The sequence below is a fragment of the Mesoplodon bidens genome (assembly GCF_964165515.1).
Source record: "Mesoplodon bidens genome assembly, chromosome: 18".
Lineage (NCBI taxonomy): Eukaryota > Metazoa > Chordata > Mammalia > Artiodactyla > Ziphiidae > Mesoplodon > Mesoplodon bidens.
Genome location: NC_138175.1, coordinates 4985877 through 5057625, shown reverse-complemented (window position 1 = coordinate 5057625; position 71749 = coordinate 4985877). Strand labels below are relative to the sequence as shown.

The 71749-nt window shown below is 50.0% G+C and overlaps 1 protein-coding gene across 1 annotated transcript; it reads right to left on the bottom strand.

Moving 5' to 3' along the window:
* Positions 1–24948: 24948 nt before the first annotated feature.
* COTL1 (coactosin like F-actin binding protein 1) lies at positions 24949–69912 on the bottom strand. Its single transcript, XM_081216447.1, has 4 exons — positions 69646–69912; positions 69302–69384; positions 41987–42144; positions 24949–26205 (listed from the first exon to the last, which is right to left on the bottom strand). The coding sequence occupies exons 1-4, from the start codon at positions 69720–69722 to the stop codon at positions 26095–26097; spliced, it is 429 nt and encodes a 142-aa protein (XP_081072573.1). The 5' UTR covers positions 69723–69912; the 3' UTR covers positions 24949–26094.
* Between the last annotated feature and the right edge of the window lie 1837 nt (positions 69913–71749).

Genomic DNA, 71749 nt, shown 5'->3' with positions numbered 1-71749 from the left:
AAACCCAGATTCTCTGTTCTTTGCCTTTAAAAGACCCCCAACTCAAAGACGAAGTTCAAGTGGGTCTAAGGCTGGTCTCCCACTCCTTTGCCTGGTGCCCTGCTGCAAACTCCCGCTGCCAGAGTTTGGCTTTCTGAGCCTCGGGCATGTAAGCCCTTTGCTGAGTTACAAGTATTAATGGGTCTAAACGCTGGCAGCTGGCTTCGCCCTCATCCCTAAATGGTGGAATCAATTCCCTGGCCTGTAACAAGGGCGGGAACTTTGTTGTTTATCTCTCCAGTGTGTCCCCAGCACTTAGAATGGTGTCTGCAGACAGCTGACACTAAGTATTTGGTGACCGAATGAATAAATGAATGAATGAACGCACCTTTTTTTTTTTTTTTTTTTTTTGCGGTACGCGGGCCTGTCACTGTTGCGGCCTCTCCCGTTGCGGAGCACAGGCTCCGGACGCGCAGGCTCAGCGGCCATGGCTCACGGGCCCAGCCGCTCCATGGCATGTGGGATCCTCCCGGACCGGGGCACGAACCCGCGTCCCCTGCATCGGCAAGCCGACTCTCAACCACTGCGCCACCCGGGAAGCCCTGAACGCACCTTTTAAGGCTAATTCAAATACCTGTCGTCTCTGAAGCCTCTGATAGGTCCCGGCCCTGGGCCCCTGCACCCCTCACCAGAGTTGTCTGGCAGCATCATGGAAGCATGTTTTCTCATCGGTCAACACTTTCAGGAATGAATACATGAATGGAACGGGTTTACCAGAGTGAAGGAGGAGGTGACTGATGAGCTGATAAACCCACGTGCTAAGCCTCTGGCTCCCTCCCCGCCCCTCCCAACTCCCTTCCTGGCTCTCCACCTGCTTTAGGATTCGGAGAAAACACGCAGGCAGGTCCTCCCCGCCCCTCGGCTTGGTGGGGATTATTCCAGCTCAGAGGGACCTTCTAAAAAGCGGACAGGTCGAGCTGTCTCCTCTCCTGGGCCCAAACAGGCGCGGCACCCCTGGGGGAGAAAGGCCGATAGGATATCGGCAAAGGGTTCATTATCCTTATGTAAGAAGCTATCTGAGGCCTCCATTCCTGAACTTCAGGCTGCGGGTGGGGTCCTTGCAAGGGGTCTACAATCCACTAGTGAACAGAATTTTAAAATGGCTCCAATATATATTCACTATTTCACAAATTTATGTAAATTAAGTTTTAAGGAATAAAACACAGCTCCCTTACCATTGGCGTCTTAAATCTGCAGTGGCTTTTTGTCCTTAGGCATTTGCTGTATCACCACACGATGAAAAGCACAGGTAGGGGCTCCATCCTCGAGCCCATCCACCCCACCTCCCCGCATCTCTGCTCCGCAAGCCCCTCGGGCGGCTTGAACCCGAGCGGCGATATTTGTACCTTGCAAGTCAGCTGCTCTGGCTGTAGGTGATTGGACGAGGGGTGGTCACCTGACTCAATCTGGACCAATCAGGTTCTTTCCCTGAGCCTATGCCTTATCATGCTGTGTCCTGGATTTGTGATTCATAGTTTTAGGTGCTGGGGGCAGCTGTCTGCTACGTGGGTAGAGGCGAGTAAGTAGACTGGCAGAGAGAGAAGATGGAGGAGGGATACTACCAGGGTCTCTGATGGCCTTCCGTGTGGTTCTGACTCCCTAGGAGTCAACCGTGTGTCTTCCAATAAACTCCTCTCGTTTTCTCTTAAGTTCGCCCAGGTGAGGCCCAGCAACTCTGAGAGCTGTGCTCACACTTTCCATGTTCGCATGAAGCAGGGGGCTTGTGTTTGTAAGAGTTCAAAACTAATGGTCTCAGCTGCATAGAAACCCAGGCTTCTGTCATTAAAATAATTGTGTGCTAAAGCAACATCAGAGGAGATCTAGCTTCTCTCCGTAATAGGATTCTTGAAAAATAAACTAGGAAACTGCATACTTATCCTTCCTTCTAAAGACAATGTTTTATTAGCTTCCTTGTTTTGGAAAAAAAAAAAAAGTCAACCAGCAACTTCCTTTAATTGGGCAGATTTCTCTAATAAAACCTCAAGAGCAGCTGTGTCCTTGGCCCTTCCCATTTGCCAAAGGATCTTGTTACCTGTCCGTGGTGCTTGTGTTCGAGAAGAATCTCAGACCCTGTCATAGAAATCTTGGAAGGGGTGGTGAGGCGGAAGAGGGTGGGGGCCAAACAGATGTAGGGACGGGTGAACTATGGTGGTTCATGGTTTTGCTTTGGGGCCCTGGAGAGGATTCTCAGTCTTGGGCCTCTTTTGTGAAATGAGGGGCTAGACTCGGAGGTACTCAGCTCCCTTCCCATGGGGTTCTGTAGACCCAGCGACGGCTGTCCTCACCCACGGGCTCCCTCGTGGGCACCCACAGGCGGCCCTGACCCCCCTCTCACAGGCAGCCTGGAGGACCAAAGGGCAAAGAACAAAGAGCTCTGCCCTGGGTCCTGCCCCCTTGGTGCCTCCTGCTCACCAAAGCAATGACTTCCGACCACTTACGGGGGAAGCTGTCCCCATCACTCCCTAGACGCACCTAGAGCTTTTAAAATGTGGATTAATTCCAAACAATTAAAATTGAGAAATTTCACATAAAATCTAGATTCCTGACTCTCCTTGAAATGTTAGATGATCTGGCAGAACTGAACCGCACTCCCAGCACGGTGAAGTCTGCCGAGCTAGGAGGGGTTGTCACTTCAGAGGGAGCACCTACTCTGCATGGTCCCACAGTCCCCACGAGGCAGGAGGTAGGGAGACCAATCATTCTGAATTGCCTAGGACGTGGGCCTTCCAGGTTTTTTTTTTTTTTTTTTTTTTTTTTTTTTTTTTGCGGTACGCGGGCCTCTCACTGTTGTGGCCTCACCCGTTGCGGAGCACAGGCTCCGGACGCGCAGCCTCAGCGGCCATGGCTCACGGGCCCAGCCGCTCCGCGGCATGTGGGATCCTCCCGGACCGGGGCACGAACCCGTATCCCCTGCATCGGCAGGCGGACTCTCAACCACCGCGCCACCAGGGAGGCCCTAGTTTTAAAACTGGATGATCCTGGGGCAAACCGGGGCAGTTGGTCACCCTGGTCCCCACCCAGACCATTTGCTCACTTTGGTCCCTCTGGCCCCAGAGTCACAGTTTGGGACCTTGTTAATGATAAGTTAATTACATGTTAATCACATGCCCCCCCCCAAACTCTTTTGCCACTCTAGCGCCAACACCCCTTTGCCTTTATCATGTGATGTCCCCACCTGCCCTTGACTGCCAGCACGTGCATTTCTCTGCCTGGCAGCTCTCTTGGGCTGGGACCCACTTTATCCACCTGTAAGGCTGGCCCACCAGACAGGCTGAGAGCAACCCTGAGGCAATGCCTGACCTCGGGTGGAAAGACACGCAGGCGCACCCTGCCAGTGTCCTATGGCAGTGACAACCCCTCCCGTTACTGGCTCCTCCCCTCCCTGTCTCACCCCCACTCCCCTCCTCACTATCCAAGACCACCTCCGAAATAAACCCCTTGCACTTGAATCCTTGCCTCGAGTTCTTCTGGTTTGGGAACCCAAACTAAACCAACCGTGAAATCCCCAGTGCAGAGTCCAGCAGCAGGGGCACTCAGAAACCATTTCTTGAGCAAACCACGGAAGAAGCAGTTTTCCCCGGGGTGTGTGAAGCCTTCCTGCTGAGTGAGAGGCAGCTCATCGTGGCCTAAGAGCTGGGCTTTGGAGTCCGACCTGGATTCCAGTCACATTTGTGTCTGCTTACCAGAGTTAGTTACTACCCCTCTGAGCCTCAGGACCCTCATCTGTGAAATGGGAATAATCACCACTCACCCCAAATGGTGCTTGTAAGGATGAGCGGGGCAAGGCAGGAAGGCTCATGGCAGTGTCTGCACGGGGTGAATGCTCCCAAAATGTTTACTATGTATGGTTCCCGTTGACATCACTGGTGTCTTGATCTACCCCGACCTGCAGGACCCCCAGGAGTCCCATAATGAGACTGTCAGCACCCTGGGGGACACATTCCTAGGCACCTGGGCTCATGCTACCTTAGGACACAAGAGGCTGAAACATATCCACCAGAAAGAGCCAGATTCCTTTACAGCGAGACATGCCTGGTAGAGGAGCCGTCTGAAACTGACTCAGTGTAAACAACTTCTGGCGGCCAGTGCAGAAGCAGAGATCTAAGAGGAGCCCAAGGATCATCCCAGAACAGATTCTGGATCTCAGGGATAGAGCTAGGCAGAGGAGCGAAGGATTCAGGTTTAACAGTCCAGCTTTGGAGGCCCACATTACCCATCTCCAGCAGGGGACAGCTGCCAGGGAAACCAGACGTCAGGGTGTGGGTGAGCCCCCATCATGGTCAGTGGTGGAGACACTGTCCCTGTGTCTCCATGGCTAGCAGCTCCCTACCCCCCATCATTCTCTATGTCCCAGCTACAGTGGCTTTAGTGAAGCTCCAAGTGCATAATGTGACTTTGCTACCACAGGGCCTTTGCACTTGTGGTGGTTTCCCATTGCTGCACACAAGGCTTGGGAATCCCAAGAGCACCTCACTTCCGACACCAACTGTACGTGGGGGTCCCCAAGACCACCTTTCAGTTTGATGATTCACTGGACGGACTCACAGAATTCAGAAAAGCCATTATACTTGTGATTACAGTTTACTACAGTGAAAGGATACAGATTAAAATCAGCAAAGGGCAGTGACCCAAAGGGCGGAGCCCGGGAAAGACCAAGGCGAGCACCTAGTTGCCCCCTCCCCAGGGAGTCGTGTGGACAGCACTTATTTCTCCCATCACTGAAGTGAAAACATGCTCAGAATATGGCCAGACAGAGAAGCTCCCCCAGCCTTGAAGTCCAGAGTCTTTATCGGGGCTCAGTCATATGGATTTGGCTGACCACCCACATGGTCAACCTTAACCTGCAGCCCCTCCAGAGGTTGAGTCCAAGGCCGCCACCATACATCACATTGTCGGCATAGACTGTACAGTGTGGCCCAAGGCTCCAGGTTTAAAAAAAAAACCACTCTTAGGCACGATATTCCAAGGTCACCTCCCAGAACTCAGGTCAAATCGGGCAAGGTTAATCCTTTACTGCTCACTGTTGTAACAAATCATCACAAAGGCAGTGGCTTAAAATAATACAAATGATTCTGTTACAGTTCAGCAGGTCAGAATTCTGAAATGAGTCTTACTGGGCTAAAATCAAGGTGTCAATGGGGTGGGTTCCCTCCTGGAGGCTCCAGGGGAGAATCCATTCCTTGCCCCTCCCACTCCCAGAGGCGCTCACATTCCTTGCATCACTCCAACCTCCTGCTTCCATCACCACACCTGCTTCTGTGATCAAACATCCCCCTGCCTCCCTCCTAAAGGAAAATGTATGATTACATAGGCCCACCTGGATAATCCAGGATCATGCACCTTGCGTCAAGAATCTTAATCTCACCCACAGAGTCCCTTTGGCCATATGAAGTAATATTTGCAGGTTCCAGGGCTTAAAACCTGCATACCTTAGGAGGCTCTTATGTGACCTACCACCGTTCTCCCCAACACACCCAGGTCTCCCATCGACCATGCCTCCTCAGCCTTCCCATTTCAGCTTAAGCTTCACCATCCGGAGAGGCTTTTTAGGATCACCCTGTTTGAAAGGGGGTCTGGCACCTCTCCCACCCACGGCTATGCTCTTAGCGCACCCTCTGGCTTCTTTCCTTTGTGGCACTAACTATAATGATGCGGAGTATTTACTTTTTTTGTTTTGTTTTGTTTTAAACTGTCTGAGTGTATCGTTGGCTTCTGCTAGCCCAGCACCCGGGACAAAGCCTGGCACATAGTACAAGCCCAATAACTATCTGCTACATGAATACATGAGTTGGCATTTTGTCTTTGAACAGACTCACAAAGCTTTGAGATGATTTGCGAGGCACTATGACAGCATGGGCGACGGATAGGAATTTGAGGCTGGCCCGTCCCGAGTTTGACTTCTGGATTTCTCTATTACTTCTTTATTCTGAGCCTCCCTAAGCTTCAGTCGGCAGACACTCCTTACCGTGTAACATATGCAGTGAACACCCACGATCCGCCCGGCGTATCTGAGGTGTGCAGTCAACACCGGTTCTGGCCCCACGGGAACACGTGGCAGCCCAAAGACCTTCATTCAAGGCCACCTTGACAGATTTCCCCACATCCAGGCACGACGACGTAGTGTGGATTTTTTATAGCTTGTTTTCTCTATTTACATATTGATAAGACTTTGAAGGAATAGGCATAAATCCAAATTTTAGGACAAGTTCAAGCTGGCATCACTGTTTAAAATTCAAAGCCTTGGGACTTCCCTGGTGGTCCAGAGGTTAAGACTCCTTGCTCCCGGGCTTCCCTGGTGGCACAATGGTTGACAATCTGCCTGCTAATGCAGGGCACGTGGGTTCGAGCCCTGGTCTGGGAGGATCCCACATGCCAAGGAGCAACTAGGTCCATGAGCCACAACTACTGAGCCTGCGCGTCTGGAGCCTGTGCTCCGCAACAAGAGAGGCCACAACAGTGAGAGGCCCACGCACCGTGATGAGGAGTGGCCCCTGCTTGCCACAACTAGAGAAAGCCCTCGCACAGAAACGAAGACCCAACACAGCAAAAATAAATAAATTAATTAATAAACTCCTACCCCCAACATCTTCTTTAAAAAAAAAAAAAGACTCCTCGCTCCCAAAGCAGGGGACCCGGGTTCGATCCCTGGTCAAGGAACTAGATCCTGCATGCTGCAACTAAGACCCGGTGCAGCCAAATAGATAAAAATAAAAATAAAAAATAAAATTCAAAGCCATAACGTGCATCTCAGAAACATCTAGAAACATAGTCTGAACACATTAATGCCCCAGAGTCCCCTGCTTGTCACCTGGTATGACCCTCTACCACAGTGGAAGTGCTTTGGAATCTTTTCTCCAAAGGAGGGGACACCTTTTCCTTATAAATAAACCCAGGAAAGCTCATCTGAGCTAACTCTGTCGTCTGCAACACAGCAGCATTATTATTCAGTTCATATTTTTTTAAAAATCAACTTACTGTGGGTTTTCTTTTCTTAGCCATACCCTAGGCAATATCCATGAAATCAAGGTTTTGATGAGCTGTATAGTTCAGTGATTAACAACACAGACAGTGGGGGGCTTCCCTGGTGGCACAGTGGTTAAGAATCCGCCTACCAATGCAGGGGACACGGGTTCAAGCCCTGGTCTGGGAAGATCCCACATGCCTCGGAGCAACTAAGCCCGTGAGCCACAAGTACTGAGCCCGTGTGCCGCAACTACTAAAGCCTGTGCTCCTAGAGCCCATGCTCCACAACAAGAGAAGCCACCGCAATGAGAAGCCTGTGCACTGCAACAAGGAGTAGCCCCCGCTCGCCACAACTAGAGAAAGCCTGTGCGCAGCAACAAAGACCCAACACAGCCAAAAATAAATAAATAAAATAAATAAAAAATTTAAAAAACCAAAAAAACATAGACTGTGAATCCAGAATGTTTAGGCTGAAAAGGCCGCATGAGCTGTGTAATCTTTGGCAAGTTACTTAAACTTCCTGGGCCTCTGTCTCCACATCTGTAGAGTGGGAATAACAATAGCATGTACTGCCTTGGGTGGTCAGCTCTGGGCAGGCAGTGGTATGCTGGGAACTTTAACAACTGGCTCTGAGGGGAGCCCTGAGTTGCAGCGTTTATGGATTTCCAATTTCCCTGGTGTAAATATTTCCATCACAGTCAATTTCAAGCTATAGATGTGAGGTCACCAAACGTGGTGTTAGAAGGAATGAGCCCCAGTTCAAGCCAGCTCCAGCACACCGCTGAGCACATGACACCCAGGGAGTATCCTGCTGGTCAGTGTTTCTCAAAGTGGGGTCCCCCGACCCACAGCATCAGCAACACTTGGGGGCTAGAAAGGCAGATTCTTGGGCCCTACCCAGACCCACTGAGTCAAAAATGCTAGGGGTGGTCCTGGGGATATTTAACACCCTCCAGGGGGTTCTGTGCATGCCCATGTGTCAGAACTGCTGGGGGAAATGTTAGCTCCCTTTGTGGAATGTTTTAATCCATTCCAATTATTACATGGCAATTAACATAATGACTGGTCCTCTGTGGGCCCTGAAATCACCAAATTGCCAGTCTCATATCTGGCAACTCTGGGGGATACCGACATAATCCCAGGGACACTGAGAGCCATGGAAACAAAGGGACTGTCCCAGGGCCACACAGCTTGTCCCCAGTACAACCAGAGTCAGAGCCAGGACCCCACACTGCCAACCCTCCCTTCTCTGCCCAGGGCCCCCTCTCAGTGACACATGGGGTTGAGCAGATGCCTTTGGCCTTTCAACTTCTCATTTTGGTGGACGTGTTGATTCTCAAAATTCCGCTGGGTGAAGGGAACACAATTTCATGCGAGAAAGCACAGGTTTGGGGGTCAGAGAGACAGCCTTTTAAGTGCCGGCTCCATGACCCTGGGCGGGCAGGATCCCATTCCCAGCACAGCAGATGGGGTCACTGGGCCAACACCTGGCACCCGAAGTCCAAGGGGTCCAGGGTCATCCCAGCGTTGAAATCAACACTGAAACCAGAGCTCAGAAGCAGTGTGTCAGGGGGAACCTGAGGACCCCATGACCGTGGCCTCAGGCATTAACTTTCTTTTTTTTTTTTTTAACTGAAATAAAGTGCGAATCATGAATAATTAAATAGCTGTCTTGCCCCATCCTTAGGATAGAGCCCCAGGGGTTCCCAGAGCATTTGGTGATGTGTGTTGTCTCCCTCCTGACCTGGAGCCCTCACCTCTGTGTCCTCGACCCTCTCCTTTCAGGCTTTTTTTTTTTTTTTGGCTGCGTTGGGTCTTCATTGCTGCGCACGGGCTTTCTCTAGTTGTGGCGAGCGGGGGCTACTCTTTGTTGCGGAGCAGGGGCTCTAGGCGCGCGGGCTTCAGTAGTTGTGGCGCGTGGGCTTCAGTCGTTGTGGCTCGCGGGCTCTAGAGCGCGGGCTCAGTAGCTGTGGTGCACGGGCTTAGCTGCTCTGTGGCACGTGGGATCTTCCCAGACCAGGGCTCAAACTCATGTCCCCTGGGTTGTACCACCAGGGAAGTCCCTTTCAGGTTTGTTAAAGATTCTTCTGACTTCAGTACAAATAACTAGTGAAGTCACAAGTCTGGCCTTTGGAGAAATCGATACACAGACCATCTCAATCATCCCCGGTTTTTATGTCACAAAAGCCCCCTCAACACAAGGTTTAGAAAAGTTTCCCACATTCCCTCCCCAGTCCTTGTCACACTGCTGATATTTTAGGGCGAAGACAGTAACCCCGTTTACCGAGCGTCCATGGTGGCCCAGGTGCCCTCCGAGGTGCTGGGAAGGGAGAAGTGTATGGGCAGACAGTCCAAGCCTGGATCCGCTGGATGCCACGTAGCACCCGCCGCCCTTCCGGTCAAGAACACCAAAAATGTGTCCAAACATTGCCCAGCATCTACTAGGGGGCAAAGTCACTTGTGGTCAAGAATCACTGGTCTGACCTCAAGTCAAGGGCACCAAAACAAGGTGAAATAAGGTGGAACAATGTGAAACAAGGTCCTAGAACTGTAGGCATCTTTTTAAACCCCCTAAGCTATTTATCCATATAGCTAGGGTACCAGATAGATATGCATATAGACACAGATACAGATAAAGTAGAAATACAGATATGGAAACAGCTATAGATGCAGATGGACATATGGATGCAGACACAGATGCAGAGATAGATTTGTTCTGGTATAGGGGGTGATTAGCACTCTGAAGAAAAGTAAGTAAGGCCCAGGGCCTAGAGAAGGATGCAGGGTGCTGTTTTAGACCAGGGGTCAAGGCGGGCCTCTCTGACAGGTGACAATGGGCAAAGAGCTGTGTGAGTGAGGGATCCAGCACAGGAATGTCAGGGTAAGCAAGCTTCAGGCACAGGCAGGGGGAGGGAGTCGTGCAAAGGCCCTGAGGCTGACTGTGCCATGTGAGCATGAAGCACAGTGAGAAGGCTAGTGTGCCTGGACACCAGGTGGTGATGCAGGGGCAGGTAGTGAGGTTGGTGAGACATCGGGGGTCCCAGTCACATTTGGTCTTGGTGCTGTTGTAACCACTTTGGGTTTTGCTCTGTGTGAACGGGGACCTATACCGGATCTGAGCAGAGGAGGGACGGGATCTGACTTAGATCTTGAAAACCAGGCAAAAAGGGGAGTCAGGAGACTGTGGCCATGGTCCACACGAAGGATTGTGGCAGCTTGGACCACCCCTGTCTGCTAGGCTTGAGAGGCCGGTGGACTATCCAACCTGGAGTATAAAAGACCATAGGATGGATGGTTGTGTAGGTGATGGGGAAGGAGAGGGGGAGGGAGGGACAAAAAGAAAAAGAGAGGGAAGGAAGGAGGTAGTGGGGAGCAAGGGAGGGAGAGAAAGGTATCAGGGTGCACTTTGGAGCCAGCAGACTTGGGTTGAAATGCCAGCTCCACCACCTTCTAGCTTTGTGACCTTAGGCAAGTAGCTTGACCTCTCTGAGCCTCAGCTTCCACGTCTGTAAAATGGCTTAATAGTATTGCATTCCACCTAGATGAGAATGAGGTAGGCTTGTCACATAGTAGGCCCTCAATTAACAGGGTCTTCCTTCAAGGGAGGGGTTCTGGCTCCCCTCCCCCAACCTACACTGCCAATTTCTCCTCTGAGCACGGAGGTTTTAGTGGTGGGCTCCGCAGGACGCCCAGAGCTAATGCCTTCCCACGTGGAAATGAAACCTGAGATCTTCAGTGACAGCAGATCTTGGGGCCTGATGGCTACTGTCAAGAGCAGCCTTTTTTTTTTTTTTTTTGCCACACAGCACGGCCTGTGGGATCTCAGTTCCCTGACTAGGAATTGAACCCAGGCCCGGCCGTGAAAGCGCCAAATCCCAACCACTAGACCAGCAGGGAGCTCCCAAGAAGAGCCTTGTAGAGAAACTTGCAAGCAGGAGCCAGGTTCTAAGGTCCCGGAAGCTTGTGAGGACTGGTGTGGCCCCTGCCAGCTCCCAAAGCCTGGCCTGGGGCTGAGGTTTTCTTTCTTTCAGCCCAATAACAGCCGCAGCTCCTAACACTTTCACAGCACAATTCACCAGCCTGGGCAGGTCAGAGCGGCACGCCCCCCCCGCCCCGCCTCTGCTCAGAAACCCACCACACACCCCCGCCGGACATCTCCCTGTCACACGGGGTGGGGTGCTCGGCCCTGGCCCCGGAAAGCGACACACCGGGTCTGCTGCTCTGCAGATACTAGGCAGCGCTATGGAAACGGCCACAGTCACACGGGCAGCTGGAGAGAACGTTCCAGAATCTTTAAAGGGCCTAGCAGGAGGGAACGGCGCCTGGGGCTTTTCAAGCCTCTGGCAACCTGGGACTTGCTGTCCCCACACCTTCTTTTGGCAAGGGAGCCGCCTGTGGGCAAAGATGGCTCCAGGCCTCCCCCTGCCGCCCCCGCTTCCCCCTGGGTTGTCCGGAACACCCAGAGCTGGCTCTCTGAGTAACGTGCCAACCCCTTTTATACAAGTCCAGATCTGGGGCTTCTTTTGAAAATCAGAAGATCTGGGAACACGCAGCCACCATACTGTGGGTGAGGGTGCTCTCTTTACCAGGGCATGGCCCTGCCCCGTGGCCGCAGTCCCCACCCCTCCCCGCTGTCTCCCTGGCACTCAGCCTCCTTCCCTGCCCCCTGTCCCCTGCTGGCCAGAGGAGGGCCTGAAGGGGGCGGGGAGCAGGATAGGAGGCAGGAGGCTTTCCCAGTTGGAATCAACAGACCTCGGACAAGTAAGGGAGGAGGGACATGAGGGTCTCCATGTGGGAGGTTGTTGATGCCGAGATGGAGGTTGGCAGAGATGGGGAATGCAGGGGGGAACATGAGGGCGAGGATGTGCCCATTTGGTGTTTGTTGAGCCCCAGCTGAAACACACAAGCCTGAGCTCAAGGAGGACAGTGCATTATCCTGCTGTCAAAGCAGTTTGGAAAAAGAACACCCCTATTTGCATATCTAATTGGCAAAAAAGTAGAAAGGTTAATAATAAGACAGAAAGAAGGGACTTCCCTGATGGTCCAGTGGTTAAGATGTTGCCTTCCAATGCAGGAGGCTTGGGTTGGATCCCTGGTAGGGAAGCTAAGGTCCCACATGACTCACAGCCAAAAAACTAAAACATAAAAAAACAGAAGCAATATTGTACCAAATTCAATAAAGACTTTAAAAATGCTCCACATCAAAAAATCTTTAAAAAAAAATAGAGAAAAGATTAGTGGCTGCCAGGGCATGGGGATGGAGATAGGGAGAAACTGCTTAAGGGCTATGTCCTTACGGGGTGATGGACAGTTCTGAAACTACATAGTGGTGACGGTTGCAGTGTTGTGAATATAATGCCAATGAATCATTCACTTTAAAATGGTTAAAATGGGGGCTTCCCTGGTGGCCCAGTGGCTAAGAATCTGCCTGCCAATGCAGGGGACACGGGTTCGAGCCCTAGTCTGGGAAGATCCCGCATGCCGCGGGGCAACTAGGCCTGTGCACCACAACTACTGAGCTTGTGCTCTAGAGCCCACGTGCCACAACTACTGAAGCCCGCGCGCCTAGAGCCCGTGATCCGCAACAAGAGAAGCCACCGCAATGAGAAGCCCGTGCGCAGCAACGAAGACCCAACGCAGCTAAAAATTAAAAATAGATAAATTTAAAAATAAAATAAAATGGTTAAAATGGGACTTCCCTGGTGGTGCAGTGGATGAGACTCCGCACTCCCAATGCAGGGGGCCCGGGTTCGATCCCTGGTCAGGCAACTAGATCCCACATGCATGCTGCAACTAAGGAGCCTGGCTGCTGCAACTAAGGAGCCCACGTGCCTCAACTAAGGAGCTGGCAAGCCACAACTAAAGAGCCCACAAGCCACAACTGAGACCTGGTACAACCAAATAAATAAATTAAATAAATAAATAAATTCTCACAAAATGCTTAAAAAAATAAAATGGTTAAAATGGTAGATGTTGTGTGCATTTTACCATAATAAAAAAGATGGCTAATAGCCAGTGATGATGAGGGTTTGGGGACACAGGGCAGAGTGTCAATCGACACAGGGCTTCAGGAGGGCAGTTTGGTGGTTCATGTCATAATCTAAATGCTTCACCCAAAAGTCTTTTAGAAACTCTGTGACATAAATATGCATGTGCAAGAGGTTCGAGACAGAGGTGTTAATTAAAAACAAACACACACACAAAAGCTGGAAACAGCCTAAATGCCACATTCGTTTTCTGTTGTGTTAACAAATTACCCAACTTGGCAACTGAAAATGAGACCCCTCTAACCCCCTGCCCACCTAGGATTTCCCGATTCTGTAGGTTAGAAGTCCCGGCACAACTGGGCTGGGTTCTCTGCTCAAGGTATCAAGGCCAAAATCAAGGTGTCAGCAAGCTGTGGCCTCACCTGCAGATCATGGTCCTCTTATAAGCATATTCGGGTTGGAGGCAGAATTCATTTCCCTGTGGGTTTATAACTGAGGCCCCCTTTTCTTGCTCACTGTCAGCCAGGAGTGGCTCTCCACTCCTGGGGACCTTTCTCAGGACCTTCTACGTGACCCCCACCCCTCAGCAGTGGAGAATCCCCCCACCAGAAAGAACCCATCCCTTTTAAGAGTTCACCTGATTAGGTCAGGCCCACCGAGGATAACCTCCCTTTCTTAAAATCTGCAGTGCCGTGAACACACCCTCGTCACAGGAGTGAAACCCCATCATATTTGTAAGTTCCTCCCACACTCAAGGGGAGGCGGATATTTAAGGGGGGTCACTGGGGGTCATCATAGAATTCTGCCAGCCACAGTGTCCATCAATAGGGGACTAGTTCAGTAAACCGTGTACCTGTGACCTCAAAAACTGAAAACAATTTAAATAAAATGAAAGACATCTATATGCACTGGTGGGGAACATCTTCCTTGATGCACTGTTAAGTGAAAGTAGCACATTGCAAAACTATATATACTCTCTCTCCACATGTATGTAAAATTTCTCACATATGTGCAATTTGACATATATAATTTCACTTTATCAAAAAAATTATATCTATGCATGCCTGTACATGTGTGTGTGTTGGTACATGTACAAAAAAAAGTCTGGAAGAATACAGATGATTGAGGTACTCGCCATTTATACTTTGATCTGTATTCTTCCAGACTTTTTATTTTACATACTTCTGTATTATTTAGAATTAGTTACACTGAGTATCTATCACTTTGGTCGTTTAGAAAGATTAAAACATTAATAAGAAAAAGCTCATCGGGACTTCCCTGGTGGTGCAGTGGTTAAGAATCCACCTGCAAATGCAGGGGACACAGGTTTGAGCCCTGGTCCAGGAAGATCCCACATGCCGCAGAGCAAGTAAGCCCGTGTGCCACAACTACCGAGCCTGTGCTCTAGAGCCCGCGAGCCACAACTGAAGCCCATGCGCCTAGAGCCCTTGCTCCGCAACAAGAGAAGCGATGGCAATGAGAAGCCTGCACACTGCACTGAAGAGTAGCCCCTGCTCGCCACAACTAGAGAAAGCCTGCGTGCAGCAACAAAGAACCAACACAGCCAAAAATAAAGAAAGAAAAATAAATTTATTTTTTAAAAAAAGAAAGAAAGAAAAAGCTCATGATGTAGTCACTAGCTGAATCATTACATTTTAAGGCACATAAAGGAAAACTGGTCTGGCTCTCACCCCACCCCCGCAGGCTTTTATGATGTGATGATGCTGGGAGTAATTTTCAAGCCAGACTCATTATTTTTAGTTTTGAAATATTCCTTAGTGACTCTCGAACTTACTCATTGCTAACTGAGAGCTCCCAGCAATCAGAGTAGTGAGAACTTAGAACCACCACACCCCTGTACAATGTACTCGAGAGGGGTCCAAGTGCCTCCGGGCAGGCAGGCTGCAGTTTGAATTAGGCTGTCTACACTGGAGGTAAGCAGCAACCCCTGAGACCCAAGTCAGGCTTAGAGTCAGACCCAGCTGCTGATGGAAAGGCAGGACAAGCACACACACCAGGAAGCCAGCAGGGATGGGGTACGTGGTGGGGGGTGGCGTGAGTCAGGCTCCATGCAGAACGCAGAAACAATTCTAAGTATTTCCGGCAGAAAACAGTTTAGTACAAAGCACTAGAAGCTTACAAAACTGAGGGCTGGCTGGAGGAGCAGCCCCAGGCCCAGCTGCAGTAATGACCTCCAGATGCTGCAGAACTGACCCACTGGGGGAGCTGCCACAATCAGGAGGGCTGAGAAACAGAAAGCTGCCAAGGGACTGTTGAGTGAGGAACACACCTTCAGAGCTGCAGTCCAGGGGTGAGAGCCCTCACTGCTGCCCGGCACCTGCCTCTAGACACCCCCAAAGCTGGAGACTGGACACCAGCATCCCCACGACCTTGATGGCCAAGAAAAAAACAGACCACAGAGACACAGCTTCATCTCCTTCCCACCTTCCAAATCTCCTGTGAACGCATTTGATTAGCACAACCAAACTCATAGCCAGAACCTGAGCTCCAAGAGAATTTGGGGAATTGGTTTTTAACTTTTCAAAGGAGTTAGAATGAACACTGAGTACCCAGGGTCATTACCCAAGAGACACAATACATGACACGAGTTCAAGGACCCTGACGAGGGCCTGGGAGATAGGGCAGAGTCCAACTCCAAGGCCCAACAACACACTCACAAGGCCGCAAGGAGAGCCTTGGATGGCCCCTGTGATTATTGTTGATATCAAAATTTTAAAGGCCATTCTGTATCGAGTGGTTGTCATTATTAGCCAAGCACTGTGCTGAGTGCTCCATGCCTTACCACGTATCAGATATTTTGCCGCAACCTTATAAGATGGGGACTGTTGTTATTATTAAAAAGGTAATGAGGGCTTCCCTGGTGGCGCAGTGGTTGAGAGTCCGCCTGCCGATTCAGGGGACACGGGTCCGTGCCCCGGTCCGGGAGGATCCCACATGCCGCAGAGCGGCTGGGCCCGTGAGCCATGACCGCTGAGGCTGCGCATCTGGAGCCTGTGCTCCGCAACGGGAGAGGCCACAACGGTGAGAGGCCCACGTACCGGGGAGAAAAAAAAAAAAAAGGTAACGAAACTGAGGCTCAGAGGGGTTTTATAACTTGCCCAAGGTCACACAGCAAGTGAATGGCAGAGTCAGGATTAGAACCCATTTTCTTAACCACAATATGACATTGGCTACCACAATTCATCTTTGATATCGTTTCTAAAGAAGAAAACAAGTCTGTGCCTCCTAAATGCAGTTTGTTTGGGAGACAACTGTTCCAAAATATGGGATGCATGGGGAGGTAAATAATGAAAGGAATCCTTTGTGGGGGAAGAACTGGAATCTATAGGACTAAATGGTACCTATGCTCCTTTCAAAGCTAACATTCTGTTCTAAAAGCACACCTACTTCTCCCCATTAAAAAGCCACTGTATCTATAGCCATGCTGGAAGTAACTCCCACCGGGTCGGGGTCTGGGGGAGGGAGGGATACTGCTTCTTGGAGGATGCTGTGATCATCCCTGAAGCAATCTACAATACGGTCCCCGAGTTGCTATAGCAACTCCCCATCTGGGTTATTTAAATGAAATAAAAGCAGCATCTTCTGTCTCTAGGCTATTGTGGCTTTGAAAAGTGATTCATTCATTCATTCAGTAAATATTTAAAAGTGTTATCCAGGAGTGGCAAATTCAAACACTTATAGGATCAGACTGTTGACATAAAGGAGTTCGTGTAAAAGGATGGCCAGGGGTTTAACCAGTGAGGTGAAGACTGCAGGGCCCTGGAGAGTGCACACACCCCCACATCTGTCAGAGCAGCTGTCTCAGTCCCAGGCTCTCCTCGCTCTGCTGGAATGTAATCCCAGTGTTATTAGATCTTCAGATTTGTCAGAAGTCGAGAGCTGGGTTTTTATGTGAAGTCTTTCCATTTTTAAACAGTGGCAACCAATTCAAGATTTGGGGTGGGGCTTCTGAGTACCGTTGTGCAGGTCGTACACTGCACAACTCTAGAGTCACTAGTCTCATGTAAGTTCGGGGCAAACTGTGCAGCTATATATGTGCAATCCCATCACATCAAGGAGCCAGATCTGGCTTATGGGTCACCAGCTTGCCAAGTGCAACTCTCTAAACATCCAGTCATAGAGGTGGGACTAAATTAATGACTGTCCAACTATCAAGGATAAGTCATAAGAAGTGATGACGATAGTAGTATTCACCGACCTGAAGGAGTGTTCACCACATATCGATGAGAAGAAAGAGCCAGTTACAAAAACATGAACAGAGTGCAATCTCCATTTTTTTTTTTTTTTTTTTTTTTTTTTTTGCAGTACACAGGCCTCTCACTGCTGTGGCCTCTCCCGTTGCGGAGCACAGGCTCCGGACGCGCAGGCTCAGCAGCCATGGCTCACGGGCCCAGCCGCTCCGCGGCATGTGGGATCTTCCCGGACCGGGGCACGAACCCGTGTCCCCTGCATCGGCAGGCGGACTCTCAACCACTGCGCCACCAGGGAAGCCCCGATCTCCATGTTTGAATATAAAAATGTATATGCTGCTTTAGAAAATCTGGAAAGATATACCCCTAATTGGGACAAGACTTCTTTCTGAGAGGTAGAGTATCAGATCATTTTTATCCTTATCTTTTTTTTTTGGCCGTGCCTTGCATCATGTGGGATCTTAGTTCCCCAACCAGGGATCGAACCTGCACCTCCTGCACTGGAGGCACGGAGTCCCAACCACTGGACCACCAGGAAATTCCCTATCTTTATCTTCTTTATCTCTGCTTTGTAAATACTTTTATGATGGCAAGTAATACTTATACAATGAAAAACGTAGCAAAAGGGTGGAAAGTAGGGCTGTGGTCAGAAACAGGGGTTTCCAAACTCAAACATGCACCAGCATTGGCCAGGGGGCGTGTTTAAATGCACAACCCCCCAGCCCGCCCCCAGAGTCTGTGATTCAATAGGCCAGTGACTGGGCTTGAAGAGTCTGCCTTTCACCCGTTCCCAGGTGAAGCTAATGCAGTGCCTGGACCACAAACACCAAGAACCGGGGGGAAAATGCATTACTAGGCTCTACCCCCTGAAAAGACCTTATCAGGGTAGCTAAGAATCACTCGGTAAACTTGCTAAAAATGCAGATTCTAGGATGATCCCCAAAGACAGTGACTCACTGGGTCTGGGTTGGGGCCCAGGAATCTGCATCTTAGCAAATATGCCAGGTGATTTTGCTGTGGGTGCCTGGGGACATGCTTTGAGAAGCACGGGCACCTCTCTGTAGTGCCAGCTCATTTAGGTGGTATCCATTTACTGAGTATTAAGTGGGTTCCACTGTATGCCAGGCACTGTGCCAGGAACTGGACAGATGCATAAGCCATACCCCTGCCCTCCAGGTGTGACCCTGGAGGCAGGGCCAGAAGCAGCAAGCACCCGGTGGAAGGCTTCTGCCGAGGCTGACGAGACGGGGTGCAGGGATACAGGATGTGGGGGCCTGGGCAGTGGGTGCCCTGGGTCTTGAGGGAGGCGGCCTGGAATAGGGCGCTGGGAGCATCTGGGGACTTTCTTCCTTGTGATCTTTCAGACCAACAATTTGTTCTTAACAGCAACCAGCCTCACTTCTGTTGGAGTTTGAATCTTCTAACTCAAAACATGTGCTGTTGGGGCACATGAAAAGATGCTCAACATCACTAATTATCAGAGAAATGCAAATCAGCACTACAACAAGGTACCACCTCACACCGGTCAGAATGGCCATCATCAAAAAGTCTACAAATAAATGCTGGAGAGGGTGTGGAGAGAAGGGAACCCTCCCGCACTGTTGGTGGGAATATAAGTTGGTGCAGCCACTATGGAGAACAGTATGGAGGTTCCTCAAAAAACAAAGTAGAATTACTACATGATCCAGCAATCCCACTCCTGGGCATCTACCCAGACAAAACTCTAATTCAAAAAGAGTCATGCACCCCTATGTTCATAGCAGCACTGCTCACAATAGCCAAGACATGGAAACAACTTAAATGTCTATCCATAGATAAATGAATAAAGATGTGGTACATATATACAGTGGAATATCACTCAGCCATAAAAAAGAAAATAATGCCATTTGCAGCAACATGGATGGACCTAGAGATTATCATATTAAGTGAAGTCAGTCAGAAAGACAAGTATCATATGATATCACTTATATGTGGAATCTAAAATGACACCAATGAACTTATCTAGGAAACAGACTCACATAGAGAACAGACTTGTGGTTGCCAAGGGGGAGGGGGATCAGGGAGGGATGATTGGGAGTTTGGCGTTAGCAGATGCAAACTATTATATAGAGAATGGATAAACAACAAGGTCCCACTGTAGAGCACAGGGAACTATAGTCAATATCCTGTGAGAAACCATAATGGAAAAGAATATGAAAAAGAATATATCAATATATATATGTATAACTGAGTCACTTTGCTGTACAGCAGAAATTAACACAACATTGTAAACCAACTATACTTCAATTAAAAAAAAAAAACTCATGCTGTTGGGCAGCAGCCATGTTGTCCGTTCTGGGCAGGGCCTCTGTGAGAACACTCACCGCTGTTCCCTTTGCTTCCCGGCCTCTTCCAACCGTTCTACTTCAAACAAAGTCACCTGTCTAGGTGAGCCCTCTGTCATTCCTCCCTGCTGTTCCTGGGTATGCTACACAAATTCTTTTGTTTTTAAAAATTCTGGAAACTTCCATATCCCAGACAGGAAAACAAAATCATCTGACAAATTCCCACCTGCCCATGACACAGAGGCTTCCATTTTATAGATTTCCTTCAGCTCTGTTACCAATAAATGAACCAAACAGACACAGCTGGAGTCTCACTCTGACCCTCCCTTTCCCCTCGTGCCCTCCCTCCCCACGACTCACCCCTCACAGCATTTGATGTATTTTTGCTTGTGCGTATACATGCACAACCAATAGGTCATGTTATTTTGTCTGAAAATTTAGCTCTGGTGTTACCATCCTCTACCCTCATCGTTTTGCAAGTTGCCCTTTACAACTTTTTTACACCCACCTTTATGCTTTAGGACTTATCAGAAGAACTAGTTTTTCTTGCCCGTGCACACCATCCATGGCTCTGCGTGTCTTCCTCACTAGTGGCATCAGACACAGCCCTGCTGGGGATGTGGCCAGGACATGTTGATGTCTGCGCTACTTCTCTTGGCTTTACCAGAAATAGCCCGTGGCAGTCTGTTGGCCCTCAGTTCAAAGGGGCTTCTTTTCTCCCTTATTCCCCAGCTGCAGGGCAGCTCCCCCAAACCAGGGATGGTGATGGGCTCCCCGCTCCAGATCCCAGGCACAGGCAGACAGAACAGGGTGGATCCCGAGGGGACCTGCAAGTCTCCACAGGCCGAGTCCTCCCCAGAGCCCCAGACTCAATGGTATGGCTCTTGGCCTCAGGGCCAATCTGCCCCCTCCCGGCCCACCCAGAGGGAAGCAAGGTCCCCCAGTCACCCCAGCCCTGGGGCACACTCCAGCCTCTGCAGCCACCTCCCTAATGGTATCTTAAGGATCTTCCAGAGACAATGATAAGGGAGAAGCAAACAGGATAATGGCTTTGAGCCCCCAGAGGTGGAGAAGCCGGACAGGTGCATGAGACAAGTGGACAGGTAGACAGGTACATGAGGTACGTTCCGGCCCTCGGGCAGAGCCAGCTCCCGGGGGAAGGAAGCCGGGAAGCCCTTGGAGCCTCTGCCTGGTTGAGCACCCACCGACCAAGTCTGACCCCGATGTAGGCAGGTTTGGGTTCTGTGTGGAGCTCGGAGAGGGGTGCAGAGACCCACGTGCTCCCAGTTCAGGCCACACCTGCTCCAGGGGAGCCCCACTTATGGATTGTTTGCTGAGCACCTACTACGCATAAGGTCCTAGAGACATGGTCCCTGCCCTTGAGAGTTTCACAGTTAGTACATAAAAGAGGGAAGTTTCCTGACTCTCCTGTAACGAATGAACACAACTGAGGGCTTAAAACAAGAGAAATTTATCCTCTCACCGTTCTGGAGGCCGGAAGTCTGAAATCAAGGTGTTGGCAGACTCAGGCTCCCTCCAGATGTTAGAAGCTCTGCAGGGTCGGGGGTGGGGGTGCCTCCTGCCTCTTCCGGCTCCTGGGGGTTCCGGGCGCCCTTAGCTTGTGGCCGCCTTGCTCCAGTCTCTGCCCCTGTCTTCAAACGGCCTCCTCCCTTATATCTGTCTCAAGCTTCCCTCTGCGTTCTCTTATAAGGGACACCTGTCATTGGATTCAAGGCCCACCCTAAATCCAGGATGGTCTCACCTGAAGATCCTTAACTAATTACATCTACAACCACCCTATTTCCAAATAAGGTCCAGGCACAGGTTCCGGGGCACAGGTGTATCTTTGGGGGACCACCATCCAACCGACCACACAGGGCGTGGGGGAACCTTCTTGAAGAAGCAGGTCAGAGCGGAAACCAGTCTCTCTCTAGAGGGAGGGGACGTGGCCTTCAGGAAAGTGAAGGAAGGAAGGATGCCGGATCGGGGGTCCAAGGAGGAAGTGGACAGAGTCCTGAGCAGACAGACAAACAGGGCCCCTGCCCCCCGCCATCCCATTGGGAAGTTTAAACTGGATCACAGGGCAGTGAGGTGCTCCTGGGGGGCGGTTAGCCTGGGGCTGGGATGGAGCTGCACGTGGGGAGCAAAATTCTCTGCTAATTTCAGGATGAGCTTTTCTGACGAGCAAGAAAAGCCATTAGGAGAAGGAAACTGAGGTACAGCCCACCTGGCCGGCCACCTCTGACCTGACTCAACTTGAGTGCAGAGCTGCCTCTGGTCTGTTAATGAGTCACCTCCTCACAGCCGACCTTTTTAGGTTCTTGTTTTCACCTCTCTTCTGTGAGTCACTAAGATGCGGGGAACAGGAAGCAGCAGGGAGATGAGGACAACCCACCCTCACCAGGACAGCACCTGGGGCTGAGCCCCCCTTCCCAGCCTCAGATGGCCCCCCAGAGAGTAAACGTCCATGAGGAGGCTGGGCCTCCCCAAGGGGATCAATCAGCCCCTCCACCCCAGCCCCGCCCCAGAGGGCACAGAAACGCAGGCTGCAGTTATTGGCTGGTTTCCATGTAGATCTCCTCTGCCCCACATCGACCCTTGTGCAAGTCCCCTGAGCCTGGGGCACCCCATGCCCCAAACAGTGCCTGGTCACAGGAGGCGTGGTACTTGATTATATATATATATATATATATATATATATATATATATACATATATATATTTTGGCCGCAGGGCATGCGGGATCTTAGTTCCCTGACTAGGGATCCATCCCAGGCCCCCTGCAGTGGAAGCACAGAATCTTAACCACTAGACCACCAGGAAAGTCCCCAGGCGTGGTGCTTTAAAAAGGTCACAGGTCTTGGCACTCCTCCTACTGAGAGGCGGGGTCAGTGTCCCCTCCCCTTGAATGTGGAGGGGCTCACGACTGCTTCCCCCAGGAGAGTCCAGGGGAAATGCTGCCATGTAACTGGAGAGTTGGTCAGAAAAGGCCATGCAGCCTCGTCCTGGTCTTCTGGGATGCTCATTCTGGGGGAAACGGGCCACCGTGTAAGCCCACAGCCCTTAAAGATGTGGTCCATATGTACAGTGGAATACACCTCAGCCATAAAAAGAATGAAATAATGCCATTTGCAGCAACGTGGATGGATCTAGAGATTATCACACTAAGTGAAGTCAGTCAGACAAAGAAAGACAAATACCATAGGATATCACTTATATGTGGAATCTAATATATGACACAAATGAACTTATCTGTGAAACAGAAACAGAGTCGCACACAGACAGAACAGACCGGTGGTTGTCAAGGGGGTGGGGGAGGGATGGAGTGGGAGTTTGGGGTTAGTAGATGCAAACTATTATATAGGGAATGGACACACAACAAGGTCCTATTGTAGAGCACAGGGAACTATATTCAATATCCTGTGATAAGCCATAATGGAAAAGACTATGAAAAAAAAATATATATGTGTATGACTGAGTCACTTTGCTGTACAGCAGAAATTAGCACAACATTGTAAATCGACTATACGTCAATCAAATACATTAAAAAAAAAAAAAAAGCAAGGCCACAGCCTGACAACACGGTGGCAGGACAAGCTGGGTGCTCTGCTCCAGAGTCCAGCATCAGCTGCCGGCCACGTTCAGCCTGGGCATCCAGCCCAGTCAAGCTGACCGCAGCCCAAGGAGAGACCCTGCTAGTAAGAATCGCCCAGCTGAGCCCTTCCTAAATTCTGGTTCTACAAAATCAAGGGCAAAACATGGTGGTTGTTTTACACCCTTCAGTTTGGGATAACCTGGAAGGGCTGCTGAATGCCCAACGCATCAAGTAATTCAGAGCATCTGTGAGCAAGGAGGCTCGAGTACCCAGAGCTCCGTCCCAACCCCTGCCAGGCCCTGATGGAGGCTAATCCGGGGCGTCCAGGCCCTGGGCAGTGTCGGGAGCAGGTGGCGGCAGCTCCAGGCAACGTGACCAGACACCTGCTGGAGGCTAGTTACAGGGGATAAAGAGATAAAGGCAAAGTCTCTCTGCCCCTGAAGACCTCGAGATCCCATCAGGCACCCTCTGAAATCCCAGCTGAAGGCCTGATCTTCAGCTTTCAATTAAAACCAAGCTCCTTGACACACAAACCCAGCTCCACCCTCTCTGCTCTCCCCCTGAGCAAACATCCCGGCAGAGCCTTTGTCCCCCCACCCCTTTGCCTGCTTCCCTCCTCTCCTTGAGTCCTCAGGTGTCACCTCCTCAGGGAAGCCCTCCTTTGCCCCCAACAAGGCCCAGTCCCTTTGTGATTTACTCACAGAACCTGGCTTCTCTTCCCAAAGGGGTTGTTTATCTACATGTGTAATTATCCCAAGTTCTCTGACCAGAGCTAAAAGCCCGTAGGCCAGGAAGCCAGAGACCTACTTCGGCTCTCTCTGCTCTAGGTTTAGGGAAAAACTGGGGCACCCAGAGCTATCAAGACCTAGTGGCAGGCCGGATGGGATGAGGGCTGAGCCCTGCTGGATACCCTCAAAGTCCTCGCTGTTCCTTAAGGATTTCGCAGATGAGAGAACCGAGGCCCAGGGAGGTTAGCCAACTTGCCCAAAGCCACACAGCTGTGAGCAGAGGGGCATGGCTGGGGATGGGCCTTGGGCAACCTCCAGCCTTGCCCACATCTTGCAGGATTCCTTCCTGCTCTGATTTCGGTTTCTGCCCTCTCCCCGCACCCTCCCCTCCCCACTCCCAGCTCCTCCAAACCCGGCTGTGCATCTGAAACTCCTCTGGCCTGATTCTGCATTCCCACTGGGGCTGGCATGCTGGAAATCCCGTTTTGAAGCTCTAGGACAACCTCATAAAGGAAGTCACAGCCCAGCTGAGGAGGACGCTTTCTCCCAGCTTTTCCTGAACACACAGAGAGGAGGCTTCTGACCACACAGGACACATCACAATCCTGCCACCTCCTCTCTATCTCCAACCCAGGGCCTCTCCACTCCCCTCACGAGCTACAGCACCAGGGCCACTGGGAGACCCAGGTTCGAATCCCAGCTCTGCCACCTTCCAGCTGGGTGGCCTCAGGTGAATCACTGAGACTCTCTGAGCCTCAGTTTCCATAAAATGGGGATGCCAACAGCACCTACTTCTATCTTTTTTTCTTTCTTTCTTTCTTTTTTTTCTTTTGCCACACTGTGAGGCTTGTGGGATCTTAGTTCCCTGACCAGCGATCGAACCTTGCCCCCTGCATTGGGAGCTCGGAGTCTTAACCACTGGACCGCCAGGGAACTCCCAAACAGCACCTATTTCTGACAGTTATTGCTAAAGATTAAACAAGCTACAGAATAAGATACGCCAGTCCCTAATAGCTCCGTGAATGCCGATTCAATCTGAATACGACAACCGCCTTTGTTTTTCCAGTAAAGCGAGAAGCTTTATAAGACCAATCAGACAGCCTTGTTTTTTGAAAAACAAAAAACCCATTTATTTCTGTAAACCGTTTTGAGTGCGGATGCTCTTCATGACCCCAACACAGCACAGACTTCCCCCAACGAAATGAGCAAGGAAAAGAGAAAAAGAATGCTACCAAACGTGCTCACGAAGAAGCAAGCCAATCTCATCTTTCTCTGAAAAAAAGAAAACCCTTTTGCCGGTGTGGTGCCACCAAGGATTAAAACCACAGACTTTCTGGTCCCCAGAGGGCGGGGCTCCTGCTGTACACGCTCTGTCCCCTGCTGTCCTTGCCGCCGGGCAGAGGACCGACTGGACCTCAATTCCCATCCCGCACCCCGGGCCTCTCCCCCTAATGCCCTCATCACTCGGGGAGCCCAGGAAGTGAACCCTGAAAGACTCCTCCTGTTGAATCTGGACTTAGACCTTTGTCCCCACTCCACGCCATCGTGAGATTTTGATCAAGAGGGTGGGAACGGGGCCACTTCAGACCGGTGGCAAAGCCAGGCAACGTTTAAGGCAAAATTTCTCTCTTCTCTTTCGGTCTGAGTCAGCCCTGCACATGTCACCACGGAGCACCATCTCTGATGGAGCCTGGAGCTTAGGCAACTTGGGATGGCGGGGTGGGGACTCTGGAGTGACTCTCCGGGGTGTGTGAGCCTGGCCAGCAGGACATGTGTGTGCTTGCGGAGGCCACCGTCGAGGGCACAGCTGCCTCCTCAGCGGGAAGCAGGCAGGTGCCGAGGAAAACCAGGAGAGCAGCCATGGCCCGGGCACCACAAGCAACACGAGGTTGGTGGGTGAGGCCGGGCAGGCTGCTTGTGCGTCAGTGAAATACCAGGACAGGATCACCATGGGAGGCACCTCCGATCTGATGATGTGCGTGCCCTCGGCATCAACATGATTTTTCTTTAGAACAAGAAAGAGGGGGGAAAGAAAGAAAAAAAGAGAAAAGAAAGATGTTCCATGAGCTTTGTGGGCTAGGACATGGCAGGTGCACAAGGGAAGCGGGGAGGGGAGCTGGGTTTCGGACGGGGTGCTGGGCGCCGCCTCTCATGGCGTCTCCTCTCCCTGGCGGGCTGGTAGCTGAGGCCGTGGGCCCCTCGCCCGGGGAGCAGGCAGATGACTTTGGCAAGGGGCGGGGCGCGGGGGCTACTCCGTCTGGGCGTCGTAGTTGGCTCCGCCCGCCTTCTTGAGCTCGCTCCTGATGAAATCGTCCTCCAGCTCCCTCCGGTCGCTGATCACAAACTCTTTGGCGAAATTCTACCAGAACAAGATAGAACACAGAGTTCCCGTTAAAACACAGAGTTCCCGTTAAAGAAGAGGGGACGGGATCTGAGCAGGGCTCAGGCAATACACCAGGAAGTCTTGGCACCTAAAACGCTAAGAAATGATCAAAATGAAAATCTGGTGGCAGAATGGTTTGGCAGGGGAAAAAAAAAACAAACCCCCCAAAAAACGTGACCAGAGATCAGGAAATGGGTAAAATCGAGATACTGTGCAGTTAGTTCCAAGACCACGGGGATGGGCCAAGGTCAGGTCTGGGTTCGGATCCTGGCTCTGTCGTTCTCCGGCTGTGTGGCCTTGGGCAAGTTCTTTCAACTCTCTGTGCCTCAGTTTCCTCATCTGTGAAAACCCATCTTCTCAGGAGAATAATAGAAGAGGAGATTGGAAAGGTAGGCAGGTCGGCTGGTAAATGTTTAATACCAGGCTCTCTCAAAAGAGGGGTGGGGGGTGATTTGTAGCTTTTACCCGTTTCCATGGTGTAAATATTCACATGATATCTGATTATAAGCTATCAACAGGGAACCAGTACGTGGAGCTGGGAAGAGATACATGACTGGCTGTCACCAGCAGGTACAAGGTAGCTTCAAGTGCCCCTGTCATAGTGATTGATGCACGGCCTCTGGTCCCAGGCCTGAGTGATCAGCCCAGACACTGAATGCACTAAAGGATGTACTGGGCTCTCCAGCCATACTCAGTTACTTGAAGGCAGGGAGTTTGTTTCCATACATTCAAGAAAAACCATTCCGTGTGATGGGGCTACAGTGATGAGCAAATGGAGGCAGTCACTGTGCCCTCTTAGGGTACACATTTCAACCATAAAACCCCACAGGCCTGGCACACGTGAGGCTCTTATAAATGCCTGTGGCATGAATGAGTGACACAGGTGATCTGGCTTCTCAGATAACCCTGAACCATGAAGAATCAAGAGTTATTTTAATACATGCATCATAAGACTTCCATAAACAAGGAAAATTTCAGGATGGTGACAGGTAAGAATACAGAGAAATTTACCAAAATCTGAATAACAAGTCTGAAGGTCAGAACATCATCCACATTAAAAAAAGAGTCCACAAGGAAATAATGTAAAGAATGACCACTATTTACACAGCACCTATGGGTACCGGACACTGCCACACATTAGCAAACTTAATTCTTAAAACCTTTAGTACGGTATTCCTAGATATGTACCCAAGAGAAATGAAAGCATATGTCCACACAAACACTTGTAAACACAAACATTCATGGCAACATTATTCATAACAACCAAAAAGTAGAAGCAACCCAAATGCCCATCAAGACATGAACGGGTAAACAAAACATGGTCTATCCATACAATGGAATATTATTCAGTCATAAAAAGGAATGAGGTATTGACACAGGTTACAACAGGGATGAACCTCAAAATCATTATGCTCAGTGAGAGAAGCCAGACATGAAAGACCACATATTGTATGATTCCATTTATATGAAATGTCCAGAAAAGGCAAATCCAGAGAGACAGAAAGTAGATTCATGGTTTCTAGGAGGTAGAGATTGCGACAGAAAATAATGGAAATGTGCTGAAATTGGATTGTGGTGATAGTTGCACAACTCTGTAAATTTACTTTAAAAAATCATTGAATTGTAGACATAGAATGAGTTAATTTTGTGGTATGTAAATTATACCTCAATAAAGCTGTTTTTAAAAAAATCCTGTAAAATGATCAATATTATTTCCATTGTGAAGATGAGAAAACAAAGGCTGGAGATTATGACACCTGCCCAAAGTCACACAGCTAGTAGGTACAGCTGACTCTAAAGCTGGACTTCTTAAAAGTGTCACCATCCCCTTTAGGAGTGATGCAAATATTTTGGAATTAGATAGAGGTGGTGTCTGCACCACATTTGTGAGGTACTAAATGCCACTGAGTTGTATATTTTTAAATGTTGGTTAATTTTTTTTTTTTTTTTTTTTTTTTTCTTTTTGCGGTATGCGGGCCTCTCACTGCTGTGGCCTCTCCCGCTGCGGAGCACAGGCTCCGGATGCGCAGGCCCAGCGGCCATGGCTCACGGGCCCAGCCGCTCCGCGGCATGTGGGATCCTCCCAGACCGGGGCACGAACCCGTATCCCCTGCATCGGCAGGCGGACTCTCAACCACTGCGCCACCAGGGAGGCCCTTGGTTAATTTTATGTTATGTGAATTTCACCTCAATTTTTAAAAAAACAAGAGAAAGGAAAAAAAGGAGAATGGGGGCTTCCCTGGTGGCGCAGTGGTTGAGAGTCCACCTGCCGATGCAGGGGACACGGGTTCGTGCCCCAGTCCGGGAGGATCCCACATGCCGCGGAGCGGCTGGGCCCGTGAGCCATGGCTGCTGAGCCTGCGCATCCGGAGCCTGTGCTCCGCAACGGGAGAGGCCACAACAGTGAGAGGCCCACATACCGCAAAAAAAAAAAAAAAAAAAAAAAAAAAAAAAAAAAGGAGAATGACTAAACCAGGAGCACTCTCAAGGTCAAGTTTTACAATATTAAGGCTAAACGTTTGCCATGCCAAACCACCAAGAATACTAACAGGAAGGAGGAAATGGGAGGTTAATATTTATCAGGTAACTAATATGTACCAGGTGCAGGTTCACACATTTTCTCACTTAATCCTACCTCAGTATATTAGCTTTTTTTTTAAAAGATAAGATCTGCAGGCGGGGCTTGGAGAGATTGTGTAACTAGCCCAGATGACCAAACATCCTTCCAACCCTTTCTACTCCCAGCCTGCCATGCTGTGCTGCTAAGCGTCTGTATAAGTCATCAGCACACCATTGAACACAAGCAGAATGGCAGAGCCAGAAAGGGGAACCCAGAAGTAATGCGTGTCTCAACCTGAGCCCCAGCGGCAGGGGGAGGGGCGAAGAGCAGATCAGAAGGAGGAAGCCCACAGCTCAAGACGCCTATAGAAGGAAGTCCAAAGTTCCTCTACCCTGTGGTAGCTATATATGGCAATCTAGAGAAACAAGAACACTCACGCTTGTGTCTATTAGCCATCAGACAATTCAGATTAAAAGAAGTTTGATAAGATCTCAGAAGTCCACAATGAAAGTGCACATAAAGCACAATTCACCTTCAACCCACAGGGATATGAGAAATCGAATCATAGCCAGAAGGAGCAAGCCAGGATAGCAGAACCCAGTGAAACATAACAATAAATGTAAATGAACAAAATTACCTTAAAAAAATAGCTATGTCTCAAACTGCACAAAAAGCAGCCCCAAACCCTATATACCTGAGAATCTGAGACGTTTAAAACCAAAAGATTTGCCAAAAAATGATTCTTTCAAACAAAAGTACAGAGAAAAGCAACCTCACCCATCCCCACTATAGGAACCAGCCCCTGCCCTCCAGAGGGCAGGCAGGAGGTGGCCAGCCACGTGGATGTGGTCCTAGCAGGCAGGCCTGGTGGGCCTCATCCACCACAGGATGCTGGGTGAGCCGATGCTCCCCCTCAGGGTGTGGACTCTGCAGAAAGTCCCGCAAAGGTCTGAGTCAGCCTCAACCCAACTCAAAATGAGTGTACACTCCTCCACCTCTGTTCCTGCCAGGGTTCTCACATAGCAGGCCTTCGACATGGCAGGGAGACACCACCAATTCCGTGAAGTGGGTTTAAGTGTGAGTTTTCCAAGAGGCAGAAACAGAGCGAAAACAGCTCTGTGCACAGCCAGACTTTGATGTGGGAACAACGCCTGAGACCTGAGGGGCCTGCAAGGACTTGCCCGCGCTGAAAACCACAAAGAACACATCTGCACAAAGCAGGGCCACCTCCCCGCCATGCTCACACCTCTGCTCTCAGCCACTGTCCCTGGCATCCTCCAGGCAACACCTCCTGAGGCAGAGGCAGGCCACACGAGGACTGCAAGATGAGGGGGGGGGGGCAAGTCCTTTCTCCAGGAAGGAGACCGGCAGGGCCCAGAGCAATGCTAATACGTAGGGAATTTTAAATTTTCTAGTAGCCACATTGAAAAAGAAACAGGTGACATTCATTGTAATAGTATTTGATCTAACTCTATATCCAAAATATTGCCATTGTAACAGGTAATCAATATATAAAACCATCAGTGAAATATCTACATTTTGTGCTCCATACTAAATCTTGGAAAGCCAGTGTATATTTTACTTATAGGCACGGCACATAGCAGTATGACAAGCCAGACTTTCTGTGCTCTGCAGCCACACGTGGCTGGTGGCAGCCCAGGTCTAGATAGAACAGGAAGGAACCTGAGAGAATAACGTGCTCAGTCAAGGAGAATCATTAACCATAAAATATTACAGCCGATCTGAGTGGGGGAGTGGGAGCCTTTGGGGGCGGAGCAGGGAGAGTGGGAAATGTTCCATCTTGATCTGGGCAGTAGTTTCATGGGTACGTACAAAAATTCAAACTTTTAAAATTCAAAAATTTGTCAAGCTGTACATCTAAGATTCATGCACTTTCCTCTATGTACATTATACCTTGGTTAACAAAAACAGGTGGTGGGGAGGCAGGGGACATTGAGCTGAAAGAGTCTTTGAAACCCTGACATTCACCCCCTTATTTGATAGAGAAGAAGTAGGAGACCCAGAGAGGGGAAACAATCTATCCCAGGGCGCATAGCAGCCTCACCTCGGGGCCCTGGGGGCAGGTCCTCACTCCTCCGCATCCTCCCCGGTAGGCTGCTCCAGCCTGCCTGTCCCTCCCACGTAAGCATCCATCATACCCTCAAGGCTACCAAAGCCACATGCCAGAGACTTCAAAGCAAAATATGCCAGTCTGGGGGCACGGTCACCTGTGGTTCTAGAAAGATCTTCATGTCTGGGAACTCGGTGTCCCTGGCTGAGAGCCTCCAGACAGGGTCTCTCCCTTTTCTGCCAGTGCAGGACTTTTCAAAGGAAGAGGCCTCATCCAGCTAAAAAGGACTCCAAGATGGTTTGGAAACACACCAATCAAGTTCAGGACACATTGTGTCCCTGTGACTTTTCTCAAGTGCATTTAAGTTCATGCTTCAAAGACATAAGATGGACACTGGTCTGCTTCCAAGGAGGGCAATTCTAGGGAAGGACTGGGGTAAGGAATTGGGGCTCTGTACATAGTCAAGAATCTATTTGCAAGGCTGGCTTAAAAACTGTATAAGTGGGCTTTCCTGGTGGTGCAGTGGTTGAGAGTCCGCCTGCCGATGCAGGGGACACGGGTTCATGCCCCGGTCCGGGAAGATCCCACATGCCGCGGAGCGGCTGGGCCCGTGAGTCATGGCCGCTGAGCCTGCATGTCCGGAGCCTGTTGCTCCACAACGGGAGAGCCCACAACAGTGAGAGGCCCGCGTACCGCAAAAGAAAAAAAAAAAAAGTGTATAAGTATTTTCCTATCCTTGGTTTTAAATCACTTCATTTTTAAATGGCTCCCATTGGCCTGGGTTTAAACCCCAGCTTCAGTCCTAAAACATGCTAGGAGTAGTTTGTGCCAAATACGAATAGGGACAGCTGTGCATATGCATCTCCAGCAGCCTGACCCTCCCCAGGAACTTACCCGCCCTGAGCCTCAGTCTCCTCATCTGCAAGCAGGGACAATAAGAGGACCTACTACATCCTAGGGCTGGTTGTGAGGATCTGATGAGTGTGCACTGGAAGTGCTCAAGAATGACTAGGTAATATTTTAAATGACCCTGAGTTACTTTTGTTCACAAGATTGTTAGGGGAGTCTGAGCTATAAAGAAGTTTTCTGAAACACTCATAGCACAGGGAGTGGCTAGTTCCTCTTCTCTCACCCACACTGATTTCTCCATCCCCACTGTTTACTTTTTAACGAAGGGAAGTCTGGAGAATTCCTCGGAATAAGCAAGGTAGTGACATTGGCTCTCCCTGCCGTCGCAGAAAGAAGACGGCAAATCCAGCTGCTCGTCCAAAAGCTGTGTGTGGGATTAGCCATAGGAGGACAGAGAAGAAGCCTGTTGGGGTAGAAGTGTGTCTGGTCTTCCACCTAGAACATTAGGACCATGGTGGGTTGCTACCCTATGCAGAGAATATGGGTGCTGGGAAGGTCTGGGAAGAAAAAATGAGTGGGAGTCTTTGACAGTTAAGTTTGTGATGCCATCAATGCACATTTCTACAAGGCAGGGCCGGGGAGGAAAGGTGACCTTCGTTGTATCCAAAGACAATGAGAGCTAATGCAATTTGTTCTTCCAATAAACACATGTTTACTGAACACCTATTATACGCCAGACACTCTCCTAGGCCATGGGAAGTCAAAATCTGGTACTTAAGGTCCCTCTGAGAGTCTAAGAGCAGAGAAAGAGAACCAGGGGGCTCTAAAATGCCCCGAAGGAAGCCATCAATGGCTCTGGGCCCTGGTTTCCACCTCTGTGAAAGAAGAGGGCTTTCTTCTTTCACAGGTTCTAGAAGGCAGGTTTGGCCAGCCCTTTCCCCAACAGCTATCTGTGGATTTGCACCTGAGCCTCCAGAGCATGTGGGACAAAGTTCCACCTTGGACACAAGAATCCAAGGAGCAATGGGGAAAACTGGCACAGAACTGTCAACTTTCGGATTAGAGCATGGCTTTCGAAAAGGAGGCCTTGTGCTAGTAAACTCTTGCAAAAAAACGGGGGATGGAACCTCCCTTCCCACATGTGTGAAATGGGACAGGGGGTGGATGAGACACATGCTGGCCACAATATTGTATCTTTTCCCCCAAGTAGGCGAAGATTAATTATAAACCAAAGACCTTGGTGTGCTGAAGAAAAGCAGTTGGTCCCCAGCAGCCTGCATCGTGCTAGGAGAAAAGGCACCCTCCAAGGAACACAGGCCTGATGAAAAGGCACAGTATCAAACGTGCCAACCCCTCCTGGGTCCCCTACACTTTCCCTCCTACAACTATTCTACAGCGCCTCAGAGACCAAGGTTTTAAAAATCCTTCCAGCAAGGTGTAATTTACTTAAAAAGAACAGGTTCTTATAACTGGCATGAGTCACCACAGACAAGGGAAAAACAAATAGATCAAAATGGTATGGTCCAGTGTTTGACAGATTCGGGAACACAGGCACCTGCGTCACCACCACAGGGCAGAAGTGACACCACCCTATTTCACTAAGGAGAGGACAAAGGACAAGAGAGAGAAATGTGGTGGCATTTCGAGTGGACACAAGGTAATTGCCCAACACAGATGGATGGGGGAAAGCATGATGTCTTATAGCATGCTGGGGTAGTTCTGGGTCCAAACCAAATAGGAGCAGCCATCCATACGCCTTGAATCCTGACCCCTGCAGGGCCACCCACCTCTTTAGCATGTGAGTGACTGCCTGGATTCTGACACCCCCTGCTTTCCTGACCATGGACATTTACAGAAGCCCTGACTCCATTCTGCCTGATTTCTGACTATGGCTCCATCTAGATCAGGGATGGTAGGATGTGGGAAACAAACTCTGTTCTCTTCTCCAGTATCCATGGCAGACATCACAAATCAATCATGGCACTTTCCCCACCGAGTCCAGACTTAAACTCAAAATCCTAAACCCAGACCTCCAAATAGCCCCTGCTATCAATCACTTGACAAACAATATTAAATCCATGTTTAGGACTTCAATTTCTGCCTGGTTGAAATTGTGCTTACCATTTCTTGTTCCTCAGTGACACCCACTTTGGGGACTTTTTCCCAAAGGAATAATTCAACAGCATTTTTAAAAAATTACAACACACATACTCACAGATGTTCATTGTCAGTAAATACCAGACTGCTTCCACTTTTCAACAGAAGTTGGGTAAATAAGTAAGTAGTATTTACATTGAACACTTCATACATAGCAGACACTTATGATATACAGTATTTTACTTAATTTTTACAATTCCATGAGTTTAGATATTATCATCCCCAATTTTCAGAGGATGCTGAAACTCAAGGAAGTAAAGTAGCCGGCAAAAGGTTGCACACATGGTGAGTGGTGGGGCTGGGACCGAAACCCGTGTTTAACTCCACGCCAAGGTCTTTACCAGGAGAGTGAACACACACACACACACACACACACACGTACATGTAATTGCACATTCACTAACAGAATAGTATTCAGCCATTAAAATTATGAAAACTGAAAACATTTATGAAATGTTACATGAAAGGACACACTGTACCTCTGCTATGATTAAGCACGTTTGTAATAACATGTACCACATGGTCAGGGCTCCAGGGGAATTAGCAGAAATCGCTGTGTGGCTGATCATCATTTAGGTCCTTAATTTTGTCCAAACCATTTTTCAAAACCACACCACCCTGGGATAAACCACCAAGGGGGAGAAAACAGAGAGCCTGGAGCTTGTTCTGGGAAGGTCTTTCAAAAGGCAGGATGTCCAGGGACAAACTATGACAAGGACAAAGGTGGGGTTGGTCCATTCAGGGGAAGAGAACGAGGGAGGGAAAATCTGAAGACAAACGTAGCGAGTGTAGGCAGCCTACAGCCCCAAAAGCACCGTGGGGTGTGCATGCCACACACGGAGACCTGTCTGGACTCAGCGTTTGGGCTCCTTCAGTAAAGACCTGCACACACTCTAATCTGGCATCCCCAGAGCATGGAAACTGTCTGCTGTTGACAGTGTTGGGAATCACTGTGTGGACATCAGGAGGCCAGCTGGCGGGGGGCAACCAGGCAGGCACCACGCCAAGGCCAGCTGGCTGAGGGCTGGGACCCATCTGGGGTTTAGTGATGGGCACCCGGCCACAGCCCACCGGCAGAGCAGGCTTGTGAAAGCGGCTTCCATTTACATGCTGGGCTCAGGGCCTGGGCGTCTTCCTCTCCCAAGGGCTTTTAACCTCCTGGTAGCAGAAGCATAGAACCAGGTTCCCCACTGCCCTTCCCACAACTAAAGCGGGTCTCTGAGCCCCACCAGCTGGCTTCTGTCTTGACACTCACCTTGGCTTGAGGACTCACCCCTCCTAGCCTCAGTTTCCTCATCTGTATATTGGGTGTATAATGGCACCTGCCCCTCCACACATGATCCCTGGCTCCACCATTCACAGGCCTCTTGGGAGCTTTGTATTTGTGTTAAATAAAGGACACAAGCACGGGAAAGCCCCCTTGCCTGAGCCCAGGCCCAGGTGAAACGCATCAGCGCAAAAGGCCCTTTCTGGTTCTGAGAAGAATAAAGGGCCTTTCCACAAACCACAGGCTTGGAGAAGCATAAAACTCCCTGTAAAAACAAACAGCTGAAACCCTTTAAAGATGGATGAAGCGCCAAAGCTGGTCCCCCGAGGGCCAGGCAGCAACTAATGCTTTGCAAGGGGGAGCACCAGCCCCATAAATCTCATGACACAGAAGTGTGTGGGTTCTCCCGGCTGACCCAACCAGCTCTCACCTCTGCTTTTCACTGACACAAAGCAGAGCCCTTGGAAATTCCAATCCACCCCCAAATCCCTCCCTGAGTGTAAATGGCTTCCACAATTTAATTCAGCCCAAAGAGCAGTTACTGAACATTTACTAGCTTCTGTCCTAGGAATACACCAAGAATAAGACACAGACTACAGCCTAAGTGAACAGATCTGTTTCTTCACTTTTTAGCACCTGTTTAGTACTTTTCTAGGTTTGAGAAATACAAATAAAGCGGCCATGGTCCCTGCCCTTGAGATTACTTTCTAGGGTCACTTAATTATAATTCATGGAATTTGGGTCACAGTATCATACAAACAGATAAAGGAGCAATTAATTCTGATTGAGGCTGATAGAATGGGATAAAGAATAAGGGTTTTGAAGGATGAATAGGAGTTCATTGGTCACTAAAAGGAGAAACCTTTTCACATCCTTTACTTTCCTTTAATCCTTCCAACAGCTCTATGAAATTTTACAGTCTCTTTTTCATAAGAGAGGACAGAGTCTAGAGATAAAGTTACTTGCCCGAGGTCCTAGGATGAAAAGTTGCTAGAGCTGGAATATCAACTTGGGTCTCACTCCCCTTAAGCCCATGATCTCTACCATTTGACACAGCAGCATTTTTTAAAAAAAAGAAACACTGTGCAATGATGTTCAGTTTCCAGTTTAAAAAAAAAAAAAAAAGGTTCTACCATCAAGGAGCTTGAGAACCAGATCAGTAAATTTAAAAAATAAATGTAAGAGGTTTGTTTCCTGCAGAACTTCGCAGAGCCTTCTCAGAGTGCTAGAGGACTTTGGGAAACATGCAGTGGGGTGAAGTGACAATCAGGGCCCCAGGGGCCAGTCTACAAGCACAGGGGACATTGAGCAACTTCCCCAACTTACCCGGGTCCCAGGCTCCTCATCTATAAAGTGGGGATAATGACAGAACTGTCCTTGTTGTGAAGAAGGAATCATTTTTTTTTTTTTTTTTTTTTTTTTTTTTTTTTTTTGCGGTAGGCGGGCCTCTCACTGTTGTGGCCTCTCCCCTTGCAGAGCACAGGCTCCGGATGCGCAGGCTCAGCAGCCATGGCTCACGGGCCTAGCCGCTCTGCGGCATGTGGGATCTTCCCAGACCGGGGCACGAACCTGTGTCCCCTGCATCGGCAGGCGGACTCTCAACCACTGCGCCACCAGGGAAGCCCAAGAAGGAATCATTTTAATGTTTGGAAAGTCCTTGAAAGTGCCAGGCATGTGGTAGCGGCACAATAAAACTCTTGTTATTAATATTACTACCACATTGGTACACAAATACGACCCTCCTGGAGGAGAGTTAGGACATCTGGTCCCGGCCCTGGGGGTGGAGGGGGTCCAGAATGTAAGCCATCCCTGCTCCTGGGGTTCAGAGGCCATCAGGATACACTACACTGATGATTCCATGCAGTCACTGACATGCCCGTCCTTCCCGCCTCTACTTCTCCTTGGAGGAAACACTCCCTGCCGTTCTTTTCCCAGTGCTGAAAGCTGAGATCTGCCTCTGGTTACTTGGCTCCGTGAGCATTCATATGACGTTAAAAAATACAAAATAGATAAAAGGACCGCGTGAACAAAGTGATTCCGCAAGGCCAGCACAATGCTTCATCAACTGAGTCTGCTCTAAAGCAAGACAGCCTGGCCCAGCGCAGGCAGGTCTCTAACAGTGTGTGTGTGGGGGTGACTGCATTGCCCCTGTCATCCCACAGAGGCGCCGGAACAATGGGACGGGTGTTGTGTTGCCGGCACCAGCCAGGCATTTCTGTGAAGCAGATGACGGCTGTGACGATGCAGCCGCACACCCTGTCCACTCAGCACATTCCCAGGGCTTGAGTCCGGCTGTCACCATGGCCCAGCCCAGCAGCCGTCACTGCCCGTGACCTGGTCTTGTCTTGCTTTCCACCAGTCGCAGATGCAGCTCAGCAGCTCAGCCCGGCTCTGAACACAGACTAAAGAGACCCAGAATCAAACCTCCTGATTTTTAACTCCTCCGGGCTCCAGCCCCAGGCCTGCTGCTTGTTAGTCATGGGTTCGGGGCAAATCCTATCACTGCTCTGGGTTAGGGTTAGGGTTAGGGTTAAGGTTAGGGCTCCCCTTGCTGATGCACCTATGCGCAGGCCCCAGGCTGGAACATGAAGGACTGGATTGTTTGAAGTCAGCACCAGCAGGGGTGGGTGAGGCTCAGGACCTTCCTGTGTTGCTGATGGATGTGACTTTGATCCAAGCCATCTGCAAGACAATCAGGCAGGATGGGTCAACAATAAGATTCATGCCTTGTGTCCCGGGGCTCAGCACGAGGACCTATCCGCTCCCACGGAAACGCTCCACAACCTAGAAAGCTGTGCATCGTGGTGCTGTCTAAACAGGACAGCTGGGAGTCATAAGAGCCGCACTTCCGGGCCTCTACCAGAGATAACTCTAAGCGCTTTCCGTATGGTTGCTCATGTAATCCTCACAACAACCGCAAGAGGCAGACACTATACCAGCCCAGTTTTAGCCATCAGGGGAGTGAAGCCCAGAGGAGAACAACTTGCTCAAGGCCATAGAGCAAATGGCGGGGCTGAAATCTGAACTCACCCCATCTGGCTCAAACGGCTATACCCCAGACGACTGCACTACAAACTGTCTCTTTGTCTGACAAAGTGAAGTATGGTTCATTTAAATGTAATATGCGGTCATAAAAAAACTACCCCATAAAAAAAGAAACAATTTCAGAATAAATCAAAACAGAATATGACACAGCAGGTCAAGTCATCCAACTCATCTTTAAATGGGGAAACTGAGGCCCAGGAAGGGAGAGAGACTTGCCCACAGGCAGGCAGGGGGCGTAAAGACCCATTCCTCTTGATTTCAGTGTCTCTACATTAATTTACATTGTCTACATCTCATACAAAGCATAAGGATGTGGGTATATTATTTTTATTATTACAAAAACCAAGGGTTATGAGTAATCTTAAACTAAACCTCAATCCATTTATTCTTCACTTGGAAACTGTGGTAAAAGGCAGCTAGGGATGTGAGCCTGTCCCCAAGACACGGAATCCAGAATGGTCCATCTGGAGACCCCTTAGAGAACACCTGTTCTGAGTCCCCATTGAGCAGAAAGGACAACTGACACACCAGGATCAGCATGATTTTAGTGACTGTCAGAAAATACCATTATGCCAGTAAAATCGACCCCTTTGTAACATTAATGGCTGTATTTGCAACTGTAGTATAAATGTGAGGTCTTGTAATAGCTTCGGGTGATAAACCTTTTTAAATACAGAGGTGGAAAATACGAAAGGTAATGGTCAAAATATCACATTGCACCTGCAGTTCAAGATAGAGTCCCTGCCCCCCACCCCACCACCAGAGGGGACGTCTGTGCTTTTCGTCTACCAGCATCCCTTTCTTTTAACAATCGGAGCTGCCAATCATGAGACCCCAACTGGCTGGTCCACAGGATATGCCAACTGGATCATTTTAAGGGAATGATTGACACTGAGGGAGGGGGGCTCTCTCTTCCCCTGGGATCAAGACAGAGAAGAACCACCAGGCCTGGACCATTTCTCCTGCTGCACAGAGGCCACCTGAGGCCAAATCCAGAGGCAAGAGAAAAGAGAAATGAAAGGAAGATACTGCTTCAGCCCTGGATCCATCCACACCTAAAGCTGGCAACCCCTGCACTTCCCAGTTCAGAGAGCCAAGCAATTACCCTTTTTGCTGCAATGTATTTGAGTTTGCAAACAAATGAATTATAACCAATACTCCCAATTGAAGTTACCAAAGAATCATATTTCCCCAAATCACCCTCTTAACCCACTGAGCCAAATTGAGAAGAGTTCTAGATATATAAAGAACTCTGCAGACTGCTAATAGGTTCAGGGTTTCCTTTGGGGGGGTGATAAAAAAAAGTTCTGGAACTTTCCGACGATGGTGATTATCGCCCAACACTGCAAATGGACTTCACGCCACTGAACCGTACACCAAAAGGGCTAACATTTCATGTTACTGCATTTTACCACAATCTTAAAAAATGAAAGAAAACAGGAGCATTGCAAGATTCAAAAGACTGCCCCCACTGGACGCATCCCAGCAAACATCTTCTCCCTGTGTGCCCTGCTCTCCTGGCTGCCCAACAAGAGGGCTAAGTGTGGAGGGCGGAGTCCAGTGGGAGACCTTCGGACTTGGACATGCATTCTTTTGCATCTTCCATTCTGTTGCCATAAAGGAGACCCTTGAAAGCTGGTTACCCATTAAAACCCCCAACTGTCCTGAAGAAAAATAGCCCGTGGGGTTGAGTAGGTGGCCATCCGAAGCAAGGGTGCCGGTGCTGGAGAGGGTATACCAACCACAGTGTTCACTGGTAATGCTGATTAGGATAGGAAGTAAATGATAAGTACTGAACACTTACTATGTCCCAGGCACAGTGCTAACCCGTTAGGAGGGAATCTGACAGCCTATTCGTTTTTAAAGTGATCCTCACCTCTGTGATGATATGGAACCCCCACCTCCTAAAAGCATATTCTAAAGAAACGATCCAGTGGATGACAGAAAGGAGCTGCATGTATTAAAATGCTGGTTAGGACATTATTTCTAACAATAAAAACTGGAAGCAACTCAAGAGGTCAACACCAGGGGGATTTTCAGTACTCCACAGTGCGCTTGTGAAATGGGACGCTCAGCCACCAGAAAAACCTTCATTACAAAGACTCTGAGGCCACATAATTTATGTAATTATGTTATGTTAGAAAAAAAAAAAGAAGAAGAAGCTGATTAGGGCGTGATTCACAGGCTGTGACCGCAGCAATGCGAAGAGGTAGGTGAGCTCCCCTGCAGAACTCGTAGCGAAGATGGCAAAATAAACTGTAAAAATGGAATGATAGGAAAATGTTTTCCTATTATTATTTTTTGAATAAAAGTTTTCTTTGGGGATAGTTGGGGATTTACAGAAAAGTGGCAAGACACAATACCAAGAGTTCCCATGTACCCCACCGGTCATTTTGACAATTGTTAACTTCTTATGTTACCGTGCTACATCTGTCACAGCTAAGAAGCCAACACTGGAACGTGACTACTAAACTAAACCCCAGACTTCACTCCGATTTCACCAGTTTTTCTGTTGCAGGATCCAATCCAGGACACCACACTGCACACAGCTGATTTCTGTGTGTGTGTATTTTGGTTTTGGTTTTTTTACAATGCAGTGGCTTCCTTTTGTATATTCACAGATATGTGCAACCATCACCACAGATTTTAGAATTTTTTTTTTTCTTTTGCGGTACACGGGCCTCTCACTGTTGTGGCCTCTCCCGTTGCGGAGCACAGGCTCCGGGTGCGCAGGCTCAGCGGCCATGGCTCATGGGCCCAGCCGCTCCACGGCATGTGGGATCTTCCCGGACTGGGGCACGAACCCGTGTCACCTGCATCGGCAGGCGGATTCTCAACCACTGCACCACCAGGGAAGCCCATGATTTTAGAATATTTTAGAATATTTTCATCACGTCAAAAAGAAGCCCCATACCCGTGGTGGGTGGTAGCTATACCACCTCCCCATCACGGGTTTTAGGAAATTGTTTTGCAAAATGGAGAACCCTTTGGTAAGGAGAAAACTATCTCCCCTTCACCTCCCTCCCCCAGTTTATCTTTCTGGAATTTGGATTTTATTTTTCTCAGCATGACCCAGTGTCCTAGCCCCAGATGAATCACTTACTGTCAATTTTTGTTATGTCCAGAATGGAAAAAAACCTTTAAAATGGGGAGCTCTACAGGTAGAACTGTTTAGAAGCTCAGAGACAAAACCAAGGGTACAGCCACCTTTTCCTCCTCCCCTCCGTCTAATAGGGACACAGGAGTAAGTCAGTCATGACCAACGCCCAGCTGCCCAGACTAGGAATCTCTGCCACTGTTGATATAGCCTTTGTCATTCTATGGCCATCAAAGTCATCATAAAACCCCTGCTGGTGCCCATAAGGTTGACATTTATTCATTCACCAAGTGCTATTGAGCACCTACTGTGTACTAGACACCATTCAGAGAGCACTCGTGAATTCTCCCATTGGGTCCTCATGGCCACAGTTGGAAGTCATCCATCACCCAATCAGGAAGTGGTGCCATTTTGGTCATCCCTCCAACCCCTTCTCCGTGAGCCACCCGCCCCCCCCAGAGGTAGACACCAGCCACCACTTTTCTAGTATTTGATGGTCAGGATCACAAATGCGTCTACCACCCCAGAAAGCAATTTGGGGTACATCTCACCAGTGGTGCTAGTGGTCCAGAAATGTAGCATGACACGTTCCAAGTCACAGACCAAGTAGCCAAGCCCAGCCCCTTGTGTCCCTGCTGGATGGTGACCCTTTGTGGGGTGTGACCGGCACCCTTCCCCCCCGAGACCCTAAAAGAACACAAGGACAGTTACCTGCACCACCTCCTTCACCAGGGTCTTGTCCGTGCCGGTCTTGGCGCGCTGCAGCCCGCTGACATTCTCGCCGATCCACGTGATGAGGGCGAACTTGGACCTCTTGCTCATCGCGTCCCCGGTGGTGAAGCGCACGAAGGCAAACAATCGGACGTCATCTGCACCAACGGCAAAGGGAGGGCACGGTGCTCGGTTAAAACACCCCAAATCCACATCCCCAGCAGGGGCTCTGAGCCACGAGGGTGCCCAGAGCCACATGGCAGGAGCCAACATTCCCTCGCTCAATCTCGACAACAGTGCCACAGGCTGGGATGCCCATTTCACAGATGGGAAGTGGAGGCACAGAAGGGTCATGTGACACTCCCGAGGCTGCACAGGCAGATGGAGGCCAGGCCTCTCTGGCTGCCATGCCTGCGACCCTCCCCTCCCCCAGACAGTCAAGGCTCAAATTCTGAATCTGATTTAGGGAACAGAAGTTCGTCGACTCTTTTTAATCCCAAATCTTTGAGGCCCTATTTGGAACAGCAAAGCCACACGGTGGAGAGATGGGAACTGGGCTGGGGTGGGGAGGAGAGGAGGAAACAAAGACGGTGGCCCTTGTTCTGGTCTGGGATATAGCTCTGGGCCCACTGGGCATGGCTAGCTTATGGCCAGACAATTAGGCCAATAAAGAATTCTGGGGCTTCCCTGGTGGCCCAGTAGTTAAGGATCTGCCTGCCAATGCAGGGAACACAGATTCGATCCCTAGTCCGGGAAGATCCCACATGCTGTGGAGCAACTAAGCCCGTGCGCCACACTACTGAGCCTGCACTCTAGAGTCCACAAGTCACAACTACTGAGCCCGCATGCCACAACTACTGAAGCTGGCGCGCTTAGAGCTCGTGCTCCAAAATGAAGAGTAGCTCCCGCTCGCCGCAATTAGAGAAAACCCGCGGGTAGCAACGAAGACCCAGTGCAGCCAAAAATAAATAAATAAAAATAAATTAATTAATTTAAAAAAGAAGAATTCTGAGTATTTTTCCACTGGGTATGTTATGCTTGTTATATGGTATATGTTTGTTTTTATTAAAATGACTCTGGGGGCTATTCTGGCCGATGGATCTACTTTTAAGTCTGTGTCATTGCCACACCAGTAATCTCATCATCACTTCAGAATCTCTTTCATAGTACATTGTGCTAAGTTCCCCCATCCTCCACTGCTCTGCATCCCCAAAATATCAGCCGGTATTCTTGAGTTCTTAAAGTGACACGTGTGTGTGTGTGTGTGTGTGTGTGTGTGTGTCCACCTTGGTACTCTAGTCATTAGAGGCTGGGTCATTCTTCGTGCTGAGGAGCATCCTGGCCTTCGCGTGCGCGCGCGCGCGTGCACGCACACACACACACACACACAAACACCCTGCCCCCCCCCCGCCCACTAGGACAATCAACAACGCCTCCAGCCGTTGCTCAATTGTCCCCAGGGGGGCAGAACCGCCCGCAGGTAAGAACAAATTCTAGACATACTTTGTGTCCCCATTTAATCAGGACCCCTTTGTGTTTTCCACCAAAATCCTGCACGTTTTCTTGAGGGCATCACATATCCTTACTCAGATTAATGCCTAAATAAATCACATGTCAATTGCAGTTATCGGAGAAATCTCTTTCCACCCTCCCCCAACTCCCCCCCCCCATGATGGCTGGTACGCGGGATGCTGCTGGTTTGGGGTCATGCATCTTGTACCTGCCGCTTCATTCAGCTCATACTCTCAAATGGCTTTTCGTCGCTGGCTTTAGGATTTCTCAGCGACCCAATGACCCAGCGAGCTGTGTTTCCTAAGCATTGTCTGAATCACCTGGGATCTCGCTAAAATGCAGATTCTGATTCGCAGGTTGGGGATAGGGCCCCAGGGTCTGCATTCCTAACCAGCTCCCAGGTGACACTGATGCTGCTGCTCAAAGGTTCACACTTTGAGGTTTTATGGCTTTTTTTTTTTTAATCAAGGTGTCTTTCTTCCTAGAATCATTCCGAGTGTCTCCATGCCGAATCCCACACAAAGTAAAGGTTCTCACCAAGATCCAAGGCCACCAGCCCTCTCATGTGAAATTGAGACACAGTCTAAACTGGCTGGTTAGTACCTCAAAGCATGAGCTCATCCTGACAACAAGCTACGCTGTCTAAGGGGGAACCACCTGACCAGGGGAGCTGAGACACAGCCCTGGCAGGCCACGGACTCCTGATCCAAACTCCACATGTGGGCATTTCTTAAAGGAAACAGATCATAATTGTCATTCACACTGGCAAAGCACCTTTCAGTTTACGGGTCAGTATTCATTGGGTCTTTATAAGGATGCTGGGAGGTGGGCTGCAGGGTCGGGGGGGGACACCACTGTCACCCTCATCAACATCCAAACAACCGTTTGGTAGATGAGGCTGGGAGGTTGTGTGATGTGCCCAAGGTAACATGCCAAGGACAAAGCCAGCCTGAAGCCAAGGGCTAGGACATCTCGGGTGTGTCTGCCCAGCCTCCCTGCTTTAGGGGACCCACCCCACCCAGCCATGGGAGCCTGGTGGGTGCCCATCCTGGGACCTGACCACGGGGTCCAGGCAGTGAGGACAGGCCAGTGTAAGGGACACTTCACAGGCCACACTGACATGGCTTGGTGACCAACTGGCCATGGGAAGTGAGGAAGGAAAAGTCCAAGGACAGGAGACCATGTGAGCTCCATCTCTTAGTCCTGGAGGAATCTGACTTAATCCCCAAACATCGGAGCCTCGCTGCCTCACCTGTAAAATGGGGTGATTTTTTTGGTCCTCCCCATTTTTTTTCTTTATTGAGGTAAAAGTCACACCACAAAAATTCACCATTTTAAGTATTTTAAAGCATAGAAGTCAGCGGCATTTAGTTCATCCAAAATGTTGTGCAACCATTACCACTATCTAATTCCAGAACATCTGCATCATCCCAGAAAGAACCCCCTACCCACCAGCCGTCACTCCTCACCCCCCCTTCCCCCAGCCCTAAGCAACCACTAATCTGTCTTCTGTCTCTGGATTTGCCTGTTCTGGACATTTCTCACAGATGAAACCCTACACTATGTGGTCTTTTGTGTCTGGCTTCTTTCACTCAGCATGTTGGCAAGATTCGTCTGCGTGGTAGCATGATCTTCATTCCTTTTATGGCTGAATAATATTCCATTGTATGGATGGACCGCATTGTGTTCTGTTCATCCATGCATCCACTGATGGACACTCGGGATGTTTCCAAATCGGGGTAATTTTATACCTCCCTCCTTCCTTGGCCATGAGGATTAAATAGGATGCTGGCCCGACATGGTAGAACCTTCTCCCCGGAGCCTGAGCTACCAGGCAGAGCTGCGGGTGAGAAGTGAGCACAGGAAATGAGGCTGTCCGGGCTGAGGAACTGAAATTCACGCAGCCACGCACGGCTGGTGCAGGACTTTGGTTCCCGAGCATTTCCGAGCATCGAGGCCGCTTTTGGGAAGCCAGCACACTGTTCCTAGTTATTGGAGGAACAGGAGAACCAGCTCCAAAGTGTTTAATTAAATTGCAGCCTTGACTTGAGGGGGAGGCGGGCCACACCTCAGATGCCTCGCGCCTTGTTATGGCTAAGACAACACCAGCAAAAGAACTCGCAGTCTGTTTCCATGGCAACCACTCTATTTCCCTTTTCCTCATTGGTCAGCCTGGATGTTTGGGATCCCATGACCACACTTGGATCCCAACAGCCCCATCACTGGCCAAACTCAGTGGGAAAGTTACAAACCATGTGTCCCAAGTACCAGCCCAGAACCTGGCACAAGACAGATATCCGATAAGTCAGTCTCACACCCACCTCCAAAGACACAGGGAACCTGGCTTTTAAGAACTTCCAGAACTGCAGGCCAATGTCATTTAAATTATCAAGGCTGGAGAGACTGCTTTCCTGGGGGCCTGTTTGGTGCTTATCTGACAATGGCCTGGCCAACAAGATTGCTGACGTTTTTGAAAATCCCAGAGTCACGTTTTGCTTACAAATGTCTGCCACTCGGGATTTGGCATGACATCGAAAAGTCAGCTGAAAGTCTGAGCTGAAAAGCCTGTTGGTCTGAGTGACATTTTCACAGCTGCCCACACAGACCTCTGTCCCCCACGCATCCTGAAGGAGGTCCTAAGCCCATTTGACCTCCAACTAGTCAATGCAGGAGGAAGTTCTCATTTAGTCGCTAACTTCCTTCCTCTGAACAAACCGGGCAGACCAAACACGGATGTGCACACGAGTGCATCACCTGGAAGGCAGAGCTTGACCCCATCACATATGCGTATATGAGTGTGTGTGTGTGCCTGTGTGCATGTTCGTGTGTGTGTGTGTGAATGCATGTGTGGGCACATACACACTAGGATGGCAAAATTGGCCCGAAGAAGGTTGGTACTTGGGGTCACTGTCACCCCTGGGGTGGTACTTGGTCCCCAATGGGCCAATGGCACATCTTTCCAGTCTGAGGTTGAAAAGTTGAGGTGCAGCCCTGGACGACCCTGGTGGGGGGCACCCGGGCCCAGGACTCATACCAGGGGACACACACTCTGAGCTCCCTCTGTGAGAGGTCCCAGCACAGCTGTCTACACCTGCTGCTCCCTTGACCGTTCAGCCTCAGCATTCTGGTCTACAGTATCCAGGTTGAGTCCAAGTTCTGGAATCCATTAGAAACTCATCCCCTCTTCATACCAGCTCTGTGATGAGACCAGATTCCTGAATGCCTCTAAGCCTCAGTTTCCTCATCTGCAAAATGGGTCAAATACTTACCTCACAAGTTGGTTGTGAAGATTAAATGAAAAAGAAAGAGATGTGAAAGGCTCGCCTGATGGGGATGGTGACTATTTTTCTATCCCTATCTGTCTGGTGAAACTGCCTTCCAAGGTCCACAGTGGCCTCCTAACTGCCAAACCCAACGGGACAGCCTCGAGGACTTCCCTGGCGCTCCAGTGGTTAAGACTCCATGCTCCAAATGCAGGAGGCCCAGATTCGATCCCTGGTCAGGGAACCAAGATCCCACAAGCTGCATGGTGCGGTCAAAAAAAAAAAAAAAAAAAATCCCTCCAACAGGACAGCCTCCTTGCCTTCCAGCCTCTCTGCTGGCTTTCTGTATCTGCCAAACTTACGCTCACTCTGCTCGGTTTCAAAGTAGGGCCCTCCTAGGCACACACAGTCATGGGGCCGCTTGTCCCATGAGTATTTCTTGAGGACCTACTGTGTGTCAAGCACAGTGCCAAGCACTAGGGGGCACAGATAATACCAACAAGGGTCCTGAAGATGACAGAGGCTGTTTACTAAGCACTTACTACGTGCTAGGCGCCGTCCTAAGCACTTACATGTAGCTGCACGTTTTTCCATCCCAACCGCTCTGTCCGGTCAGCACTGCTCACGATCCCATTTTACAGATGGAGAAACTGAGGCTCAGAGAGGTGAAGTGATAAGAAGCCAGACATTCCTTTTCTCTGATTACATCTAGAGCAGCAGTTCTCAAAGTGTGGTGCTCAGACCAGCAGCAACAGCATCGCCCAGGAACTCATTAGACTGTGAATTCAGAAACTCTGGGAATAGGGTTTGGGAAGTGAGTTTGAACGAGCCCCTGGGGGATTCTGGTGTCTCCAAAGCCCGAGAACCACTGACCTAGAGGAAGCGGTGAGAAGAGAAGATGGAGTTTTCAGCTCAGAGGACCCACTCTCCCGTGGCCAGGAAAGGGAGTGAGACAAAACATCTCAAGGGCAGAAAAGCTGAAGTGCCCAGAGTTCAGCCTCACCCACTTCCTCCCCACCAGCACCTTTTATTTTAAGGAATTGATCGTGTAAAGGAGCTTCCCGTATGGTGTGTCTTCTCAACACTAGAATTTACAGAATTTGAGGCATCTAGGCCTGGTTCCCTGAGCACCTCCCCATCAAAGACCAGCGGGACTGTCCCCACAGAGTCTCCCCCTTCCCCCGAATCCCACAGCCCAAGACAGAAGAGCAGTATTTAGAGAAAGAGCTGCTGAGCTACAGAACTGCTAATAGGGAGTTTTTCTGTGACCTCTATATGTCTGCTGACATAAGCCATCATTAACAACGATTTCCAAATGCATCACAAAACCACACAGAGCCCCATCTCAGGGGAGCCATCAACCGATGACAAAGCAAGGTTGGGAGCCCCGACCCCAAGGACCATCAACACCACCACTCGCTGCCTTCTGACCTTCGCTGAGGTGGCCCCAATTCGGGACTGTGGACACCCTCCCCTCCCTCGCTCAGTGAGAGTCTTATTCATGAAGAGATGGTCCTCATAGGGCATTCATAAAACTCCACTCTCCAAAGAACTTGACCCTTTGGTTGGTCTGTGAAGTCTCATCACGGGCCAAGGATGGGTTATCAGTGTGAAACAGCTCCTGAACCAGTCAATCCCACAGTCCTAAGGACCCCTCAGGACCTAGAGATCCCAGGCAGGGCCCACTTGGTTCAAAGTCCTGTTCCTCTTTTCAAGGCTCCTTGCCTTCACTGACTACGTAAGGTAATTTGCAGCATAAAGTCATGGCCTGAAATGTTCTTGGAATACTGCCTGGCAGAACTGTGCTCAGAAACGCCAGCAGTGGACTTCCCTGGTGGCGCAGTGGTTAAGAATCCACCTGCCAATTCAGGAGACACAGGTACGAGCCCTGGTCTGGGAAGATCCCATATGCCGCGAAGCAACTAAGCCCGTGCACCACAACTACTGAGCCCGCGAGCCACAACTACCGGGCCTGAGCTCTGGAGCCCGTGAGCCACAACTACTGAGCCCACGTGCCTAGAGCCTGTGTTCTGCAACAAGAGAAGCCACCACAATGAGAAGCCCACGCACCACAACGAAGAGTAGCTCCCGCTCGCCGCAACTAGAGAAAGCCCATGTGCAGCAATGAAGACCCAACGCAGCCAAAAAGAAAAAAAAAGAAACGCCGGCAGTGGTCACTAGGCATTCTCTCCTTTGCAGCCTCTTCCTCCCCCGGCCCTCCTCTATCCCCCTCTCAACCCTGCATTTTCCTCTCTCTCTCCTATCAACTGCCTTTACCACCCCCTCCCCTTCTCCCATCTCTTCCCTCCTCCAGCTCCAGTCTAGGGCTAGAAAGGAGGGAGGGACTTAGGAAAAGAGAGTAGAGGTAAGGCAGGAGGCGGAGGGATATGAAGGAAATAGGATGACACAAAGAGGGAGAGATGACCACAGAGGACATGGGAAGAGGGGTGAAGAAAAGAGGGGGGTCAGATTGATCTGGAATCACCAAGGCCACCAGGATGAGCTGCTCTAATAAATTTCCCAAAAACTATGAACGGCACATAATCCCCACCAAGCTCTTAATGACTCCCTGCCCTCTCCCACCCCTCCCACCCACACCTGAAATCTCCTGAGGCTCAGAATCACTGAGGGACAGATCCTGACTGGTCACACCCAGTATGCTCACCACGGTGACCCTGACACAAGATCCACATTGATCCAGGGGCCTCACCTTCTCCCAAAAAAGACCCTTGCCTTCCCCTCTGCCTTTTCCCAAAGCTGGCACTGGCTGGAGGACAAAACCCAGAGGAGACAGAGGATCTGCCACGAGTCAAGCAGTGTGAGGTTTCCTCACACTTTTGCAAATGCTCTGAACAATATTTTTCATTACACACAAAACACATACTAGGTGTAGAATAATTAGGAACACAAACAAGCGAGGAAAAAAAAAAAAGAAGCCTCACCACCTAAATAACCCTAGTAAACTCCCTAAGTGGCACCTAAGTACACTTTTGGGTGCATGTCCTTTGATCTCTTCAGCTGCTTTCATATCTGTACAATTTTTGTCATATCCCCAGCACAAACCACAGTGCCAGCCACATAGGAGGCACCCAATAAATATCTACTGGTCAACAGAAAGAAAAAACGAGAGAGAGAGAAGTGATCATTTCATACTTTCCGTTCAACACTGAACTTCAGAGCAAGACAAAAGAAAGGGGGAAGGAGATAGCAGGAAATTGCCCCAGAGCTGGGCTGAAGCTGCCCTTACCTTATATAGACTCCCTAAGAAGTTATGCAAACAAGGTTCAGGGAGGGAAAAAACAGCCCACACGCCAAAAAGCTGAGCTGTCAGCTTCCACCAAGCAAGCTCCCTAGAGCGGGCATGAAAGGAAACAGGAAAGAATCCAAACATCCTGCCGCCTGGGGCATAGGGGCAGCTGGACAGTAGCCACAGCTGCATCATTTCCAGCAAGCTGCTGATGTGGGAGCCCAGGCAGTGACAGACAAAGACCTGGAAGTGCTCAATGTCCTCTCTCTCTGGGACACGGAGGACAAGGGCTCCATGGATGTGTATACGGTCCTTGCCTGTGAGATCACACTGTCTATGCACATTGATTCTTTGTCCCACCCCTTCCTCAAAGCAGTAGACGTCTCAAATGATTCCTTCCTCATTGCTTTTTCGTGAAATGAAGGACCCAGCTTTCCTAGTTTGACAGAGAACGCAAGAAAATGGAGTACAGAATAGCCAGAGGAAAAGAAAGATGATTACTTTGGTAGAACCCTCAGGGAATGGGCTGATCTGGAGACCCAAATTATCAGGATAGCTAAAGGTTTTCCCTCAGTGACAAAGCACCATAACTTTTTTTTTAATGATTACTTTTACTTCCTTAAATGGAAGTCAGTGTGTTACATCTGACTTCACCTTCTGACTTAGAGAACAGTAACCAGTTCCTGGAGGCTCTGAGTACATAATTGCAGCATTGTCAATGAGACACTCCTAAGACACTGAAGGATTCGGTGTCTGATTGCCTGAGCACTACACGCCCCGGTGTGCACGGCTCTGCATTCTCGTATCCACTTTTTATAGTTTTGCTGTTTCTTCCATTGCTGTTAGTTAGTCATTTGACAAACACTTGTTGACAATTTTTGGTTCAAAGACTTTGCTGAATAAGACACAATATGAACCCTCAAAAACTACACAATCTAGAGGGGCAAATAAGAAAAACTAAGTGTGTGGACACAATGAAGTGAGCCCCATAGCCACGAGGCATCACAGGGCGTATGGGAACATCAAAGAAAGAAAGAAATTAACTCTTCCTGTGGGGTGGTGATCAGGGCAGCCTTCACAGAGGAGGTGATGTTTGAACTGGGTCTTGAAGGATGACCTAGAGTTCATCGAGCTAACAGGGTAATGAGGAAGAAGGGGGCCCATGCTAACAACCTGAGGGATAGATTCTGACAGAACTCCACAGACAAAAGCACCAGCCTCTGCGGGCAAGTTCAAAATGCCTTCCTCTACCAGTCCCTCTCTCCATCTCTGACTTGCCACAGGCTAGAGGGGCATATAATTAGCTTATTATTACTGCATGTAAAACAAGAGTTTAAAGGCTCAGGATGACATCCCTGAGGGCTCCTGCAGTCTGCTCATCCCTACACCAGGAGGACAGGAATCCTGTTCCCTGTGACATCTCCAGTGCCCACAATGGTGCCTGCCACACTGTCCATGCTCAATAAACATTTCTTGAGTAAATGAGGAGCCTCTGCCCATCTTCTTCAGCAGCTCAGAAGCATGTTGGCCCCCAATCCTCAGCTGTGTCACTTCACTGGGAGATGCTATCTTCTAAGAATAAAACCAATCCCCTCCCTGGATTTTAAAGGTGTAGATTCTAATGAAGAGACCAGCAGAAATAATCAGATGTGGACAGACAGGTAGCAATTACCTGGTCTGGACAAATGTGCCTCGTAAATAAAAGCACATGGGGAGGGCAGCCCAAGAACATGGTGATGGTAGGATGAGCAATGCCTGCATAACGTGGGGGTTCTTCTCTCCCGTCCCTGCTCACATCACCAAGCACGGGGCCCCAGAGGTGCAAAGCAAACGCCAACCCTCAGCAGCTCAGAGATCCAGGAAACCCAGGTTCAAGTCCCCACTCTGCCTCTCTCTGCTGTGTGATCAGGGCTCACTGGCATCCCCTCTCTGGTCCACAATGTTCTGAGCTAGGTGGGGGTGGGGGGGTTCTCTGTCCCTGCCTCAGGGCCCCCGAGTGGTGGGGACAGACACACAAGTGGTTTTCATCCCCGTAGCTGTTGACACTCGCAGCCCTGGAGTCTGCGCACACATTTACAGCTGTGTCAACTCACTCTTTTATTGATTCTCCTAGTTACTAACGCACATGAACATCCAAGACAGACCTTCCGCTTTCCTTTAAGTACCCATGTCCGATGCAACAGTTGCAGGCAACGGAACACCTTCTGGGCACCAGTTTGGTGCCAGGCGCTGAACTGGAAGATGAAAACCCAGCCGTGGGTCCAGTGCTGTGTCTGGCTGTCAATCCTCATCAGAATTGTGGAAGGGCTCACAACTGAACCTGGCACAGAGGCAGCGACACTAAAAACGCCAGACAGTGGTGATGATAAGGACGTGGATAACTGTTTCAGAGCACACGGAGGGAGCGGGAAATGAGAGCCGGGAGACCATCAAGTTCACGTGGGAGCACGAGGGGCGGGGATGAGCGCGTCTGGGGCGCGTGGGTTTGGAAAGGGGCCGTGGGGAAAAGCAGGTCTGACATGGAGGGAAAAGTGGCAGGCAGAACCACAAGTGTGGACGTGGGAAGGAACGACAGGAAGGCCCAAGGCGAAATTCTGCAAGGTCGTAGGACAAGAGACATGGGAATAAAATGCATGCCGTTCAGGCGAAATCAGGCCTCTGACCCCACCTCCATGCACACGCAAGGCCACCACCCTGCTGGATTTCTGTCATCCCGCCCACCCCGATTCTTTTCTTTTTTCCAAAAAAAAATTATTTATTTATTTATTCTGCGCCGGGTCTTAGTTGCGGCACGTGGGATCTTTCATTGCGGCATGTGGACGTTTAGTTGCAGCCTGCATGCGGGTTCTAGTTCCCCGATCAGGGATGGAACACGGGCCCCCTGCATTGGGAGTGCAGAGTCTTACTCACTGGACCACCAGGGAAGTCCCACCCCCTTTCTTCTTTACGTTTTAAAAACTGAGATAGTTACATACTATAAAATTCACCCCTTTCATGTGTACAATTCATTGGTTTGGGGTTTTTTTGCAGCACGCGGGCCCCTCACTGCTGTGGCCTCTCCCGTTGCGGAGCACAGGCTCCGGACGCACAGGCTCAGCGGCCATGGCTCACGGGCCCAGCCGCTCCGCGGCACGTGGGATCTTCCCGGACCGGGGCACGAACCCGCGTTCCCGGCATTGGCAGGCGGACTCTCAACCACTGCGCCACCAGGGAAGCCCCATTCGTTGGTTTTTAGTACACCCACAAGGTTGTGCAACCATCACCACTGTCTACTTTAGAACGTTGTCATCACCTGAAAAGGCGACCCCATGCCCACGAATAGTCACTCCTCGTCCCCCGTCGCCACTCCTGGCAACTGCTAATCTGCTTTCCATCCCCATGGATTTGCTTCTGGAAACTTGAAATAAATGGAATCACACAACATGTGGCCTTTCAAGTCTGACTTCTCAGTACAATGTTTCGCTCAGCGTCATGTTTTCAAGGTTCACCCATGTGATAGCGCGAATTAGTACTTCATTTGTTCTTATGACTGAGTAATCTTCCATTGATGGATGGACCACATTTTGTCTATCCGTTCATCAGCTAATGGCCATTTGGGTGGTTTCCACTTCTGGGATTGTGAATAATCCTGCTGTGACATTCATGTACAAATTTTTGTGTGTTCTCATCTCTCTCCGGTAGATACTAAGGCATGAAATAGCCAGGCTTAACCTTTCAGGAACTGCTGAACTGTTTCCCAAGGCACTGCACCAGTTTCCCTTCCCACCAGCAGTGCATGAGGGTTCTGAGTCGCAACATCCTCTCAACGCCTTTTATTATAGTCTCCTTGTGCGTGTGAGGTGATACCTCACTGTGGGTTGATTTGCATTTCCCTAATGACAATGATGCTGAGCATCTTTTCATGTATTTACTGGCCATGTGTATGTCTCCTTTGGAGAAATGTCGATTCAAATCCCTTGCCTAGGGCTTCCCCGGTGGCAGAGTGGTTAAGAATCCACCTGCCAATGCAGGGGACGGACATGGGTTCAAGCCCTGGTCCGGAAAGATCCCGCATTCCGCGGAGCAACTAAGCCCGTGTGCCACAACTACTGGGACTGCGGTCTAGAGCCCGTGAGCCACAACTACTGAAGCCCACGTGCCACAACTACTGGGACTGCGGTCTAGAGCCCGTGAGCCACAAGTACTGAGCCCACATGTCTATAGCCTGTGCTCTGCAACAAGAGAAGCCACCGCAATGAGAAGCTCGTGCACCACACGAAGAGCAGCCCCCGCTCGCCACAACTAGAGAAAGCCCGCGCGCAGCAACAAAGACCCAAGGCAGCCTAAAATAAATAAAATTTTTTTAAATCCCTTGCTCTCTCTTTTTTTTTTTTTTTTTTTGCAGTACGTGGGCCTCTCACCGCTGTGGCCTCTCCCATTGCAGACCACAGGCTCCAGACGCACAGGCCCAGCGGCCATGGTTCACGGGACCCCCCAGACCGGAGCACGAACCTGCACCCCCCGCATCGGCAGGCGGACTCCCAACCACTGCACCACCAGGGAAGCCCTCCCTTGCCCATTTTTACTTGGGTTATTGGTCTTGGTATTGTTGAGTTGTAAGAGTTCTTTACACATTCTGGAAGCTAGACCATTATCGGATGTTTGGTTAGAGGGCCTCCCCTTTTGCTGGGCTCATTCCTCACCCAGATACCTGCATGCCTGGCTCCTTTTCATTCAGGTCTTGCCTTAGCGTCACCTCCTCTTTAGGCCTCCCCTGACCACCCTGGCTAACAGTGGTCTCCCCACAATCTACCTCTGGCCCATTGCTTCGTTTCATTTTCTTAGCACTCATCTCATTCTGAAAAGATCAGATTTGCTAGCTCGTCTATTAGCTATCCCTGCATTCCCATTGAATGTAAGCTCTGTGAACTGGATCCCCCAACTTCCCCAGTACCAAGAGTGCCTGGCACATAGTAGGTCCGCAATGTACATTTGTTGGATAATGAGTAGTTACAAAGCACCAAAGAAGAGGGTAAGTTACTTTCCCCAAATCGATACACGGCAGTAGGTTTTGGCAAATCAAGAACAGAGCAAGTGGGATTTCCCTGGTGGCGCAGTGGTTAAGAATCTGCCTGCCAATGCACGGGACGCGGGTTCGAGCCCTGATCCAGAAAGATCCCACATGCCGCGGAGCAACTAAGCCCGTGAGCCACAACTACTAAGCCTGTGCTCTAGAGCCCGTAAGCCACAACTACGGAGCCCTCATGTCACAACTACTGAAGCCTGCGCGCCTAGAGCCCGTGCTCCTCAACAAGGGGAGCCACTGCAATGAGCCCATGCACTGCAACGAAGAGTAGCCCCCGCTCGCCGCAACTAGAGAAAGCCCCCACGCAGCAACGAAGACCCAACACAGCCAAAAAAAAAAAAAAAAAAAAAAGAACAGAGCAAGTCATGTAAATCAACTATACTTCAATAAAACTAAAACCAAACCAAAACCAACACAAACACAAAAAAACAGAGCAAATGGTATCCCAGCTCAGGGCTGCAAGAGCTCACCTGGAGTGAACACAGGCTCCCTCCTCGGTTGGGCAGGGAGCTCACACAGGCGTTGCACAGAGCCTGGCTCTTCTCACTCCTCCTCAGAAGCCCCAGCGTGTGACCCAGAGGGGCCTGCGGCCTGCCCAAGGCAGCAGCTTCCTTTATTTGCAAACCATGAACAGTGTATACTCCATTCTAGAGCCAAGGTAGAATTATAGCCAAAAAAGAGGAAGAACACTACTTCCGGGTCAGATCAGATGACCTCCAAGGGCCATCCTTTCGGTCAAAAGTAGCAGAGTGACAATTCTTCCCTGGGAAGAATGGAGGCGTTTGAATTACGAAGTGTTGTTCCCCAGAGACCATCACAGGTTTTTCACTTGAGTAAAGGTAGAAAAAGTACCTCTGAGCTGCATATTCTTAGAAATGTACCACCAGCCAGAGGCACAGGCCTCGGGTCTGCCCACTGGCACTCAAGAAAAAAGCTTGTGGAAAATTGTTAAGAGGATACCTCCTAAGAGTTCCTATTACAGGAGAAAAACAATTTTTTTTCTTTTCTTTTTATTGTATCTATATCAGACGGTGGATGTTAACCTATTATGGTCATCATTGCATGATATATGTAAAGCAAACCATCATGCTGTACCCCTTAAACTTACACAGTGGTGCATGCCAATTATTTCTCAATAAAACTGGGGGAGGGGAAGAGGAAAAAAAAGAAAAGAGCTCGCCCGTGGTCTTCCCTCCTTGTTTCAAAAGAATTTCAGCTGCAAGTGCTGCAGGGTGTCAGGAATGGTGGCCAGGAGCACAGGCACTGGGTAAGGAACACAGCTCCACCTCTGTGCAACCCCGGGCCAGTGACGTTATGGCTCTGAGCCTCAGTTTTCCTGTCTATGAAATGGGAAGGACAACAGGGCCTACAACATGGGGTCACGGTGTCGATGAAATGAAATCACGATTAGATGACTCTGGCTGGCAAAACAGTGGCCCCTAAAGATGTCCACATCCTAATCTCCAGAACCTGTGACTCTGTGACTTGACACGGCAAAGGGGACTTGGTGGGTGTGATTAAATTAAGGACCTCAGCATGGGGAGATTATCCCGGATGATCCGAGTGGGCCCAAAGTCATCACAAGGGTCCTCAAATAGGGAAGAGAGGGAGGCAGAAGAATCAGAGAGATGGCATCATGAGAAGGACTCAACCAGCCATTGCCGGCCTTGAAGGTGGAGGAAGGGGCCACGAGCCAAGGGATGCAGGCGTCTCTAGAAGCTGGAAAAGGCCAGGAAATCAATTCTCCTTTCAAGCCTCCAGAAGGTACACAGCGGCCCACACTTGATGTTAGCGCAGTGAGGTTGATTTTGGACTTCTGCCCTCCAGAACTCAAGATGAGAAAATTACATTGGTTTAAACCACTAAGTTTGTGGTCATCTGCTACGGCAGCCACAGGAAACTCATACAATGACCTCAGCATAATTCCTGGCACAATAAAAGCCCAGCGTTCACCATTATTTTTGAAGTATTACTATTACTTATTATTGGCAAGGAAGCTTACACGAATGCACGGATGATAAAAAAAGATTAAGTACATGAGGAAAAATGAGACAGATGACCAGAAACTAAGTCCAGAATTAAACAGGATGTCAGGCAGGTTAATTTCAAATGCACTGATGGAATAAAACACAAAATGCTGAGCTAACAGCCCTGCCTTCACATACAGGCCTCTGGGGACCTGCCCCTGCAGAGGCCACTGAGTGGAATCTGAAAAGCCGAAAGCATCAAATTAAGTTGGTGAGGAATGCAGCCACGCACGGGCTCCGGGGCAGGGAGGTGGGCCAGAGGCCAGTGCGGGTGAGGGTTTCAGAGCCCCGGCACCTGCAGGCCCTCCATATGGGCCCCTGGGCAGTTATATTGGCAGAGGGAACAGCGGGCCGTCCAGGGGTGAGCTCGGCTCTCAAACATCTCGGGGGACTGTGTTCATTCATCTATTCAACACCCACCTGGGGAGAATGCCAGGTGCTGGTCCAGGTGCTGACGGTACAGCAGAGAACCAAGCAGAGCAGGCTTCTGCCCCCCAGGAGCTCAGATTCTAGCAGGAGAGTCAGATACCAAACAGATACATGAACAGTCATGTGGATATAGCTTGGGGAGTTAGTAAGTGCTACAGCCCACGACTTGGGTCCACACAAGGGAGTGACACACCCACTGGTGAAAAAGAGATGGGGATATCATCTCACACCGGTCAGAATGGCCATCATCAAAAAATCTACAAACAACAAATGCTGGAGAGGGTGTGGAGAAAAGGGAACCCTCTTGCACTGTTGGTGGGAATGTAAATTGATACAGCCACTATGGAGAACAGTATGGAGGTTCCTTAAAAAACTAAAAATAGAACTACCACATGACCCAGCAATCCCACTACTGGGCGTATACCCTGAGAAAACCATAATTCAAAAAGACACATGCACCCCAATGTTCATTGCAGCTCTATTTACATTAGCCAGGACACGGAAGCAACCTAAGTGTCCATTGACAGATGAATGGATAAAGAAGATGCGGCACATATACACAATGGAATATTACTCAGCCATAAAAAGAAATGAAATTGAGTTATTTGTAGTGAGGTGGACGGACCTAGAGTCTGTCATACAGAGTGAAGTAAGTCAGAAAGAGAAAAATGAATACTGTATACTAACACATATATATGGAATCTAAAAAAAAAAAAAAAAGGGGTCATGAAGAACCTAGGGGCAAGACAGCAATAAAGATGCAGACCTACTAGAGAATAGACTTGAGGACACGGGGAAGGGGAAGGGGAAGCTGGGACAAAGTGAGACAGTGACATGGACATATATACACTACCAGACGTAAAATAGATAGCTAGTGGGAAGAAGCCGCATAGCACGGGAAGATCAGCTCGGTGCTTTATGACCACCTAGAGGAGTGGGATAGGGAGGGTGGGAGGAAGGGAGACGCAAGAGGGAAGAGATATTGGGATATATGTATATGTATAGCTGATTCACTTTGTTATACAGCAGAAACTAACACACCCTTATAAAGCAATTATACTCCAATAAAGATGTTAAAAAAATAATATTAATTAATTAATTAATTAATAAAAAGAGAGATTGGAACCAGGTAACCAAGAGGGGTGGAGATGCTCCACTGAGGATACCACCGCCAGAGAGACAAAGTCTCCCTTTCCAGGATCTCGCCATGGAACTGAAGAAACAGACGCATACGTAACCACCGCAGAATGTGATGAGCGTCACAAAGGCAAGGAGGGGATCTGAATGGAGGGGATATTTACACTGGGCCTTGACGGATGTATAGAAGTCCTCCAGGAAAGCAGAACGGACAAGGACAGGGTCGGAAGAGGGAAGACTGTGCTCAAGTCCCAAGGAAGGGGGAGGCAGGGCAGCACAGGGCAGGGGAAAGGCTGGGAGCCTCGGACACAGATCTGGGTTCAGAGTCCAAGTTTTCTACCTACTGTGCCATCTCAAGCAAGTGACTTCTCAAAAAATTTTTGTTTATGGGGTGAAACATTCTTTTTTTTTTTTTTTGCGGCACGCGGGCCTCTCACTGTTATGGCCTCTCCTGTTGCGGAGCACAGGCTCCGGATGTGCAGGCCCAGCGGCCATGGCTCACGGGCCCAGCCCGGGGCACAAACCCACGTCCCCTGCGTCGGCAGGCGGACTCTCAACCACTGCGCCACCAGGGAAGCCCCAGGGTGAAACATTCTTTAAGTTCCATAGTGCTTTACAATTTTCAAAAGTTTCAGACACATGATTTCCTATAATCCCATAATAACCCTTTTTTCCCCCTCCCCCTAACTTGCCCCTCCCCCCCTCCCCTCTCCCCACTGGTAACCACTAGTTTGTTCTCTATATCTGTGAGTCTACTACGCAAGTGACTTTTGACTCTCCAAGGAAACCATCAGATTCCTTATCAGTAAAATGGGGCTGACTCCTACTCTGGTCCATTGTACTTATTACATACACACCCCTCATGGATAAGAAAAATTATAATAGACGAGCTAATACATGCAAAGCGCCACACATGCGGGGCATTTGGCATCCATGGGGTCAGAATCATGTGTTGGGAATGTGCATGCGTGGGGTGAGCTGGCGAGCATCCCATCCTAAGGGACATTCCATGTCATCTCTAAGCATTTGGACCTTACGGGCAAAAACTACAAAAGGTTGTTAAAGGGAGAGAGAAGTCCCCCTCCCATCCCCACCCCGGCCTGGACTGCAATCTCGCCAGGGTAAGGAAAGGGTCAACTCAGCACTCAGCAAAGGGCTTCCCTACAGCAGGCACTCAATAAATATCCCAGAGAAGGAAAAGCCAGCGCCAAGGGTGGACCCCAGGAAACACCCACACTTATGGGGCACGAAAGGGAAGGAGAACCAGCAGAAGGAAGTGAGAGCAAGAGATGAGAAACAGAAAAGGAGAACTAGGCAAGCTTTGCAGTGCAGAAGCAGAAGGATGGGAAAATTATCTTTTCAGTGAGTAGTGGTCGCTGACCAAGGCTGGAAGGAGGGAACGTGGAATAAAGACAAAGAAACGGGGCTTCCCTGGTGGTGGTGCAGTGGTTAAGAATCTGCCTGCCAACGCGGGGCACACGGGTTCGAGCCCTGGTCCAGGAAGACCCCACATGCCGCAGAGCAACTACGCCCGTGCACCACAGCTACTGAGCCTGCGCTCTAGAGCCCGCGAGCCACAACTACTGAGCCCATGTGACACAACTACTGAAGCCCGCGTGCCTAGAGCCCATGCTCCGCAACAAGAGAAGCCACCGCAATGAGAAGCCCGCGCACCGCAACGAAGAGCAGCCCCCGCTCGCCGCAACTAGAGAAAGCCCATATGCAGCAACGAAGACCCGATGCAGCCAAAAATAAATAAATTTATTTAAAAAAAGACAAAGAAACGGCCACTACATTTGGCCACCAGAAGGTGACAGAGGACCTGTGCACAGGGTGCCAAGCTCTGGTTATGGGGGGGATGCCAGGATGTAACGAGGTGAAAAAAGGATGGGAGATGAGAACGTAGATATAACATTTACACGATCCACAAGCAATACTTTCAAAAAGTTTGCATTAATGTCTGAAGATTTTCAAGGAGCAGAAACTCAATTCATTTCAACTAATTGAACACTTTTACTGAACCATAGACACCCTACTTACCAGGAAAAGGGACATCTAGCAACCTTCTCCTTGGGAGATGGGGCCACCAACTCCAAAGCAAGCACAAATATCACCCAGAAGAGCTGTCACAAAGCCCAAGCAGCTCATGACACAAAGAAGCCACACAATGCAGCTCAGGACCTCCCAGCAACAGATGTGTGGGCCAAGAAGGCAGTGGGAGAGTGAATTTTCCAGAAAACTGTGAGGTAATGTCTCAATAGCCCTTCAGGTGCCACTTAAGATTCATCACCCAACATTGTTTCTGGAGCAACAGAAACGATGTTTCAGTCAATGTTTGTTGAATGCTGAGGAACAGACTATTTAGCAGTTTACAATGTCCGAAGCACTGTCACAGATTTACAGCTTCCTTTTGACCTCATACTGCCTTAGACTCATTAGGCAATTTCTCTTCATCCCTTCTCACACCAATTTCTAAATTTGAGCGAAGCTAGGGGGAAAAGATCCACGTGTAGAAGAGCAAAATACATAGACCACCACTTGTATGTGTGTTGTACAGCTGCACAGGCAGAGGCCATGGACAGCAAGTGTATTTGTCTCTTTCTCGTCCCATCCCTCTTGCAGTAACAGCAAAGATTCTCTCCTTGACTAAACTCTAACCAGGCTCTTCTAAGCTCTTTTTCAACTAGGTCTCAACTTCTGGACTTCTGTGTTCATCCCTGCCTTATCTGATTTTAGCAAGGATCCTGCCAAATCAGTTAAGCCAGAATCCCCCATCCTCCATATCCGATCACCCTTGATATCTAATTGGGCTCCTCATCCCCACCCTCCCCCAGTGATGTCTGATCACTGGCCTGCCTTCAGCAAGTATCCCGTTAGGTCAGTTCAGCCAGAATCCCCCCTCACCCCTGACCCTTCCTCTTGGTAACTTTCTATCCACGGATCCCCCACCTTGCTCCTTGACTATAAATTCCCACTTTTCCTTGTTGCATTCAGAGTTGGACCTGATCTCTCTCCCCTGTAGTGGTCCCTACACCTACCCCAACAGTCCCCTGAATAAAGTTTGCCTTACTGTTCTTTTTTTTTTTTTTTTTTTTTTGGTGGTACACGGGCCTCTCACTGTTGTGGCCTCTCCCGTTGCGGAGCACAGGCTCCGGACGCGCAGGCTCAGCGTCCATGGCTCATGGGCCCAGCCACTCAGTGGCATGTGGGATCTTCCTGGACCAGGGCACGAACCCGTGTCCCCTGCATCGTCAGGTGGACTCTCACTGCGCCACCAGGGAAGCCCTGCCTTACTGTTCTTTAACAAGAGTTAGAATGAATGGTTTTTTTCTTTAACAATAAAGACACCCCCGTTTTCCTTAGGAACCATCCCACTGCCACACTCAGTCCCTGGTAGGGCTGACCCCATCCCAGAGGGGCATTTCCTATACCTAAGCTAATGCATTTTGCCACTCTTCCTGGGAGCAGAACAGACTAGAGAAGGGGGCTGTGAGAGAGAAGGAGAATGCATGGTCAACAAGGGCCTCTTCCTTAAATATCTATGCCAAGGGGTCAGGCAGCCTCCCCTAACATACCTCCCATGATGGGGGTCTTACTACCTCCAGTGACAGCCCATTCTAACTTGAAGCCAGTTCTTCCTCAGGCAAACCCAAAATCTGTCCCTGAAATTCCTACTGTTTGGTCCTCTACCACATGGGGTCGGGATGAGGGTAGGAACACTGAAGAAGTCCATACCTTCCACAGGACAGCTCCTCAAACATCTGAAGACAACACTCCTGTCCCCCTGAGGTGTCTCTCCAAGTGAAATATGCCCCATTTCCTCAGTCAGTTCTCACATGAGAGGTTTTGAATTCCTTGCCCAACCTGGATTCTCCTCTCTTAGCCTGTCCCAGCCATCTACCCTGGATGCTATGACCAGGACTCTTCTAGAGGGAAATGAGAAAGAACCCTCTCAAGCTGCCTTAAGGAAAAAAAAAAAAAATCATTGGCTCATGAAAGCAAACAGCCAGGAGAGAGCTTCAGGCATGGCTGGATCCAGGAGTTTAAGCCATGTCATCTGTTCTCCATCCTCCATCTTTGGCTCTATACCTGAGTTCTCAGGTTCCCTCTCCAAATGGTTGATGGGTGCTGCAAGCCCCAAGCCTTCAATGTGCTTACAGGTCTTAATTCCAGAGAAAGATAAAGGGACCCAAAGTCTAAGGGATGGAGCTGATTGGTTTGACTTGAGTCACCTGGGCCCAACCCTGAACCAATCAGTTAACAGACTTGTTAACAGTTAATGGCTTACTCTGATTGGCCAGATCTGGGTCATGTGCCCTCTCAGTGGGGAGAGGCGGAGTCAGCCTCACTGGAACTACATTGGCTGAGCAGGCTTATTATAAAATGACAGGGAGAAGTTCCTCAGAACGATGGGATGCTGGACAGACAAAAACATGCAACCCTACATCTCTCTGTGAGTGATGTTTGAGCTGAACACTCCAGACTCACCAGAGCATCATGGGAATATCATCTGCACCCAGACAGACCACCTTCCAAAGTGCTACATTACCAGTAACCACATTTATTGAGCAGCCACTCTATACCAGGCATTGCCCTACAAGCTTTGTGTGTATCACGTCAATGTACCCTCACAACAACCCTGTACACCATGTGCAATTACTATCCCCATCTTACAGAAGAGGAAACAGAGCATCTGGGAGACTTGACCAAGGTCACACAGCGCAGCAAGGCTACAAGTCAAGGCAAGACACCCTGGCTCCAACATCGATGCTCGTAACTGTAACTGATCGGCTCTAAAATCTGCACCAGCAGAAAACTGGATTCATTCCCGGGCGGCTGGATTCTGTCTAAAATAAAACTGCTTGCAACAGAGTATTCTGGGGTCCATCAATAAAAGATCTATTAAACAATGCTACATTTATATGCGAGAACATTCTGGAGCTACTTTAAAGGCTGGGCGATGACAATAAAACAACAGCTCCGTGAGGACAGGGGGGTCTTTCTCTGCTTCTATATTTATCCTTGGTGCCTAGAACAGTACCCTACAGAGTAGCCACTCGTATACATCGGAGGAGGGAAAGAGGGAACGAACGAACGAATGGACAAATTTCTGAGCGTTAAACTATATCTGAACTATATCTGGTTTTTATTCCCTTCTTTCTGCTTAGTCTTGCTTTCTGAGTACCCTGCAAAGGACGTGTATTACTTGTAAGGTACAGAAACAAGACATGATTTCATAGACAGCCCGAGCCATGGCCCCAACACACACACATGATCCGTAAGCCCTGATGCTGAGATCAGAGAGATCACGTGACCGGTCAATCTGCCAAACAGCTCCTTTCTCCTTTGCCAGCTGAGCCCTGGCTCCTCCCCACTCCCCGGGGCTCTGCTGGGGCAACCAAAGACCCTCCAGCACAGCTCGGTACCCATTCCCACCCCATCATCTCTTCCCCCTCCGATCTCTCTGGTGCTCTCAGACCACATACGTTACTTCCACAACAATTAAATCCACCGATGAGGTGATAATCGCAGTGATTACCATTTATGGAGCACTTACTGCATCTTTGGCGCCATGGACCTGCTTCCTTAATCCTGCTAATGACCACATTATAGCAAAAGAAAGAGCAGATCAACTCACCTGCTCCAGATCACATGACGGGTGAGTATTTGAACCCAGCCCAGCCCTTTAACCACTGTGCTAACCACCCCGTTACCATGTACTGAGCACCTACTGCATGCAGGCCCAGGCTAAAGGTCTCATGCATGCCCACATGGGGCCTACTGCGTGCCAGCCTGGGGTTGAGCGCCTCTCATGGGCAAACCCAGAGTTGAGTGCCTACTGTGTGCTGAGCTGGGGCATGCACTGAAAGCTTCAGAGCAGAAAGCACACTGTCATCCTAAGTGCTAGGAAAATAAAAATGCCATAAAAAGTAATAATAATGGGCTTCCCTGGTGGTGCAGTGGTTGAGAGTCCACCTGCCGATGAAGGGGACGCGGATTCATGCCCCGGTCCAGGAAGATTCCACATGCCGTGGAGTGGCTGGGCCCGTGAGCCATGGCCGCTGAGCCTGCGCGTCCGGAGCCTGTGCTCCGCAACGGGAGAGGCCACAACAGTGAGCGGCCCGCATACCGCAAAAAAAAAAAAAAAGTAACAGTAACAAGGGCATCAGGGAGGTGCTGGACTCTCTCCTTTTGGACATACTATTTCAGTTAACCCTCCCAGTCACCATCAGAGGCAGGCACCATCAGGACCTGCATTTTACAGAACAGAAAACTGTGGCACAGAGAAAGGGATGTCCTTGCCCAAGGCCACACAGCAAGGGGAAGAGTTGGGACGTGAATCTAGAGCTTTTCTGATTCCCAAGGGTTCTGGCTGTTGAAATACAGAAGGGATTGCACTAGACTGGTTTGCTGGCTCAATCCCAGATGGACAGATACAGGGGAGAGGAATTCTGCCCGGAGGGAACCTCCAAAATCACTGGCCTGCAGGCTGGGAGTATGACACAGGGTCAGGCCGCAGGTGCACAAAGAAGGGTGTGGGGAGCTCTTGGGCAGGAGAGGTGGGTGGGGACCAAGGGACTGGAAGGGCAAGCAGGCAGCCTGTAAATGCAATGGGCAGATGGGAGCTATAGATGGTTAATGAGCAGAGGAGAAACTTGATTACAGCCCTTCTTTAGCAAGAGTTACTCCCAGTGAGGTGGGGTAGAATGGATGTAGGACAAGAAAGAGCAAGGGCTGAGGAACTGTTGCAATAAGCGCGGGCCATGGACCTGTTTTGGGTTTGCCTCTCTTCTGGAAGCAACATGCCCTCCCCTCCACTCTTCCCTTAGGAAACCACCCTCCCCCACCCTGTCTCCTGGTTTGGGTGAGTCTGCCCCTCCCCCTCTCCAGCGGTGGGCACTGATCCAGCTCTAGCCAGCCAGAATGGCGGTGACTGGTTCACAGTGGGCACATGAAGCCAGCCAGGCCAAACAGCGTCTGTCAGTCTGGAGACTTCCATTGAAATCGGTGGCAAAGAGTCTGTCTATCCCCATCAGGATGGCTTTGCCCGCAGCCCGGAAGCTGGGATGGTTAGGGGGCATCTGTATCACCGCTCAGGGGAACCTGCCCTCCTGCCCCCAAGAAGGGCAATAAAGGAGGAAGACAGAGCTAGCAGCAGCAGGAGGGGAGGATGAGTTCGGGCAGCCTTACCTGCAGCTACTACTTGGCCTGGACTTGCCAACCGTGGAAGCTACGCTGAGTTTTTTTTTTTTTTTTTTTTTTTGCTTAAGCTAACTGCACTGGGCTTCTCTCACTGCCCCTGACAGATCTCCCACCATTCCACACGGACTGAAGTTTGGGGCAAGAAGCAGGAGCAGAGGCGGTGATGGAGCACTTAGTGCAGAAGGAAGGGGTACGGGTGAGTCCAGCGCCGGAAGAGCCAGTGCGGGGCACGGAGGGCTCCAAATCCTGCCGGCAGAGAGAAACAGGAGGACGAGGGCCCAGCGAATTTCCAGATCCATGACCTTCAGGAAGCAGCTCCTGCAGACAAGGACAGGCCAGCCTGGGGGCTGAGGAGAGGTGACAGGGAGAGGCTGGACGGGCAGATTCCATTCTGGAAAACCTGGGGGAAGGACAGGAGAAGGAAGACAGTAGCCAGAGGGCACAGGAGAGGTGAAGGAGGGTGTTTCAGACAGAGGATGTCCAAGGAGGGGCTGTCAGGGAGGAGAGAGAGCCCGAGGACCCTCCACCCGCTCATCCCCACAGTGCACATGGAGGGGAGACCAGGTGCTGTTTTCAGGCTCCCAGGTCCGCTGTGACCTTGTGAGAGGTTTTGAAATAGGAAGGCTGGACCAGAGCAGGAGGCTGTCTGCAGAGCAGGGGAGCCTCAGGCCTGTCAGGACACCTGGCTGGGAATGAGGGCCACCAAGAAGCCTCCCTGCATCACATGAATAGGCAAATGTGTCTTTTGTAACCTGCAAACAACCCCACAAGCCCTGACCAGAACCTGCTGTATCACTGAAGAAGCCTCATGGCTTAGAAATGAGACCCTAAACCACTTCCTCAGCAAGAAGGGGCCAAGAGCACAGACCTCGGAGCCAGCCTGCCCGGATTCAAGTCCCAGCTCTGCCACGACCTTGCTGTGTGATCTCTGGCAAGTCACTTAACCTCTCTGGGTCTTGGTTTCCTCACCTATGGAAGGGAAGCAAGCTCAGTAACAGAGACAAAGCGTGTGCAGTGTAGTGACTTGCATATAGAAAGTTACTACTCAGCGTTCTGAATCCTTGGTCACTGGGTTATGAGGACACGGCAGTGGGATGGAACCAGCTTTTCTAACACAAACAAGAGCAAACACGGCAACCATAACTCGCCTATACATTTGTCCAACAGATGGCTGGGGAAGGAAGGCGAACTTCCAGCCAAAGCAGACGGAGCCTTCAGATCCCACAGCCCATTCATAAGATCAACAAGCAGCAGGGAAAGCATTTTTAGTTCTCCCACCAGGCCCTCCCCACTCCCATTCCTGTCACTGGGGGAAGGGTCTGACTAGCAAACCACAAAGCTCCAGGGAGGGAGGAAGTGTTCTCTGACCACAGCCTCGCCCGATGGCCAGGAGCATCTGTTCGGAACCTACTCACAGGATGCCCTTTCTTCCCGGGGTCACCTTCTCCTACTCGATGAAGAGAACAATAGCTTCAGAGGCAGGGGGCGGGGGGCAGGGGAAGACCCCATTCTGATGGGGGGGGGTGATGGATGGCCAGCAGGAGGAAACTGCTACCTTACTGTCCAGAGAGGAAAGAAGCCGGCCTATGAGAAAGCCTCAGAGCCAGCAAGGCAAAAATACTGCTGAAACTCCCAGTTATACACCAGATGGGGGGAAAGCCAGGAGTCCGCACTTACTCCACTTGTAAAAGCAGTCATCGTGGTGGCGGAAGGATAGAGGTGGTTCAGAGACTGGGCTCCTCCGCCAGGATTGGAACCCAGGCCCCACCCGCTCCCCACAAGAGGCCCCGTGCGGGCTTCCCTGGTGGCGCAGTGGTTGGGAGTCCACCTGCCGAGGCAGGGGACACGGGTTCGTGCCCCGGTCCGGGAAGATCCCACATGCCGCAGAGCAGCTAGGCCTGTGGGCCATGGCCACTGAGCCTGCGCGTCCGGAGCCTGTGCTCCGCAACGGGAGAGGCCACGACAGTGAGAGACCTGCGTACAGCAAAAAAAAAAAAAAAAAAAAAAAAGAGGCCCCGTGCACCTCATTAGATGTGAGTTGTGAAAGTACTTCCCACGCCTGATATTTTAAACAATCCTTTCCAAAAGCAGTGAGTGAACGTCTAGAGGCGGCTCTTAGGAAGACGTTCTAGTTGAAAGAAGATTTAAAAAGTAAACAAACCTCACTACCACCCAGCCCATAGCAGACACTTTATAAATATTCTTTTAAGTAGAGTAAATGCAAAATACCATTTGAATAAAGGAAAGGGGCCGCCGCATGACCCTGGGCACGATGAGTACTTTTTATTTATTTCACAAATGACCATGTCGTTTGCACAGGCACTGACTCACCAATCCTCACAACAGCCCTCTAAGATTACAGGTGAGGAAACCAAGGCCCCGAGAGGTCAAGTAACTTGCCCCAAACCACACAGCTAGAGGGTGGCCACGCGGGGATTCCAACCCACCTTGCCGACTGAGTCCCCACCCTAACCTCCAGGCTGCACTGCCTGTGTCTGAATATATCTGTTTCCAAGCTAGAGACCAGAGCCTGGAAAAGAGCCCATTCTCCAATCTCAGCTTTAAAAGGCCCTATTACCAATGATGCTGGGCCTTTTGCTTCTATGGGGTGGGGACGGGGGGTGGGGATGGGGGGTGGGGACGTGGGGTTGTGGTTCTACCTGCGTTCTTCCCTCCTAATGGTTCAACACACCGCAGGGAAGGGCACAAAGTTTACAAACCCTAAGGATTCTGCTTGAAAGATTTCCTACATATGTAGAAACCTGTTTAACCGCCTCACAGATCAAAATACATTTTCAACCCCACCCGACCCACACCGCCTTCCGGGTGTCCTTCCCGCCCCCCATCAGTGGCTATCTACCGGCAAATATGACCATTCTTCTGACTTTTCACACCACAGATTAGCTTTGCCTTTTCTATCATTTCATATAAATGGGATCCTACGGTGGGTACTCTTTCATATCTGGTTCTATAGTCTACAAATAAAAACATTTCACCAGCACACAGACAATGATTGTGGGAAAAGGGGGGTGGGTGAAGCTGACCGTTTCTAGCTCCTGCGATAAGCGCTAGGATTGTTTTTACTGGGGCTCACTGACCGGTGGAAGGGGAAAGCGGGGAGGGCTCGAGCCAGGAGTTTGGAACAGCGGCAGTTGACGGTGGAAAACTAGCGACCCGCAGGAGGCAAAGGAGCTGCCGTGCCTGAAAAGGTTACCTTGGGAGAGAGGAAGCCAGGCGGTCGTCTCTGATAGCTCTGGATGCCCAGAGGGGAGAAGGCTTTGTGAGGCTTTAGAACGCTCAAATCTGGTTCCTACAGAGCCAGAGGCGCCCAGGGTGGCCACAGGCTCCGCCCAGTTTGGCCTCTGCCGCCCCTCCTGGCACTGACAATATCCCCAAAGACGGGGAACTCCCCCAGATGGCGCGTCTCCCTACCTGTGCACTGTTGGATGAAGTCCTGATATTCCGCTCCCTGCTCGCCGGGGACGATGGTGGAGCCGTCATATTTAAAAGTCACCCTTTGGATTGGGAGAAGAGAAAAACACACACACACACATCAGCGTTGGTAGCTGCCTAGTGCCGAGCTTCCAGCAGGACAATCTAAAAGATGCTCTGGCTAGGGAGAAGCCAGCGCTGGCTTTCCACGCCGTCCTGGGTTATGGCTGCGGGAAGACAGCACGGAATGACCCTTCATCCGTCCGGTCTGGAAGACCGCTCAGTGCACCAGGCCCCTTGCGAGCTCGGGAGCGGGGCTTGGAGAGCAAAGGAAAGTTCCTCACCAGATGACGGCCGAGCCGTCGTCGCGCACCAGGTTGTACGCCGTCCGGCAAGCCTCTTTGTCGATCTTGGTGGCCATCGCCGCGGTGCCGCAACGGGGATACTGTGCTCGCAAAAACAGATAAGCGCGCTCCGGGACGGCTGCAGGGATCGGAGCAGAGCGGGGCGGGGACGCGCCAAGGGCGGGCGGGCGGGCAGCGGCGGCGACAGCGGTGAGGAGAAACGAGCTCTGAGCTCCGAGCGCTGCTCTGGCTCCGAGGGCGCCGGGAGCGCGCGCCAGATGCAGGCCGCGCCGCCCCGCCCCCCTCCGGTCATTGGCCTCTCAGGACGCATCCCGCCCCGCCTCCTCTCTCTATTGGTCATAGGGCGCCGAGGGCGGGGCGTCTTTACGAGGCAGCGACCAATCCCAGCCCAAGCGAGTTGCGCAACTCTGCGGCGTGGGCTGGAGGGGACTTCTTTCCCCCCTCCTCCTCCTTCCTCCTCCTCCTCTTCTTCTCCCTACCCCCTCTTCTCCTCTATCCCCCAGCCCTTTCCTCCTTCTCCCACTCCTCCAGCTCCTCCCCCCATTTCCTCCTCCCCAAGCCCTCTTTCTCCTTTCCCTCTCTCTTCTCTTGTCCTGCTCCGTCCTCACTCCTTGAGCCTGTCTCCTCATTTTCTCCCTCGCCTCCCCTCCTCCTCCTTGCTCCTGCCACTTCCCTAACCCCCCTCCCTCCTACCTATACCCACCTCCCCTCTATCCCCCTCCCTCTATCTCCCTCCCCCCTTGGCCCCCCCCACCAGGCTGCAGGGCTCCACAGGGGACCTCCAAGTGGGTGACTTAATGCATCAAACCCAAGGCGACTGCCCCTGCCCCAGTGTATGGCTCCCTGGTTTCTAGGTAGGGAGGAATTGGAAAGAAGCATTTTTAAATAGGAGGGAATAGAAAGTGGACTGCTTCCAAAATGCTGGTGGGCTCACTGTTTACTTTGTGTTCCGGTTATTTGCATTCACGTCTTATCTCCCCCTTCGGGTTCCTCCGAGGGCAGGAGCTGACTCATTCTGTCTTCTTTCTGCCCTCACTGACTCACTCACTCCCTCCCTCCTGCAATCATTCCACAAAGACGAGTTACAGGGTCAAGGCAAGTAAAAAGCCCAGACCCCAGAGACCTGGCTCTTGCATTGCATCTAGCCCTGCCTCTTTTTAACTGTGGGCCCTTGGACAAGCCTGAAAGACTCTCTGATTACTTTCCTCCAATGGAATAATAATAGTACTGACACCATAGGTTTGCTTTATGATGAACGGAACCGATACTTGTAAACAGATATATTAGACATTCAACAAAAGGTCATCGTTGTTGGTTATTAACTAAAATAAATCCTAAATAGAAACCCCAGAGGTCAGAACAATGTCCGATTAGTAATAAAATTCTCAATTCTCAATGGCAAACAAACAAAAATCAATTGATCAAGCATCGAACAGGTAAATGGGGGGAGGGGGTGGATGGGACCACATTTACAGGAAAGTAGGAGCTGATGTTGCTATAAATACAAAGACAAAAACAAAGAAATTCCAGTTTGATGCAGCTCCTACCTTACTTCTTGATAAAGGTAATGGGACAATCGGCCATTAGAAAGAAAAACAAAGATGGATCCATACCTCACACCACAGATCAGGGTAAATGCCAAAAGGATCAAAGATTTACCTGTAAATTAAGGAAACCACAAAGTGCCAGAAGAAAACATGGGAAGCTTCCTTTATAAGACTGGAATGAGAAAGGTCTTTCTAACTATGACTCAGAACACAGAAGCCGGGCTTCCCTGGTGGCGCAGTGGTTGAGAGTCCGCCTGCCAATGCAGGGGACACGGGTTCGTGCCCCGGTTTGGGAAGATCCCACAAGCCGCGGAGCGGCTGGGCCCGTGGTACCGAAAAACAAAACAAAACAAAACACAGAAGTCATAACAAAAGATGGATTCATTCAAATATGGAAAAAGTCTTCTTCAAGGGGAAAAAACAAAAAAAAAGACAAGGCAGTAGAAAGTATTTGCAACTCAAATCACAAAGAATTTGTCTTGCTGACATGTAGAGAAACCAACCTAAAAAAGAGAAAAGAGGGAATTCCCTGGCGG

Excerpts from the sequence above, each read along its gene's own strand:
- COTL1 (XM_081216447.1), bottom strand. The coding sequence starts at position 69,722 with ATGGCCACCAAGATCGACAAAGAGGCTTGCCGGACGGCGTACAACCTG. Across the intron at positions 42,145-69,301 it reads CTTCATCCAACAGTGCACAG|ATGACGTCCGATTGTTTGCC; the intron begins GTAGGGAGACGC and ends CCGTTGGTGCAG. Across the intron at positions 26,206-41,986 it reads TGGTGAAGGAGGTGGTGCAG|AATTTCGCCAAAGAGTTTGT; the intron begins GTAACTGTCCTT and ends TTGTTCTGGTAG.